This window comes from Metopolophium dirhodum, chromosome 1 (genome assembly GCF_019925205.1).
Source record: "Metopolophium dirhodum isolate CAU chromosome 1, ASM1992520v1, whole genome shotgun sequence".
NCBI lineage: Eukaryota > Metazoa > Arthropoda > Insecta > Hemiptera > Aphididae > Metopolophium > Metopolophium dirhodum.
Genome location: NC_083560.1, coordinates 143,672,394 through 143,741,659, shown reverse-complemented (window position 1 = coordinate 143,741,659; position 69,266 = coordinate 143,672,394). Strand labels below are relative to the sequence as shown.

Below are 69,266 nucleotides of genomic sequence, written 5' to 3'. Positions count from 1 at the left end.
GTAAGAATACCAGCTTATAAAAAAACATTTGATAATAAATATATTAAAAATTGGACAACAGAAATATTTATAGTTAATGAAATTTTATACACACATCCTATTACTTATAAAATTATAGATTTAAACAATGAAGAGATTGAAGGGAGTTTTTATAACGAAGAGTTACAAAAAACAATATTTTAAATGATATTTTTTAATAGAAATTATTTTTATTAAAAAATGAATGTAAAAAAAATAATAATATTTTCTATAATAAAGAATGGAAGGATTAAATAAAATTGAATCTTTAGTTAAAGAAATTGATATCAATAATAAAATGGATGTATTAAATAAAAAAATATATCCTGCTAAAACTTGTGATAAATGTAATTTAACAATTGGTTCCAAAAGTTGGTCTGCTCATTTGAAATCTATTCGACATCAAAAAAATGATATAGATCAAACAATTTTACCTTGTAGAGTTAATACAAAATATAATGGTGTACCAATTAATCAATATAGACTAAAAAATTTTAATTTTTTGAAAGTAATGCGAAATGAAATAAAAAAAAGTATACAAAAAAAAAAATAATAAATGTTATGTGAAATTTTGTGCTTTTGAATACTATGAATATTCTGAGAGTATTAAATATAATCTAAATAAAATTCCAATTGATGGAAATATTTTCATTATTAATCAAGGAGATGATGGTTTTGGAAATGGAAAGCCTTATGTTTTTTAAACTATTACATTCACCAACTTGGTTAGAACTTTGTCATATAGCCAATGATCAAATTATTGCAACAGATGATTATAATCACTATTATTAGATATATTAAGATTGTTCAAGATTTAGGAAATATTAAAATGTGTGAATTTAGTATGGTATCTTAATATTATTTAAATATTATTTTTATTAAAAAATTGAATGTAAAAAAATAATAATATTATCTATAATAAATAATGGATAATAAAAAAATTGAAACAAGTGTTAAAGGAAATGTTAACAATAATAAAATGGATAACAAAACTTGTGAAAAATGTAACTTAACAGTTAGTTACAAAAATTGGTCTAGACATTTGAAATCTATTCGTCATCAAAACAATGATCCAGATCAAACAATTATACCTCGATTTAGAGGAACATACAGAGGTACAACAACAAAAAATGTAAGAACAAAACAAGAGAGAATACCAAAAACAGATAAAACTTGTGATATTTGTAAGCTAACAGTTAAATACAACAGTTGGTCTAAACATTTACAGTCTATTCGTCATCAAAATAATGGTATAAGACCAAGAATATCAAGAGAGATAATACCTAAATCACATAGAGTTTTTAATTTTAATGAAGAAATATTTGAAATAAACAACACGATTCGACCTATTTTAAAAAATGAAGAAACAGCATTTCAAAGTAGATTAAAAACTTATATTATTAAAAATAATATGGGTATTAAAGATATACAAACATTTTTAAATCGTTTAGATAATCCAGTAATAGGACGACTTAAACAAGAATTAAAAATAAAAAAAATAAAACAAACAAATTTAAAAGTAAATATTTGGTTGTATGCTATATATAAGAGAGGTACTAATAAAGAAAATATGGAATATGAGGAAAAAAGTTTTAAAACACCAAATAAAATTTTAACAAAAAATTCTAACTTAAATGATTTTTATACAAATACAAAAATTAAAATTGTAAAAGAAGAAGATTTTATAATGAAAAAATCTCAATGGAGACTTCATCAAATTTTAAGTTTGGGAATAAATATAAATAAATATGTTCCTTTTAAGGGTTCTTCATATATTCCATTACCTAAAAACATTGGAAATAAAAAACCTATTATAAATGTTAAAAATAAAGATGATAAATGTTTTCTTTGGGCAATACTCTCTGCCTTACATCCTGTTGAAGAACATGGAGAAAGAGTAACTAAATATAAAAAATGGGAACATGAATTTGATAAAGAATTTAAAGATATTGAATTTCCAGTAAAAATCACAGACGTTCCGAAATTTGTTAAAAGAACAAAAGATATTTCTATTAATATGTTTTGTTTAGATAACAAAGTAATCGTACCTTTAGAAACGAATGAAATCGAAAAAACTAATCATATAGATTTATTATATTTGACAGTGGATGATAAGGATAATAAAGGACATTATTGTTGGATTAAAGATTTAGGGAAACTAGTAGGAAGACAAAACACTAAAAATACTAAAAAAAGATTTTACTGTAAAATGTGTTTGAATAGTTTTGGTACAGAAAATATGTTAAATGAACATAAACATTATTGTACTAATAATAAAGCAGCTAAAATAATTCTACCAGAACCCTATAATAAAACTTTAGAATTTGAAAATTATAATCATTCATTAAGAGTCCCTTTTGTGATTTATGCTGACTTTGAATGTACACTTCAACCAATATATACTTGTGAACCAAATGATACAGAGTCTTTTTCTAACCGGCGATAAAACTCCTCGGCAGCAAGCAGAGGAGGGCCCTTCTCTCTCTAACAGGGGCATACAGAACAACCTCAACGGATGCGTTGCAGATTGTTGCTGGGCAGCTGCCTCTAGATCTGGAAATTCGATGGCATGTGGTTAGGATCAAAAGGAAAACTGGTCAAATCTCAGAGGAGGAGATGAACGACCAGTGGGATAGGATTATAGACATCTGGCAGGATAGGTGGGATAATAGCACGAAGGGTCGCTGGACCCATGCTATTTTTCCCGACATAAGATGGAGACTGGCTCTCCCTCTCGAGGTGGATCACTACGTGTGCCAGTTCCTCACGGGACACGGAGACTTCAACTCCAAGTTGGAGTCTTTCGCCCTGCGTGGTACGGGCGCGTGCAGGTGTGAAACTGAGGACGAGACGGTGGACCACGTGCTCTTCAGATGCCCTGTGCTCTCTGCTGAGAGAGCAAGGCTCATCAGGCTTGTAGGCGAGGACGCACGGCCGTGTGAGACCAAGGAGTTTCTGGACACTAGGTCAAACTACTGTGCACTGCGTCGCTTTGCTAGGGAGGCCATCGAGGCCAAAAGATCTTCGGATAGAGTAGGTATTCTCCAGGCTAGGTAGGCTCCGTCACAGGCGACGGAGGGGTTGGTGGGGACCCGGGGTTAGCATGTAAGCGCTGGCCCGAATCTCCACCGCAAGGCCCACCACTAGCCGGCTGGGGAGCCAAAATAGTGGTAGGGGCTACGCCCCGGGTTGATCCACTGACATCAACTAAAAACTTAGTCAGTACCACGGGAGAGGGGAGCCCCACTGCGCTCAGATACGGCTAGCCGGAGCTGTGCGTGGTGCCCCTCAAGGTTGAGGAGCCTACCTCGGCTGAAACGTGGTGGCTGTGGGACAGGCGCCAGATAGTAGTACATAAACCACAACACCTAGTGGGAGGTCCGGTACCCAAGGTGGCACTTAATTGAGTCATCCCGGCCCTCAGAAAAGGTACGGGCCCCCCGGGGCCCGGTGCTGGTGGTCCACAGACGACCCTAGGTTGTAGGCGGTTAGCCGTCGACGTCCTAGCTCCACCTCCGCCCGTAAGTAGCGCCCAGCGCTAAGGCACGGACGGACGGCGGTAGGCGAGAGCCACAAAACCCGGAGACTCCTGTCCCTATCATCTAGTCGGGGACTAGGAAGGTCCACCTTGTCGTGGTGTCCCCGCCCGGCCGTCCTTCGGGTCGGCCGCTAAGAGACCTTCAAAATCGGGCCCGTCTAAACCAGTTGTGCCGGGCCCCAGGCGTCGCGTGAGCTGTTACGTGGCGCCAAGTCGTGCGCTTGCGAGCGGCGAGCTTATACCTCGGGTTGGGAGCAACCTGCGAAAGAAACTAGCCGTCCTGCAGTGTCGTTCGGCTAGCAGGCGTCGCGGGCGTAACCCGGCCTCAGGGTCTGAGAGCCGTCGTGAACGAGCGTTCAGGCGCCAACCCTTAACTGGGGCGAGCACCCGATGATCTTAACCGATTGGCGGGTGTTCAACCTGATCGTGGACTTAACCGTCTGTGGTCAGGGTTGTGAACGGACTTCCGGAGGTTGGCAACTCCGGTCGTAGTAGCCAGGACTTGTGCATACGGACAGACCCCGACCAGGCGGATCCACGGATGCAACGTACGCCTAGCCCGACGTACGCCAGAGGGTTCAGGGCTAACCTAGCAGTAGGTAAAATGCAGGGAAGGACACCCGTAAACCTTAAGATGAAAGTGGTTTTAACTTTTTGTACCCCAAGTGATAACCCGTTAAAACCAGAAAATTCACCTCCCGCGGGAGCAATGGCCCATGGATTTTGGGGGGGGCCGAACCACCATTCATCAACGGTCGGAGCTGTGCGGCCCGACTGACGTCCCTTCGGGAGAAATTAATTCTGACGTGCCTACGGGTAATTTGACATATATTATTACAGACAACACACATGACAATAACCTGACCATCATTGATAATGACGGCTATGTCCTTTCGGCTAAAAGCACGTTGCGCCTTAAAGGCGGCGGCGGTGGTGACGAGGGCACCGAAGCTTGTGGCTCGGCGTACACCACGCCCATGTATCTGAACAAAACTGCCACCAGAATGATTAAGCGGAAGAGACTTGGCGAAGACGATACTAGCCCTGGCTCCCCTTGTCCGCATGCAATGGACTTGGAAAAATACTCTGATGAGGTTAGCGAGTACACAAAGGAGACGAAGCTGATCCTCGAAGATATGCTCAAAGAGACCAAAATTGGTAGACGCTGGATTGATGCCATAACCCACCAGCTTGATGAAATCTTGATCAGCAATAGTCGTCTGGGCAGGGCCAGCTTCAAAGTTCTTGGCAAATGCGAGGAGCAACGTGATGCTCTCCGCTCGCTTCAAGGTCATATAAATGACCTCCACTGCGACTTGGTGGCGCAGAGGGAGAAGTACAACCAATGTCTTGTCGATAAAGAAAATGTCATAGCCGAATTAGCAGCCCTTCGCACGATCGGTATTTCTGCCCCAGAGAAACTGCACACTCCTAATAGGCCTATATCTCCCCCCTTACAATTTGTCAACATTGACAATGACGGCGACTGTGTTATGATCGTCAGCCCGTCAGGAGCTTCCTATACCACAGCTGCTGCCAAACCCATGGCGCCTTCTTCTAAAAAGTCGAAGAAAAGGGGAAAACGTGATGACTTCCCTGTGCTTAAGACGCCTATTGCGCCAAGAAGCACCGTTAAGGATAGACTGGGCACAAAGAAACCTGCTAAAAATTTGGAAAAGAGCAAAGCTGCACAAACGATCAAAGCTAGGGACCGATCTGCCATGTTAGGGCCTAGATTCGAAGTCACAACGGGCGACGAGGGCTGGAAGGACCTTCGTAACTCAATCGAACAAAAACTTCCTAACCCTAGGATCAGAACGGTAAAGAAAAAGGACGGTGGCCTGGTCCTTTTCCCTGAGGATGACAATACCATAGCAGCATTACGCCGCACTACCAATCTCGTTGAGAGGGCTCCACGGTTGCCTAGGGTCATCATAAAATTTGTTGATAGACACCTGGAAAAGGACGAGATCCCATGGGCTCTCAGTCAGAACGTTTCTCTCGGGATTAATGAACAAGAGCTAGGTAACATTACGCCTCTTTTCAAGCTGGGTTCTCGTGACGGTCACGCAGTTCATTGGGTTGTTGAAGTTGCACCGGATATTCTGACGAAAATTGAAGGTAAATCGGCCTATCTTGGTGTGACTAAATGTAAAATGAAATTTTATGATTTAGTCACCCAGTGCTATAAATGCCAAGGTTTTGGCCACACAGCCACTAAATGCAGGGAAGATCAGCCCAGGTGCAAAAATTGCTCTGAAAGGCATGACTCCAGGAACTGCACGGTGCAAACCCTTAAGTGCCCCAACTGTCGCAGTGGGTCACACAATGCGGCCTCAGCTAAGTGTCCGGCAAGAGCAGCTGCCATCAGACGACTTACCCGTCAGACCGATTTTGGTAATTCAGGTCCTACCTCAGGGGTCAAAGGTACCGTCCCATTAACAAATGGAAAATAAAATAATTAGAATATTCCAGCACAATCTTAACCGTGACCGTGTTGCCTCCCACCAGTTACGCGAAGCCTGCAAAAAACAGAGAATAGATTTCCTTCTAGTGCAAGAACCATTAGTTTGCAACGGGAAAATATATGCCTTTGAGCGATGCAAATGCCATATAAGCCATAAATCGGGCGCAGCGGTCATTGCCCTGACAGACCGTTTTCAATGCATATCCCTTAGTTCACATACGTCTAATCATACGGCCACGGTTAAAGTCACATTCGGCAAAAGGCCTAGTGATAATGTTGTGCTAACATCAGCGTACTTTAAGTACAATGAGCCGACAATCGCCCACTTAGAACGCCTTAATCAGATCCTGGTCACCGAATCCAGAGTGATAATTGCCGCAGACACAAACGGTCACTCGCCGCGTTGGCATTCGGAATCGAGAAACCGCCGTGGCAGGCTCACTGAACAGTTTATAGATAATCACGACCTCAACATTCATAATATCGCGGGTCAGATGAACACCTTCTGCAGCCGGGACAACCGTACCTCTAACATTGATGTCACTTTGTCCACAAGTAATATCAGCCGTAGCATTGATAACTGGTATGTCAGCGACTTAACGGATAGCGACCACAGGGTAATAGCCTTCACTATGAAAGTGAACAGCACAGGCAAACAGGCGTCTCACGAAAAGCGGTATGACCTTAGAACAGCCGACTGGGATCTGTTTAATTCCACGCTCCTCAGTGAAATTGGTAGCATTGATGATTCCTCGATCGAATCCTCGGCCTTAGGCATCAACCGTGTGCTGACAATCGCCGCTGACCGTGCGATCCAACGTAGGATACCGGGTAGAACCTCTGGAAGGAACATCTGGTGGTCGCCTGTGCTCTCCACGCTCCGACAAAACCTGGTCCGCAAGAGACGCGAAGGTCTCAGGAGTAGTAACAGACAGGCCTACAATAGATTACGGAATGAATTCCTTACTGAAATTAAAAATCACAAGCTAGCCGCTTGGAAGTGCTTTGCGAGCGAACTCAACGCAAACCCATGGAGCAAAGCATTCAAATGGGCTAAGGGTAGTTATAGCATGAACAAAATGCCCAGCTCCATGACAAAGCCTGATGGATCTCTCACTTCTGACTGCAGTGAGACCGCGGAACTCCTGCTGGACACTTTTGTCCCCTCAGATCCCGACCAAGTACAAGGCGACGCGGATTTCCACGGCCCATTACAAACGAGGGATCTTCCCTCCTCAGAAGAGATCAAAGCCGACATATGGCGCATGTTTGGTTTCGGAGTGGCAGTTTGCAGGAGCGAACTATGTGGGAAAAGACCGTACGCTTGGTCAGGGGAAAGCTGCCAAGTGGATGGAGTCAGGCGGACTCGCACGGTGACAACCGGCCGAGGAAGCAGGACTTCTCCTTAGCGCTCATCCAGCTTATCGTTGGAGCTATATGCAGCGAAGGTTGTCCGTGACCAAAAACGGAAAGCAACGTGGATAGATTGCGACCCCACCAAGGTGGCGAAAGGCACCTGTATGCCCTAGCCGGATGGTACGGGCTCGCCGGGGAATTCCTCCGTGCGCGTCCGGTGCTCGTGGTCCTTAGACGACGTGCGGCCTGCGGTCGACGGGTTAAACTGCCGTCCGCCGGTCGTGAACCCTCCGCGGCTCTTGACTAGCACCCAGTGCTAATATAAGGTCCACGGTTGTAGCCGTAAGGCATCAAAACCCGGGAGGTTGTCCCTATTTACGCAGTGTTGGTCTGACAGCCATACAGTGCGGACGTGTTTTGAGGTGCTCCGTGTACCTCAATTTCCGAACGGGTTAGAGTGGTTCAATTTTTGCGTTCTTAGTACCAAAATATTCGTCTCGAGTAGACGCTTATGCCGGTGCATGCGAAAATCGGTTATGTTAGTGAGGCGTGAGGGCGTTTTCAGTCCGTCGCAAGCGTAAACTTAGTGTTTACGCCCGATCGGCAAAACCCTTTCTGCGATTTTTCGGGCTGTATTGCGAATTTCGCGTCGGACGATACACCGCTGAATTCGTGCTGTTCTAGCGCTAATTTTGGTGTAGGCCACGCGAAGGTTCGACTTTCAGCGCCGAAGTTAGGCTAAAAAAGTTCGCGGGCGAACAGAGGGTCACAGAACCGAGGTACGATATCACGGTTTGGACATTGAAAACCACTGTGTGACGGGGAGTATAAGACCATTCCCCCGGGGGTTTTTTACCCTTTAGCCATATTTTCCGAGGGCGGCTACTTCACACCTTTGTGACGCGGACGCATCCCTCCGACAGGTTAAGTTCAGGGCGCCCTGGCGCCAGGCTGACGTTCCCCCGCCGGCTACTCTCGTTCAAGGTAGATGGTTGGGTCTCGCTGTTCCGCGTCGGCGAGCGCTGGATTCGACCCAGTCAAATTCCTCCCCTTCTACTAAGGCGTTACTCCCACAGTCTTCGCGAGGCCATCCACATAAGTCGCGAACGCGCGGCCGATGAGCGCGAGCACGCGAGGTACCCGCGCGCATCGGCCGGACGCACGCCACAAAGCTCACTGGGTACTGATACCGTTCGGGCGTAAGCTAAGTCGGGTTCTCAGTAGGGCTCTCCCAGTGCCCGCGAAATGAGATTTAAGGATCCGTTATCCAGAGTACTCACAACGACTCTTTTCCCACTAGCATCAGCGTCGGGGCAGTTGTTTACGCTGCCGCGATGCGACCTTTTATGAGTGGTACGGTTTTCTTTTGCCGGGTGCCGTGTCCGTACCGAATGCTCGGGTTTAGGTTGTCGGGTGGGTGTCCCCCAGCCGGACTTCGGCCTCGCACGTGTTCATTCACGAGTTGGCCGGGCCCGTGAACTCTCGGCCGGTGATGGGCGGGGAACGTGCCGGCGTGTGGCTGGAGGTCCGCGGGCAGGAAAAATTCGAGGTGCCTGCCCGCGGTTGCTTTGGTCCAGCCCTTCCGTCACGTCTCCTCGCTTAATTGCCTCCGCCGGTGTGTCGCAACATTTTTCCACGCCGTTTTTAGCGCTGATATGTCACTCGGACGGGTGAGCCCCGTGCGGATTAGAGAGGTATCCCTCTTCCCTCTGGCCTCCGGGTACTGTATTTCCAGAGGCCCCGTGTCGGAATCTTACTTTAACGCCGAATCACGTCTAACGGGCACGTCCTTCCTCAGAGCGGCTCAGTGTTGCGTGTGCAAACTGTTTCACCGCCTGGAACAAGACCTCGGATCTGGTCATGAACTCGGGCTCACACGGCCAGTCCGCACCGGCCGCTCGCACCGTGAGCTCGAGTTTGTTTCTTTCCTGGTCAGCTAGTGGGCATTCATACAGCAGATGCCCGGCGGTCTGGTTCGGTGACCCGCAACTGCAAGCTGCATCGCCTCTCAGGTTGAACATGTGGAGTTTCGCGTTAAAGTCCCCGTGTCCCGTCATCAGTTGCGACGTGTAATAGTCCATGACGCACCAAGTGCGCTCCAACCGATGACGGATGTTTGGGAACCAGGCGTAAGTCCACCTTCCCTTGTCTATAGCGACCCATCTCTGCTGCCAGAGGTCGATGGTCTCGCTTGTATAATGTGACAGATTGCGACCAGCCTCTACGGCTGTCATTGTGCCTTTCCTTACAAGGATCTTGTCCTTCTCGGCCCTGGCCATCTCTTTCAGCTTCAAGTCCAAGGGGGGTGTCCCCGCTAGTACTTGCAGCGCCACCGTCGACGTCGTTTTATATGCACCTGTTATCGCCCGCAACGGCAGTCTCTGGGCCGAGTTCGCTCTGCCCCGATGGTGCACCTGGGACATGCAGTCCAAGGCCCACACCGAGGCTGCGTAGCTCATTTGCGGTATGAATACTGATTTGTAGATCTGGAGCGGCGCTCCAGATTTCAGTCCCCAGTTGGTCTTAGCAACTCCGTGCAGGCGACCAAACAGTGCCTTCGTGTTTTTCGCTTTTTCCGTCAGGTGGGCGCTGAATTTTCGGCCGTTGTCGAACGTTACACCAAGGTATTTCGCCGTCTCGGTCGGCTTTATTCTATCGTTGCCGAGACGGAGGACCAGTGGCTTGGAGAGTGAGCCTTTTATCCACAGTGTTTGTGATTTGGCTGCCGAGAAGGTAAGCTTGCGCTGATTCGCCCACAGCGATGCTCTCTCGAGAAGGGTGTTTGCCCTTGCGGTTAGTTCGGCCCTGTTTTTGCCCGAGATTAGCAGTGCAAGATCATCTGCGTACGCGACTAGTTCAGTACCTATGGGCAGCACCTCTGACAGAAGTGGATTCACAGCGTATTCCCACAGGTCAGGGCCGTACTCGCTGCACTGCGGGCACCCCTTAGTGAGGGTTTTCCGTATGACTTGGTCGCCAATTTTCATTTCCGTTTGGCGACCGTCGAGGTAACTCTTAGTGAGCTCTACGAGGCCGTCTCTGCAGCCTGCGGCCTTCATGTCCATTACCAGTTGCGGCCACCAGAGGCAGTCGAACGCGCCCGAGATGTCCAAGAAGATTGCGTGGACGTACTTTTCCGTTCTTGCCTTAGACCAGTCGAGTACGTGTTGGATAGCATCGACAGTCGAGAGGTTCCTAGTGAATCCGAACTGTCTTTTCGACATGTGCGAATCTGTGTCGCGCCGGATTCTCTCCACTATGACGTGCTCTAGCGCCTTAGAGAGTACTAGGAGGAGGCTTATGGGACGGTAAGACTTGGCTTCAGAAGGGTCCTTGCCCGGTGCCTTTCTGATCACGACCAGCTTGGCCATCTTCCATGTGCTCGGGAACCTCTTTGCTCGTAGGCAGTTATTAAATGCGTGTGTAATGTTTCCCGCGAGCACTGGCCAGGCCTGTCGCAGGATTTTAGCCGTTATACCGTCCATTCCTGGAGACTTTCTTGGTGCCATCCGCCATATGGCCCTTTTAACCTCCTCGACTTCGCAGGGTTCGATATGCCCGGGGTCCTCAGACCATTTACTGAAGAAGCCGACCCTCACTCCCGTCTCCGTCCTGACCGCTATTTGCTCAGGACTTTCGTTGTCGTAGCTGTCTTCAGGGACCAGGGTTTCCATAAGTCTTTCCCCTGTTTCCCTTAGAGACGTGGTGAACGTGCCGTCGCTTTTGCGAACGGCTGTTGGAAGGTTCTCCGAGGGTCTCGCGCCGCCAGTTTTCAGCCATTTGAAGACGGGGCCCCAGGGTTCTTTGTTCCCCGTTTCCGTTACGAACTCACGCCAGGCCCTTCGCCTGGCTTGGAAACAATGTTTCTTGTGGGCCGCCTTCAGCTTTCTAAACTTGGCGCGCGTAGCCCGACGCACCAATGCGCTGGTAGCGTTCCTGAGTCTCGCCTTCCAACGGCCGAGGGTGCTCAGTTCTTGGGCCAGTGTATCGTTCCACCACGGAGGGGGTCTATGCCTGCTTTCCTTCAGTTTTCTCATGTGCTTATCGCACGCTTCCCTCAGTACGTCCGAAAGCGCTATCGTAAAACTTTCGACGTCCGGGCATTCGAGGTCCCTTATCCTCGTATCTCTCAGGTCTCCTAAGGTCTTACAGAATCTGGTCCAGTTCGTCTGGCTGTAGTTATAGCCTCGAGTATTCTCTTCTGGACAGACGTGCGCGTTTTTCCGCGTGATGATGTCGAAACGGATTAGGGCGTGGTCGCTCGACGTTAGGTCGTGAGTGGCGGACCAGTTCACGACTCTGACGTTGTTTGACGACAGAGTCACGTCCAGGCTCGCCGACCCGCGGTTCCTGAACGTCGGTACGCCCGGCCGGTTATGGACTCTTAGGTTTCTTTGGCTAATAAAGTCTACCACTATGTCACCTCGCTTGTCCGGCCTGTCGTCGTGCCATACTGTGGACCTCGCGTTCACGTCGGCCCCCACAAGTATGCCGCCGTCCAGTCCGTCCATCACAGAGTTCAGGGCGTCGACACACCTCTGGGTGGGCTCCGAGAACTGGAAGTAGGACGATATCAGCGTGAGCTGGATACCGTCCCTTGCGATTGTGGCCACAGCATTATGCGAGGTACTTAACTGCCTTTGGCCCAAGACACTTATGGCTTGGTTCACTATGACGACCGCGGACTTGGGTCCGCAGCCGCTAGCTATCACCTTGAAGGGGCGCCTGTCCAGCAGGTAGACCCCTTTACCATCGGTCGCGGGCTCTTGTATCAAACAGATATCTATGGTCTTGCTTACCAATAATTGTTCGATTTCATGCATTACGATCTTCGATCTAGCTGCGTTTATCTGAACTACTTTAATTAGCGTCTCGTCTTCCCTTAGAGTCGCAAGCCTGCCAATGTCCACGTTGATCATGCAGTCAACTGACATAGCCGTTCCTTGCGTTACCCCATTCTCAGTTCGAGCTAGCCGATCTTCGGGGCTGTCTGTCATATTATCGCGTTCGAGGACCAAGCGACCTACGCCAGGGTCGACCCTTTCTTTTTGAGGTCTGACTCGCGCTGGCCTTTTCCGCCCTTTCCTCCACTTGCCATTCTTTTTACGTGGCGGTGGGGTCGGCACGGTGGCGTCGACCGGGGTGACGCCAGCGTCCCGGCCCGAGAGGGGGTTATCTGTCGACGGGCTGCTCGGCTCCGCCTCTAAAGAACTAAGTCTTATACACGTTGGTGGTGGGACCCCGCAATCCGAATTCCCACCTACCGGGTCGCAACCCGACGGGGTGTCTTTATTCTGTACCATCGTGTTTCATAAGCTTAGTAGTCTGCATAAAACGGCGCGCGACCAGGGCGCCGAGTTCTCGCCATATCACCGGGCGAGTCGGTTCGGAGATGCGCCCTCCGCAGGCGTCGAGAGATTGGAACCCGAGACCCAGCCCGCACTCCACCGCCCACGGAGTTCCGGGTAGCGTACGATCTGTACATCGTTCAGGGTTCCGCGGGTGCGCCGTCGGTCCCGACAGCCCGCTCCACCGTCCCAACAGTTTCTTTAGCCGGTAAGGTTTTGCTGACGGCCAGGCCCGCCGGCGCCGCACCGCTTCCTCTGCTCGATGCTAAGATGCCTTCTGCCCGCCCGCCGCAAATGTGGATTACGGCGGGCTTCCTTACGGTCTCAGTCTTACGACGGCAAATAGTGGTTTGACAACAAACTAGGTTCGCGGATCCTCGGGGGACCAGTTGCGTTCAACGCTAGCTCAGGCGATCGACGCCAACCACGCGATATTTTCTCCTCGGGGTAACAGTCTTCCCGTGCTCGACCTACAGTCGTTCGGCGAGCTTGCGGATTCTATCGGATGGATGTAGCGGACCGCCTCCGAGTTCGCTTATCGGTCGACCGGTTGTCAGTGCTATTGTAATCGGAGTGCGGCCAGTTCCTCAGCCGCATCTCCGACTTAGCCCGCGTCAGCCGCCTTATTTGCTACCAGTTGCACACTGAGGGCTGGTGTATGCTCGGCTAGCTCGTTGTCCGAAGGCCTCGTACGATTTCCACGTTCGCCGCCACCGAATAATCGGATAGAGAGCGGGCAAAGATGTTGTTAATGTTTAATCACGGCTCCCGAGACAACGCCCGAGGGCGATCGTAACGAGGGGCCCGGAGGTCTCTGGAACTATGCCATCAGCGCGCTGACATTATCGTACCCTTGTCCACTCGTATCGGCGCGACATGTTCCTAAGATCTTTACGAATGTACACGGTCTTAAAGGACTATGTGAGCTAGAGTTTCGAGCAGCCCAGTGCGCTGCGAGCCACTCACGCGCCGGATTTTCACCGGGTCGCCCCAGGCTGCCGCGATCGGAGCGAGTCCTACCGCGAGAGCCCCGGGGTGATCAAGTATTTGCTACAGTAGCCGTACACCTCCTGGGCCCCGCGTGGGGACCCCGGGGTCTGGCGATAGTGGTTTGTCGACGAACCGAGTTCGCGGGTCCACGGGGGACCAGTTGCGTTCAACGCTAGCTCGGGCAATCAACGCCAACCACGCGATATTTTCTCCTCGGGGTAACAGTCTTCCCGTGCTCGAACTAAAGTCGTTCGGCGAGCTTGCGGATTCTATCGGATGGATGTAGCGGACCGCCTCCGAGTTCGCTTATCGGCCAGCCGGTTGCCGGTGTTATTGTAGTCGGAGTACGGCCAGTTTCTCGGCCGCATCTCCAACTTAGCCCGCATCAGCTGCCTTGTTTGCTACCTGCTGCACTCTGAGTCAGCGTGGGGCCGTCTTCATCGGGCGAGGTTCACCACTCCACGCCCGCCGTCGCCGGCCCCGTTAGTGCGTTCGTCGGACGCCGTGCCCGGGGTGCACGTCTCGGGCTTACCCCGCTCGTTGACCCGGACCGGTCGTTCATGAGCGACTCGGCCGCGCCGAATCCCGCTGACTCGCCGCCTAGGTCTTTGAATACCATAGAGGTCGGCTGTCGAGGCTAGGCGCGGTGTCATCCGCTCAGCGTGGGACGCGTCGCTCTCAGCGTGCTTCCCACGCGCCGGATTTTCACCGGGACTCCCCAGACTACCGCGATCGGAGTGAGTCCTACCGCGATAGGTCTGGGGCGTACAAGTATTTGCTACAGTGGCCGTTTATCCCCTGGGTCCCGCGAGGGGGCCCCGGGGGCTTAGCCTATGCTCGCCCGGGTTCGACTAGGTCGGACCCAGGCGAGTCTGGGTCGACGGTACCAGCCGACATCCCCCCGGCGGCGCGCCTCGCCAAGAGAGCGCCTCCGAGGACCAGCCGCCTGGCCCCGTCAGCCCGCTCACGTCGACCCGTCACCCGCAGACCGGCCCGTCGGTCGGGACCGGAGGTTCGCTCCGCCGCCGTGTACGGTCGGAGATGTCCTTCGCGGGCACCACTCCGTAGGACTTGGCTAACGCACCTTCCCTGCTACGCACTAAGTCCGTGCGTAGCAGTAAGGTGGTTGGTTTTTCAAGAATAAGAGCACGCCTCGCCGCCCCAGAGGGCAACGAGACGGGCCGCTCGAACCCCGAGTCCCGCCCGGCAGCCGGCCATGCTGCCGGCGAGGACCGCCGCGAGCGATCTTTTTGACTGAACCCGATCCCTCGGCCCGCGGTCTCGGGTCACGTGTCACCGGCTGGTCCACTTGACCAGCCGTGAGAGTGACGGTGGCGCGGTGTTAGCAAGCTTATAAATAAGCCAGTATCCATCTACCGGCGACGAGGACGCCTCGGCCTTCGGCGAGCACCGCGGTCTATCATCCCCGCGGTGCCCAGCGAAACGCAACAACCCCTTGGTTGAGGTTTCGCTAGATTCGCGGTTTGGACAGTCGAATAGTCTTTTTTAAGATAAATCGACGAGCCCGAGCTGCGTTTTCGTGCAGCGATTTGCGGCCCTAAGAGCGGCGATCAAAGTTCCGGCGGGCGTGAGACGCGCGGCAGATCGTGCGGGTGCGTGCGGACCGACGCCAACGCGTGACGTGTCCGAGTGGCGTACGTGCGGCGCACAGTGTTTAGGATCGTGAGAGCGCCAGAGTGGTCATCTCCCCCGGGAAACTGCGAGTGCGCGAGCAAGTGTGCGGGCGCGCGTGAACGTGCGAGTGCGTACAACCAGTCCCCCCCAGTGCAACGCTCTGGTGGGCGAGTGCGCGGTGCGTGCGTGTACGTGAGTGGCGCGTTAAAATTCCCGCGAACAGACCGGTGTCGATTTTGAGTCGGTCTGTATAAGCCTCAGGGCGAACACGGACGGACGGTGGTAGGCGAGAGCCACAAAACCCGGAGACTCCTGTCCCTATCTACGCGGGGTCGAAGAAAACCCACCTTGTCGTGGTGACCCCACCCGGCCGACAGATGGGTCGGCCACTTAGAGGCCTTCAAACCCGGGCCCGTTAAACCAGTTGTGGCGGGCCCCAGGCGTCGCGTGAGCTGTTACGCGGCGTCAAGTCGTGCGCTCGCGAGCGGCGAGCCTATACCTCTGGCCGGGAGCAACCCGCGAAAGACACCAGTCGTCCTGCAGTGTCGTTCGACTGGCAGGCGTTGCGGGCGTAACCTGGCCTCAGGGTCGGAGGGTCGTCGCGGACGGGCGCACAGGCGTCAACCCTTAACTGGGGCGATCGTCCGATGACCTTAACTGGTTGGCGGGCGATCAAGCTTGGTCGCGGACTTAACCATCTGCGGCGTTGCGTGGAGATGGACTTCCAGAGGTTGGCAACTCCGGTCGTAGACACCAGGAGTAGGACGGCACGGACAGACCTTGACCAGGCTGATCCAACGGATGCAACGTACGCTTAGCCCGACGTACGCCAGAGGGATCAGGGCTAAACCTGGCGGTAGGTTAAAACGCAGGGAAGGATACCCGCAAACCTTATGATGAATGCGATTAAGACATTGAGTACCCCAAGTGATAACCCGGTTCTTCCAGCAAATTCACCTCCCGCGGGAGCATTGGCCCACGGATTTTGGGGGGGTAAAATCGCTATTCATCAACGGCCAGAGCCGAGCAGCCTGGCTGACGTGCCTACGGGCGAATATTCTGACCTTAACCTTGACCACAATCTCACTGACTCACCCACGGGTGTAGAAAATATTAGACAAAGTAACAGGGTAGTCTCCCTCGATTTGGCTGGCTTTTCCGTCAGTGACGACTCGACACTCAGGCTCAGAGGTGCTGCCCCGAGCCTGGACCAAGTATTTGCAACTCCGATATCAACCGGGCAAGGTAAAAAAAGGAAGGCTGTTGCTGACGATAGTCCATGCAAACTAAAGGAAAGACTCGATGCATGCTTCTCAGATATTGACACAAATATTCTTGAGTGTCGTCTCGTCACTGAGGAGATGACCAAGTCAACCAGAGTAGGTAAAACCTGGAAGGACCAGATCTCCCACTTTCTGGACGAGATCATGATCTTATCCAGGAAAGTGGCCATGGAGAGTGCTGATGCCGTGGGTCAGATCACCGCAAGGAAAGAGGAACTTCGTGAAGCCCTAGCGGTAAACGGTGACCTGTATTTGGATATAGGCTCGTTAAGGGAAAGAATCAAAACCTTAGAAAAGTCTCAGGAAGATGCTACGCTGAGATCATCTCGGGTACCTACAGGGTTAACAACACCCGAGTTCATGGAGATTGACTCTCACACGATTCAGGTCATTGAGGTAGGCGAATCCTCCCCAAAGCCTAGCACCTCGTTTGCCGACAAGGTCAAAGCCAAGTCAGAATATTCAGGCACGCCCAAGGGGAAGCAGACAAAGAGCTCAGGTTCCAGGGACCCTTTCCCTCCGTTACTACAAACTGACACCAGAACACAAAAGGCGGTTAAACAAGGCAGAATCCCGCCCGTCAAAACACCTAGGGTCAAACCGACAAGTAAGATAAAAAAGGCCAATGACAAGGCAAGAGCGGTCGCGGTTGGTCCTCGATTCGAGATAGTCGGGGAACAGGAGAACTGGGCCGCCATAAGGAAATCTATCGAACAAAAGATAAGCTGTCCTAAAGTACGCATATCCAAAAATGATGCCGGTATAATCCTCTTCACCGAGGATCCCGACACTCTCGCAGAACTACGAAGGACAAACAACCTCACAGAAAGGAGTCCCCCTCTCCGAGACTCATCGTTTCGGGGGTGGATCGACTTCTCGAGGAAAACGTACTCTCTTGGAGTCTGACCAACCAGAACCGCGATAACCTCGGCTTGTCAGAGTCCGACATCCCGGGTTTGAGACCGTTATTTAAAACTGGACCGCGTGACAGAGTCACGGTAGACTGGGTAGTCGAAGCCCGTCCGGACGTATTTGAAAAATTGAAAAACAAGGTCGCTTACCTGGGTTTTTCAAAATGCCGCATTAGACCATACAATAATATCCCTCAATGCTTCAAGTGCCAGAGGCACGGCCATACCGCCGCCAGGTGCAGGGCAAAGGATCCCACTTGCAGAAACTGCTCTGGAAATCACGACTCCAGAAGCTGCGATTCCGATCTGCTCAAATGCTCCAATTGTAAAAAGAGAGGTCATAAGGCCTCCTCAGCAAAGTGTCCGGCAAAACTAGCGGCCATTAGAACGATTCTCCGTCGCACAGACTTTAGTTTAGACAAACCATGAGTGTGGTGTTAAAAGTGATACAGCACAACCTCAACAGGGACCGGGTGGCCAGCCACCAGCTATATGAGTTCTGTGCTGAAAAGAAAATAGATGTTGTCCTAGTCCAAGAACCGCTCATCTTAAGATGCAATACTGTATATGCGTTCGAAACATGCAGGCGGGCGCACATCAGTCGAGATGCAGGCGCAGCAATTATAGTCCTGAACAACCGTTTCCAGGCTATCCTATTAGGGGCCTATTCGTCGCGCCATACGGTTGCGGTAAAAGTTAGGTTTGGCCCTCGACAGCGCGACGATGTTATACTGGTATCGTCCTACTTTAAGTTTAACATACCGACAGTTCTCCACGTTAAACGCTTGAGCCAAATATTGGTAAAGGAGAAACGCATTCTGATCGGGGCAGACACTAACGGCCACTCAAAACGCTGGTTCTCGGAAACCCGGAATCGCCGTGGGAGAACCGTTGAGGAGCTCATCGACAAGTAGGGTCTCAGGGTTCAGAACACCGCAGGACAACTGAACACCTTTCGTCGACGTGATAACAGGACGTCCAATATAGACGTTACACTCACGACATCGGATATAGGGCACATGGTTCACAACTGGGTAGTCAGTGACGAAACCGATAGCGACCACAGGGTTATCAGCTACAACTTGCACGTTAAAAGACCACCCCCGAGAACTCCGGGACCTGTGCGGTACAATGTAAAGACAGCTGATTGGGCCAAGTTCAACACAATCCTCCTCGGCGAGGTAGGCCGTATCCCGCTTCATTGCATCAATGAGATGGCCAAGGGCATCAGCCTTGCTATTGCAAAGGCAGCGGACGGTTCCATAATTAAAAAGAGACCAGCTGGAGCCCCGGGCAGGAACCCCTGGTGGTCCCCAGAGTTATCCTCGCTAAGGAAGGAACTCAGGCGTAAAAGACGCGAAGGCCTTCACAGTACGGAACTAAATCGTCTCAGGAACAATTTCTTAAAAACGATTAGAAAACATAAGACCGAAGCGTGGAAAAACTTTGCCAGTGACCTCAACATAAACCCTTGGTCTAGAGCCTTTACTTGGGCCAAGAAAGGGAACCGGTCTGATTCGATCCCGTGCACGCTTACAAAGGCTGACGGCTCGCAAACCTCGGAGCACCGGGATACGGCCGAACTTATACTGGACAAATTTGTTCCTAAAGATCCGCTCCAAGGCGATCTGAGCTACCAGGGTCCCCCGGAGGAAACAGAGCTCCCAACTCCAGAGTACATCAAAGTGGCAATATGGCGTATTAAACCCTCCGGCGCACCCGGTATGGATGGCATTTCTGCTCACATCCTAAGGAAGGCCTGTTCAGCGTTAAAAGAGCCTTTAACGCATCTCTTCGGCCAGTGTATAAAGTACGGACAATTCCCCGAGTGTTGGAAAACGGCGGAACTTGTACTCGTCCAGAAACCAGGCGCAACGGACTCTTCCCTTGTCAAGTCGTTCAGACGGATCAGCCTGCTACCGGTATTGGGAAAAGCACTCGAGACGGTAATCATAAAAAGAATTGAAAATGAGACCACGTTAAACATGCAGACAGAACAGCACGGCTTTACGACAGGTAGATCTACCACCAGTGCCTTAGAGGCGGTATATGGTTGGGTCGACGCGTCCAGTTCGAGGCATATCTTCGGAATTTTCCTGGATATAACTGGCGCGTTTGACAACGTCAAATGGTCTCCACTCCTGACTCAGCTGAGTAACCTAGGTGCCTCCCTTGGTACCGTCAGACTGGTGCAATCATACCTGTCTAACAGGTGGGCCACCTTCCGCATTGATGGTGAAGTATTTAGTCGTATGCTGGAACGAGGATGCCCACAGGGTTCCCAGCTGGGTCCTACACTGTGGAAGGTCGCCATATCACCAATTTACGGCACAGTAATCAGCCCGAACGTCACAAAGATAATTACGTATGCAGATGACATACTGCTTATGGTTGGAGCGGCCAGACCGAAAACAGCTTTCAATCGCATTGAAAAACAATTGGACAAACTCAATGTATGGGCGGCAGAATTTGCACTCGAGTTCTCCGCTGGGAAGTCTCAGCTGCTCTCCCTAAAAGGCGGGTTGAAAGCAGGCTATAGCGTCGCTTTCGGTTCAGCCGCCGATGCGCCTAGGATATCATCAGCTCCCACGGCTAAGTACCTCGGAGTCTGGCTCGACCCACGTCGCAGCTATTGGGACCACGTAGTGGCCGTAAGTAAAAAGTCTGATCAAATGTACAGCGTTCTCAGAGCCTTGTACTCGGCGAATTGGGGTATGGGCCAATCGGCGGCCACCATCATTTACAAGGGAGTCTTTCTGCCAAGAGTGGCCTACGCAGCGGAAATCTGGGCTGAAGGAACGAAACTCCGCAAAAGTCGTGCGAAACTCCTCAGCGCGCAGCCGAAACCATTGCTTGCCATCACGGGTGCGTACAAAACGTCATCGACAAACTGTCTGGCAGCAGTGGCGGGGACACTCCCCCTTGACCTGGAGATTAGAAACCAGGCTCTTCGGAGAGACCTGGCCCGAGACAAAATAACTGCCAACGAAATGCAAACTGCGTTCGACGAGTTGGTCAACGAGTGGCAGGAAAGATACTCGAGCACGAATAAAGGTAGTTGGACGCAATATATGATACCGTCCGTCATTCAGAGATTCTACCTGCCCCTTATCCTGGACCACCACACGACGCAGTTCCTCACCGGCCATGGGGACTTCAGGGCAAAGCTTTTTAGTTTTAAACTGGTCGACGACCCGATCTGTGCCTGCGATCGCAAACCAGAGACGGTCAAGCACGTACTTAGGTTCTGCCCAAGAACAGCAGCTCCGAGACGCAAACTCAAGCGAATATTGAATGAAGAGGGCGAACCCTGGCCTCAAGGCAACGGAGCTTTCCTCAGATCCCGTAGGACGTTTGCTGCGTTGAGAACGTTTGCAAGTGAAGCATTAAAGAATAGAACCGACAGATAGTCGTCAAAGGGCTCAGTACCCTAGGGGTCAGGACGCGGCCACCGTCTACGACGGATGGCACAGCACTCGGGGTGTCTCGAATGAGTGCGCAGGGCGTGATTGGCAGAAGCGGTGAGACTCATACGTCAGGGACGAGGTGTTCGGCCCTATTGCGGGGGCCGTTCAGAATACCGCACTAGTATTCCCTGCTTGTCGTACGAGTCGAATTAAAGGGAACGAGGCCAGTTGGGGCCTGCGCCCGGGGCGCGGACGCACCGAAACCTTCGGGGACTAGGGCGTCGAGAGGTTCTGACCGCGACCTCATGAAGAGCTGGTCGGTCTCTGGGCTTAACCACCTGGTGACGCCTATGGGAGGCGTGGAGGAGGTTCTGACCGCGACCTCATGAAGAGTGGGTTGGTCACTGGGCTTAACCGCCTGGTGAGGCCTCTGGGAGGCGTGGCAGGGCCCACCGTGAGCCCGTGGTACACGGCCCAAATCTCGGAAGGACCATAAGCTGAGGCCAGTCGCCGACGAAGCTCCGTCCGGGTATCCCACCAATGATGTGCTTTACCTAACGGGAAGCGATATTGTTACTTCGGGATGTGAGGGGGCCCCTCGGTGTTGAGCAATTGACACCGAGCCCTCACACGTCGATCGCGGCGGACACTGTCCGGGGTCGACGGCGGTTTGGTTTCGAAGTGGCAGTTTGCAGGAGCATACTATGTGGTTATAGACCGTAAGCTTGGTCAGGGGAAAGTTGCCGAGTGATGGTACCGGGCGGACCTGTACGATGACAGTCGGTCGGGAAAGCTCGGCCCCTCCTTAGCGCTCACTCAGCTTATCGTTGGAGCTATATGCAGCGAAGGTTGTCCGTAACCAAAAACGAAAAGCAAAGTGGATAGATTGCGGCCCCACCAAGGTGGTGAAAGGCACCTGTATGCCCTAGCCGGATGGTATGGGCCCGCCGGAGAAGCTCTCCGTGCGGGTCCGGTGCTCGTGGTCCTTAGACGACGTGCGGTCGTTTGTTAGTCAGCCACGGACACGTCAGTCATGATTCGTCATGCTGTGTTACGAGCCGGCCGGCAGCGGTCGTAATTCCTCCGCGGCTCTTGACTAGCGCTCCTCGGGAGTTTCGTTGTCCCTATCTACGCGGGGTCGATGAAAACCCACCTTGTCGTGGTGACCCCGTCCGGCCAACAGATGGGTCGGCCGCTAAGAGGTTTTCAAAAATCGGGTCCGTTTAAACTAGTTGTGACGGACCCCAGGCGTTGCGTGAGCTGTTACGTGGCGCCAATTCGTGCTCTCGCGAGCGGCGCGCCTATACCTCGGGTCGGGAGCAACCCGCGTCAAACCACCAGGCTTCTGCTGTGTCCTTCCCTGGCAGGTGATGCGGGCGTAACCCGGCCTCAGGGTCTGAGGGCCGTCGCGGACGGGAGTACAGGCGCCAACCCTTAACTGGGGGATCTCCCGGGGACCTTAACCAGTTCTCGGGTGGTCAAGCCCGGCCGTGGACTTAGCCGTCTGCGGTCGGGTCCGAACTTCCGGAGGTTGGCAACTCCGGTCGTAGGCGCCAGGATTAGGACGGTATGGACAGACCCCGACCAGGCTGATACAAGGATGCAACGTACGCCTAGCCTGACGTACGCCAGACGGTGCAGGGCCCACCTGGCGGCAGGTATAAAATGCAGGGAAGGACACCAGCAAACCGCAAAGATGAATGCGATAAAAACACAATATACCCCAAGTGATAGTTCGGTTACACCGGCGAATTCACCTCCCGAGGGAGCATTGGCCAACGGATTTTGGGGGGGCCAGATCGCACTTCATCAACGGCCAGAGCCGATTAGCCTGGCTGACGAGCCTTCGGGCGATAACAAACCTGACAAGCCTACGGGCAATATGACTAAGGCATATGACAATAATCTGACAATAATTGATGGGGCTGGCTATGTTCTCTCAGCCAGGAGTACGTTACGCCTCAAAGGTGGTGGCGGCGGTGAGGATGGCACCGAAGCGAGCGGCTCGGCGTATAATACGCCATCATTCCAGGGAAAGCCTGCAACCCTTTTAATAAAGCGTAAAAGAATCGGCGAGGACGCCCACAGCCCCGGTCTGAGTGGCTCTCCGTGCCCGCACTCTGCTGATTTTGAAAAATACTCAGACGACATGATTGTACAAACCAAGGTTGCTAGACGCTGGCAGTGCACGATAGGTCTCCAACTTGATGAGATCCTGGTGAGCAACAACCGTCTCGCCAGAACCGGCTTTAAGGTCCTTGGAATGTGGTTGGAACAACAAAGCGAGCTCCGAGCGCTACAAGAACACATAAATGACCTTCATAGCGACATGGGTGCATTGAAAGAGAAGTATAGCCGGTCACAGATGGATAGGGGTAGCGTCATGGTGGAATTAGCGACCCTCCGCAATTCAGGTGTTTCATCCCCGTATCCGTCGGTCACGCCAATCAGTAAACTTCCGTTAAGGCCACTTCCTCCACCTATAGAATATGTGGATTTAGACGAAGACTGCCTTATGATTGTAAGTCCGTCAGGTGCACCTAATGCTGCCGTCGCAGCAAAGCCGAAGGTGCCTCGTAGAAAACGGGAAGAGTTCCCTAGGCTCGTAACGCCATTACCGCTAAGGAAAAACGCCTCAATTAAGGGAAGGCTGGGCGCGAATGAGCCCGTTGAAAATAATAAAAATATAAATAACACCGGCAAGCGAAAGACGGCTGCTAAGGAAGCAGAAAGGGCAAGAACAGCCAAAGTGGGGCCTAGATTTGAAGTCACGACGGGGGATGATGGATGGAAAGACCTCCGCAAGTCCATCGAGCAGAAGCTCCCCAACCCCAAAATTAGGTCAATCAAAACAAAGAACGGCGGGTTGGTACTTTTCCCTGAGGACGTCGAAACTGCGGCTGCTCTGCGCCGCACTACAAATCTAGTGGAAAGGGCTCCACGACTACCCAGAGTAATAATTAAATCCGTCGATAGGTATCTCGACAGAGATGAGCTCTTGTGGGCCCTGGGCAAAAATGCCCACTTAGAAATCAGTGAACAGGAACAGGCAAGCATAAAGCCTTTATTCATGCTGGGTCCACGGAATGGACATACCGTCCATTGGGTAATAGAGGTCACCCCAGCCGTATTGAAAAAGATCGAGGGCAAATCGGCCTATCTTGGTATGACCAAATGTAAAATGAAAGTTTACGATACTATAACCCAGTGTTACAACTGCCAAGGCTTTGGCCACACGGCACAGAAATGTCGTTCAACTGAGCTGACATGCAGAAATTGCTCAGGTAGACACGACTCGCGCTAGTGTGAATCGCAAATGATGAAATACGCAAATTGTAAGAATAAGACGCACAAGGCGTCATCGGCTAGCTGCCCAGCTCGAGGTGCCGCGGAGAGGCTCATGCTCCAGCGTACTGACTTCGATTGTGCCTCAAAATGAAAAAAGAGATGAGATCAGAGTGATACAGCACAACCTCAACCGTAGTCAAATAGCCAGCCATCAGCTACAACAGCTGTGCCAGGTTGAGAAAATCGACTACGCCTTGGTCCAAGAGCCACTAGTCATAGGCAATAACATATATGCCTTTGAAGGCAACAGAGCCCACATTAGCAAGGACGCGGGTGCGGCCGTGATCGTATTGTCTAATCGATTCCAGACGAATGGTCTGACCATACACCTTGGCTCATATTCCTCTGGACAAATGACTGCCGTAAGAATCACATATGGCCCTAGACCACAGGACTTCGTCATCCTGGTGTCAGCATATTTTAAATAAAATCAACCGACTGTGCTATATACTCAGCTCCTTGACCAGATTCTGGTCAAAGACACAAGAACCCTTATCGGCGCTGACACCAACGGCCACTCCAAGATATGGTTCTCGGCCACCCGGAACCGACGAGGTAGGCTTGTAGAGGAATTCATAAAACGACATGGATTGGCGATCCACAATAGAAAAGGTCAAATGAATACCTTTTGTCGACAGGATGATCGGACTTCAAATATTGACGTCACTTTGTCTACCCGAGACATCAAGTCCATTCTTGGTAAATGGGAAGTCAGGTACCTTACGGATAGTGACCATCGAGTGATTAGTTTTGACTTGTCGGTCAAAAAGCCACCGCCCCGTAATACGGCTGCGTCACGATTTAATGTCAAAACAGCACCCTGGGATTTGTTCTGTACAACACTTTTGGGCGAGGTTGGCAGGATCCCCAATGATAATACCGACTCTATGGCCGTTGGTATAAGCAGTGCCTTGGTTAAGGCCGCCTCAGGTTCTATGACAAAGAAAAAGTCCGAGAGTGCGACAGGGAAGAACCCTTGGTGGTCGCCAGAGTTATCAGGCCATCGCAGAAACCTGGTACGTCTAAGGCGCCAGGGTCTACGCACGACTAACCGAGCAGAGTATAATAAAGCTCGAAACCAGTTTCTCGCGGAGGTGCGTAGACACAAAGTATCTGCTTGGAAAAGCTTTGCAGGACAGCTGAATGAGAACCCATGGCCTAGGGCGTTCAAATGGGCTAAGTCCGGCAATCGAATACCGAAAACAACTAGCACCCTGACGAAGCCGGACGGGTCGCAAACTAGCAACTGCCTGGAGACGGCCGAACTGATTTTAGATAGATTTGTACCTTCTGACCCGGCCCAAGGAAACCTGGCATATCATGGACCTTTAAATCTGAAGGAACCGCCGGAGTCGGAATCCATCAAGGCCGCCATCTGGTGGATAAGACCTTCCAGCGCCCCGGGCGATGATGGTATAACAGCTGGCATGCTGAGAAAGGCATGGCCTGTATTGAAAGATACGATTACAGAGCTCTTCGGTCGATATATCAGTGAAGGAGTATTCCCGAGGAGTTGGAAGACTGCCCGGTCAGTACTGATACCCAAACCCGGTAACCTGGACCCCTGTCAGGTTAAGTCCTTCAGGCCGATTAGCCTCTTGCCAGTATTGGGCAAAGTTTTAGAAACGATCATTATAGAATCTCTAAACTCAGAAACAAATATCGATGAATATAGCGAACAGCATGGATTTACGGCGGGTAAATCTACGATTACTGCACTCGAAAAAGTTTACGAGTGGGTCGATGCGTCCAAATCCAGACATGTCTTTGGTACATTTCTGGACATAACGGGCGCATTCGACAACATGAAATGGGCTCCCATGTTGGAACAACTCGCAAACCTGGGCGCATCCTTGCGGACATTGAGACTGGTGCACTCCTACCTCGAGAACAGGTCGGAAATCCTAGAGATAGTAGGCACCCAATACATTAGAATGCTGGAACGTGGATGCCCACAAGGTTCACAACTGGGACCTACGCTATGGAAAGTGGCAATATCCTCCACTTACAAGCTATTGCTGATGGTTGGTGCGGCCAGACCAGCGACAGCCGACAGCGTTCAAAAGATCCGAGAAGCACCTCGATGATCTGAAGGCCTGGGCAGCCTCCTTTGCGCTGGACTTCTCCGCAGAAAAGACGCAGCTCCTTTCACTAAAAGGTGGTCTTAAGGCTGGGTTCGGCACAGGTAGAAACGCCCCAAGGATCGTGTCATCAAAGACGGCCAAGTATCTTGGAGTTCAGCTGGATCCCCGTCGCAGCTACTGTGACCATGTGTTAGTTGCCAGTAAAAAATCGAGCGAGATGTACAGTAGATTAAGGGCACTCTACTCCGCAAACTGGGACATGGGCCAGTCAGCCGCCAGAACTATTTACAAAGGCGTATTTATCCCCAGGATTACCTACGCTGCCGAAATCTGGTACAACGGAACGAAATGGGAGAAAAGCCGCAAAAAGTTACTCAGCGCGCAGAGGGGCCCGCTTAGAGCAATCACTGGTGCATACAAGACAGCCTCGTCCAACTGTCTCCCAGTTATAGCTGGAACATTTCCATTGGACCTGGAGGTGCAAGTCCAAGCTCTAAAGCGGAAAGTAGCTCGCCGCTCTATCACCCAGGAGGAACTTGAACTCCGCACCGAAGAACTGATGGGTGAATGGCAGACTCGATACGAGACGTCCGAAAAAGGTAGCTGGTCTCAAAAAATGATACCGTCTGTGAGACTTCGATGTCAACTACCCCTGAAGTTGGATTACTACGTAACGCAATTCCTCACTGGCCACGGCGATTTCAGGGCAAAGCTGCATAGCTTCAAGCTGGTCGGTGACCCGATATGCAAAAGTGGCCGCATGCCCGAAACTGTCAGGCATATTCTAAGATTCTGTCCGAGAGTAAAGGTAGCTCGACGGAAGTTAAAAAGGACACTTAGCGAGGAAGACGAAGTCTGGCCTCCCAGGGATGGAGCCTTCCTTAGAAGCAAAAGGACATTCGAAGCACTGAGGACATTTGCGTGGGAAGCCCTAACCAATAGGAGTGATCGATAGAAGCCAAGACATAGAAACAGTAAAGGACGCAAGACCTTATGGGTCAGGACGCGCCACCGTCAAAGACGGATGGCAGTGCACTCGGGGTGTCTCGAATGAGTGCGCATGGCGTTAGGGGCAGAAGTGGTGAGACACGCTCGAGTGCGTCCTGACCCGGGGCGCACTCATACGTCAGGGACGAGGAGCCCGGCCCTGTTGCGGGGGCTGTACAGAATACTGCATCAGTATTCCCTGCTTGTCGTAAGAGGCGACTAAAAGGTTTTGGCCAGACGGGCCGGCGCCCGGGGCGCGGACGCACCGAAACCCTTGGGGACTAGGGCGTTGGAAGTTCTGACCGCGACCTCGTGAAGAGCGGGTCGGTCACTGGGCTTAACCACCTGGTGACGCCTACGTGGCGTGGATCGAGGTTCTGACCGCGACCTCGTGAAGAGCGGGTCAGTCACTGGGCTTAGCCACCTGGTGACGCCTCTGGGAGGCGGAGCAGGGTCCACCGGGAACCCGTGGTACACGGACCGAATCTCGGGAGGACCATAAGCTGAGGCAAGACGCCAACGAAGCTTCGTCCGAGCATCCTACCAATGATGTGCATTACCTGACGGGGGGCGAGAACGGTGCTTCGGGATGTGGGGGAGCCCCTCGGTGTTGAGAGATTAGCATCGAGCCCTCACACGTCAACCGCGGGTAGACACTACCCGAGGTCGACGGCGGTTTGGTATCGAAGTGGCTGTTTGCTGGAGCATACTATGTGGGAAAAGGCCGCACGCTTGGCCAGGAGAAAGCTGCCAAGTGGATGGAGTCAGGTGGACTCGCACGGTACCAGCCGGCCGAGGAAGCAGGACTTCACCTTAGCGCTCATCCAGCTTATCGTTGGAGCTATATGCAGCGAAGGTTGTCCGTGACCAAAAACGGAAAGCAACGTGGATAGATTGCGGCCTCACCAAGGTGGCGAAAGGCACCTGTATGCCCTAGCTGGATGGTACGAGCTCGCCGGAGATGCCCTCCGGCGTGCTCGGTGCTCGTAGTCCTTAGACGACGCACGGCTTGCGGACGGCGGGTAAAACCGTCACACGTCGGTCGTGAACCTCCGCGGCTCTTGACTAGCACTTAGTGCTAACATAAGGTCCGCGGTTGTAGCCGCAAGGCACCAAAACCCGGGAGTTTCGTGTCCCTATCTACTATCTAGCGAAACCACAGCCAAGGGAACGGGCTTGGAAAAATTAGCGGGGAAAGAAGACCCTGTTGAGCTTGATTCTAATCTGGCATTGTTCGGAGACATGCCGAGGTGTAGCATAAGTGGTAGACCCGGACCAAGGCGTGCGGTTTCGGCCGATCGTCTCCGGGCCGACCTTGAAATACCACTACTCGCATCGTTTCCCCACTTACTCGGTAGAGCGGAACGCGCGGTTCCGACCGCGTGTGCGTCCGGCCTTCGGTCGTCGTTCCGTAACCTAACCTATGAAAGGGTTAATAAAGTCTTAAAATGAAAAAGTATTGAATTGTTAATGAGTTGTGACGAAAGGGTTGGAAAGGGCTTAAAAGTGTTACGGAAATGGTTGAAAGGATTAAGGGTCAAACGGAAGGAAAATCGTGAAATAAAAAGAGTTAAACGAAAGGATTGCAATGACGAATGACTAGGGTTGAAAGGGTTAAAGTGCTAAATAAAAAGAGTTAAACGAAAGGGTAAGTTAAAAAAGGTTAATAAAAGACTTAAAATGAAAGAGTATTGAATTATTAATGAGTTGTGACGACAGGGTTGGAAAGGGCTTAAGTGTTAAAAATGTTACGGAAATGGTTGAAAAATAATTTCAAAAGCGATACACTGTAGATAAAGAAGTGCTTAACAATAATAAAACGCTTAAAAAACTGAAAAAAAATTTAAACACCCGAGCTTAAATAATATACGCAAGCCCGGCATCAGTACGCGGTATTAAATGCGGCCCTTCATACACTTCAAAAAATTTCTAAAAAACACTTAATAAATAATTTCAAAAACGGTATACTGTAGATAATGAGGTGCTGAACAATAATACAACAATTAAGAAACCAAATAATCAAGAGGAACGCCCAAGCGTTAACGTTTAACACGCCCCCGGCATCAGTACGCGCTAATACAGGAGGCCATTTATACGCTTCAAAAAACAACTTAAAAAACGCTTAAAAAAGGCTTAAAAAATAAATTTAAAAACGCTGTACTGTAGATAAAGAGGTGCTGAACAATAATAAAACGCTTGAAAACAAAAAAATGGAGCGAAACTCCCGAGCGTAAGCGTTCAACGTGCGCCCGGCATCAGTACTCGCTATTAAAGGCGGCCATTTATACGCTTCAAAAAATTTCCTAAAAACGCTTAAAAAATAAATTCAAAAACGGTATACTGTAGATATTGAGGTGCTGAACGATGATAAAACGCTTAAAAAAATGAATAAAAAGGTAAAACGCCCGAGCGTAAACGTTTAACGCGCGCTCGGTATCAGTACGCGCTATTATAGGCGGCCTTTTATACTCTTCAAAAAAATCCTAAAAACGCTTAAAAAATAATTTAAAAAATGCTATACTGTAGATAAACAGGTGCTGAACAATAATAAAACGCTTAAAAAACTGAATAAAAAATTTAAACAACCGAGCCTGAATAATATACGCGAGCCCGGCATCAGTACGTGCTATTAAAGGCGGCCCTTTATACGCTTCAAAAACAACTTAAAAAACACATAAAAAAGGCTTAAAAAATAAATTCAAAAACGCTATACTGTAGATAATGAGGTGCTGAACAATAATAAAACGCTTAAAGAACTGAATAAAAAAGCAAAACGCCCGAGCGTTAACGTTATACGCGCGCCCGCCATCAGTTCACGCAATTAAAGGCGGCCATTTATACGCTTCAAAAAACACCTAAAAAACGCTGTGTTATGCATTATGTAATGTCCCTACTTACCTCTACAGTCGTGAAATCCGATTACCCGGCAACTCACCCGGAAAATGTAAATGCTGATTTCCACACCACCTTTGAGGTACAGCAATAGGCGCGTTTTTTTTATAGTGGTGTCCCCATGAGGCCTAATCCAAGTTTTCACTGTCGTGATAATAATAACAATAATAAAAATAAACAATAACAATAATAATAATTTATTTTAGCAAAAACAATTAACACAAGTAATGAAAAAAAAAATTTCATGGCAACAATGATTTCACTTTATTTAGTATTTTTCTGCGGTATTTCAAGTTTTTTAAAAAGTAACTGATTTTTCTTTTTTTTGCCATGTCAATCACGGCGTGATCAGTATAATTTAATTTAGTGTATTTTTCAATCGCCATTTCCTCTGCCAGGATCTCTGATCTTCGTACGTACATGGCACCATAGAATTTGTCTCCAAGTTTTTCCACGTAGAACAGATCGATGGTGGCCGACGGGTACTCTTCAAATGCCTGGCAGTCCCGGATCTTGGCCCGCCATTCTTCTGCGTCGAATTTTATGTATGGTTCCAGCGGGAACAGATCTTCAAAACTGAAAATGTAATTAGATTTTTAAACTTCAATTCGTATATCCTGTTACACAAATGTGGTTACTTACTTCTTGTCAACGTATGACTTGACCAACGCCGTGTGGTCAACGGTCTCTATCTGTTTATTCCGCCGAAGCGCTTCGGTGGCGTCGGGCAGACGGTAATACTGGTTTGCCGTTCGATCCGAGTGCTGTAACGCCTGGGCGATTGCCCCAGACGTTACAGCATCGTGATCGCGGCCGGACGTCTCTACCATTTTCCTGAAAATGGAAGCCGTCAGTTTCTGGCCGAATATCTTCGTCACATCGTCGTAAATTTTGACGATCTTCTCGCCGCGGTTCGTGACGAAAAAGTTTGGCCGATCGTATCCCGTTCTTCTCCGCAGGTTGTAGTAACTGTGGATGGTATGCAATTAAATTTTTATAACGGTGATGTTTAAAGTGGCAATGTCATTTAATAATTACCGGTCCAACCACTCCTCCATCTGCTCGTCGAGGACAAGGGTGGCCGGCTCCTTGTCCCCGGTCTTGTGGTCGGCGACCGTTACTACAACCTTGTCCTCTTGGTGGACCCGATTCTCCCACTCTCTTACATTCATTTTGACGGCCACACCGCTTCGTTGCTTAGTCGTCCACAGGATTTGTATGGCCAGAGCCGCCGTCGTCCTCCTCCACAACCCCGATATCTGGAAAATCAAACGGTTAGAAACGGTGTAAATCGAGCGTTGAGTTCAGACACACTTACCTTCTTCTCAGCTGGACCGCTGTTCTTTTCACTGCGAACGGTGATCGTCCCAACCGTCGCAGTGAACGTGCGTTCCAGCTCGCCCAGGTTACTCTCGATGCCCTCCCGGATGACCGAAAGGCATCGAACCACGTCCTCGTAGTCCGGCAACTGCTTCGCCTGGTCGGTCATGCGCTGGAACAATTCTGCCGGTTGCTGTTTGGTTTTTTTCCGGTACACGAGGTTCAACTTTTGGTCCAAGAGCTTGATCTTCGTTATGGTGGCCATGCATGGTGAAAGATCGAAGCCCTTGGCAAAAGTTGAATCCTCGTGGACGTACGAGTGGATGACGTGGTTGAAGAGTAACCTGAGGTTTTTGAGGTAGTTTATTGAGGTCGCCTTTGTCTGCCCCAACGACTCCCGTCTGAAAAACAAAACAAAGTCGTCATTAACTATAATTCATGTTACACTAATTTAGATAACTAATTACTTGTCGAAGTACTCCATGTACGGCTTGACATCTGTGGACACCAAATCCGACCAGTGCCTTGGCGGGAATCTGGTGTCCACCAAATGCTGGTGTACATGCATCAACACCCGGGAGACGTTTGCCACGTAGTTTTCGGCTGCCATGGACCCATCACCGTGGCTCATTTTCAAAGTGTTCGCAAACATCACGATCAGTGGGTGGTTCGGCGGCAGCTGACGGTTGAGGCCCATGTTTTGAGCCAACATTCTCACGGTTCTGTAACAAAAATCAAGCGATATAAACACTGCATGTCGGACCGGAATCCTTGAATTGAATCCTCAATGAACCAATACTCACGGAAGACACTTGGCGGGACTAGGCTCGGGTGGGACGGCGGTGGTCGACGGTTTCTCGGCTCTGGCTGGAACGAGTGGTGTCTGCGAGACCGGTGGTGTGTTTCCGGTGGCCGATACCGGAGGCTGCGGCTGTGGAACCGGCTGTGCGGCCGGTGGTGGTAAACAACGAGAGTAACGGTCCGCCACATAAACATCGTCGACGTCGTCGACGTTTATTATGTAGTCCCGGAAGGGATTGGCGAAGACGGGGACTCCGGGGAGGTCCCAAGAGCCTCCGTATACCTCCCATGACGCTGAGCCTGCAACGGAAACAAAGGTAAATTAAACGAAATTCTAGGGATTATTTTAATTTCACACAACGTACTGGTAGGCGGTGGTCCTGTATGAGCGGTCATCCCAAAAGGCTCCCACCGTGCGTTTCATAGCCGCCATTGGGATGACCGAGTATGACTTCCTCGACTCAGATGTAATAAAGTCACAGATACGTTTTATATTGTTCTTCTTGGGTTTTCTGATCTTGTCCGAATGTTTATTCGACATGTGGCGACCCAGCTTGTTGCTGGTCGTCATAAATTCGCACATTGGACAATATTTCACTATCTATAAACCACGAACACGAAAGATTGATAAACCGTAAGTACGTGAATCGTCGTGAAAAACTTACCAGAGTATCTTTGTTCAGCGCCAAAGTCTCGGCGCACGTCCGACGCCTTGGTTTGATGTCTTCGTCGTCATCGTCGTTCACGTCCTTCCATTCAACGTCGTCGACTCTGAGCGGAGACAACAAGCCAATTTGTTCGGACGGGATGGGCGACTTCTGCAACCCTGAGGGTCCGGCTACGGGCGACTTCTGCAACCCCGAAGGCCCGGCTACAGGTGGTGTCAACACGGGCTTATCTAAGCCGTCGTCGTCCGTAAATTTGTATGGGTCCGGGGAAGGTGAAGGCGTAAAAAAAACACCTTCAACGGTCAAACGATCGGGACCTGGAAATCGATATCAAAAGTTACTTGCAGTCAACAATAAAAAATGATATTTATAATAACTCACGGCTAGGGGAAGAGACACTGACTACGAGAGTGTCGTTGCCGTCGACAACCAGCGGTTCAAATACTGGAGACTTAAATCCTATGAAGCTTTCGGCAAAGCTGCTGTTTCTGCTCTCTTCAGATGCTGGAATTGAAACAGAATTGATTACTATCACAAAAACATCAAATATGACAAACCTCAATTAATAGTAATACTCACGGTTGTACGGGTGCAGGCGATTTGGGTGCCTTTGCACTTCTATTATCCTGTCCATCAACTTCACCTTCCTAGGATTTCGCATCGAGTTGTCTACTGTAAAGGAACGGGATTAATTTTACTAAAATCACAGACAAACAAAAACTAGAAAAATCAATTACACAACATTAACTTACTCTTAGAAGTGATCGCCTCGTCGATCTTGACTTTGACCGGCGGTTCACCTTCGTCACTCGACGACGATGACGGCACGATCAAAGGCTGCTTCGGTGGTTCGTCGTCAATTGACAACGATGACGGCTCGACCAAAGGCAGCTTTGGTTCACAATTGTCAATTGACGACTCGATCACGGCCACCTTCGGTGGTTCGTCGTCCGTAGATGAAAATGAAGTTGACATAATCGCTGTAGGGGCCGAGTAGGCGACTGGACGGGAGTAAACGAACGGCTTTATTTCCACTACCGGAGCATCGGTCTGCGGGCGTGGAAAAAACTTCAGCGGCAAGCTAACCTTAAGGGAAATGTGTTCACCAACGGTTGTTGGATTGTCTGAAATACAAATTATCGAACGTAAGGAATAGGTAAATTTAATGTATTAAGTTATATATTATTATAATTACCATGGGTGGTTGTACAGCTCTGGGCTGAGAAGGCCGGTGATACAGGATAATCCAATGAAATCTTAGCGTCCTCTTTGTGGAGAGCCAGAGCTTTCCGAAACGTCGTCTTGGCGACTTCGGTCTCCCTCACAGCTCTCCCAATGGACATGCCATCCATCACAAGTTGCACGACCCTCGAAAGTTCTACGTTGTCACCTCATTTGGTGTAGGAAAGTTTCGCCCTTTTAGGCACAATCTTCTCGCGAATAAGGTACTGACGGAGCGTGGTTTCAGGAATGCCGTAGCGACGTGCGGCTTCGTCGAGGGTGAAGATACCCTCCTTTACTGCAAATGTCGCTTTGTACATTCTACAAAAAAAAAAAAAAAACACAATGATGGGAATGACATAGAAAATAAAACACTCGAAAAACGCAAAAAAAAATTTTAAAACACAATATGGTTGTAATGGTGCTATTAAACGCTTAAAAAACGCTTAAAAAATAAATTCAAAAGCACTACACTGTAGATAATGAGGTGCTGAACAATAGTATAATACTTAAAAAAATGAATAAAAAAGCGAATTGCGCCTGGCATCAGTACGCGATAATACAGACGGCCCTTACGCTTCACAAAACACCTAATAAAACTCTTTAAAAATACTTATTAAATCACAATAAAAAATCTCAATTCACTTGCTTTATATCTCCTAACATCCTGTATCAATCTAGTTTTCCGTGGAAAATCAATAGGAATGAATTGTTTAATGTTCAGTAATGAATTACTTAATATGTTTATATTACGGCCTTGAATACGTGTTTGTACTGGCCCAGTATGTAACCAAAGTAAAATAAGTTTTTTGACAACCCCCAGGGCCACAAGATGCATGCAATCAAGGGGAAACATGGTAACAATATCTAAACCTGGAACTTCAATGAGCCTTGATAGGGTATTCCCAATGTGGTGTTCTTCTAATGCTTTACTTGCATATGATTCATGAGTTTTCCGTGGAAAATCAATAGGAATGAATTGTTTAATGTTCAGTAATGAATTACTTAATATGTTTATATTACGGCCTTGAATACGTGTTTGTACTGGCCCAGTATGTAACCAAAGTAAAATAAGTTTTTTGACAACCCCCAGGGCCACAAGATGCATGTAATCAAGGGGAAACATGGTAACAATATCTAAACCTGGAACTTCAATGAGCCTTGATAGGGTATTCCCAATATGGTGTTCTTCGAATGCTTTACTTGCATATGATTCATGAGTTCTTTTAGTCGAAAAATTGCAATATGGATAACAGACACGATTTAGATAATGTTCTCCAACTTGAATACAACGAGTGCAAGATAAAAATCCAGAATGACCCTTTAATTTTAGTATAAACGCCTTAGCAGGGCTATCACATATAAAAGCACCAAATGATACTTTCATATTACAGTTATTCAAACTAATACCATTGGTAACAAGTTCTTTAGCTTCTGATATAAAATCAACAAGAAAATCATTGCTGTCCTTAGGTTTAGTATAGTCATGGTAAATACTTACAGGAAAAACTGTTTTAGTTGTATCATTACTTATATATGCCAAAATGGGCCACAACTGACTATTGCTACTTTTAGCTATGGGTAATCCATCGATACCAATTATAATTTTAATTTCCGTCATATTAGAGGATGCATGTTGAATTATTCCTGATGCTAGTCCAAAATGGTAATATTGACCAGGTTCAACAATACGAATACTTGGTATTAACCGTGGAGTAGCTAACAATGTCCGAGTATCCCAAGGCAGCTCATTGGTATTAATTATTTCCCTTTGTTTCATCAAATACAATTATTTACTTGCAGTGCTTTGGGGAACATTGCACTCAATTATCCATTTACATAAATCATCTTTAATACTACTACCACTTATACTATAAGTACTTTCTTTAGTATAACTAGAAGGTATTTTTATTGAATTATTATTATACTGATCTGCATTAGATAAATTACAGTTTTCATTGACATTGATTCTACAATATTTGGAACATTATGAAATGAAGAAATGGAAGTTTCCTGTATAGATTGAGAATTTTTTTCTGTGCTAGTTGAAGGGATATAAAGCGAATTGACAAATAGGCCTGAGAAGGCCGGTGGTACAGGATAATCCAATGAAATCTTAGCGTCCTCTTTGTGGAGAGCCAGAGCTTTCCGAAGCGTCGTCTTGGCGACTTGGGTCTCCCTCACAGCTCTCCCAATGGACATGCCATCCATCACAAGTTGCACGGCCCTCGAAAGTTCTACGTTGTCACCTCTTTTGGTGTAGGAACGTTTCGCCCTTTTAGGCACAATCTTCTCGCGAATAAGGTGCTGACGGAGCGTGGTTTCAGGAATGCCGTAGCGACGTGCGGCTTCGTCGAGGGTGAAGATACCCTCCTTTACTGCAAATGTCGCTTTGTCCATTCTACAAAAAAAAAAAAAAACCCAATGATGGGAATGACATAGAAAATAAAACACTCGAAAAACGCAAAAAAAAATTTTAAAACACAATATGGTTGTAATGGTGCTATTAAACGCTTAAAAAACGCTTAAAAAATAAATTAAAAAGCACTACACTGTAGATAATGAGATGCTGAACAATAGTATAATAATTAAAAAAATGAATAAAAAAGCGAAATGCCCGAACGTGAATGTTAAACGCGAGCCCGGTATCAGTACGCGCTAATTTAGACGGCCCTTCATACGCTTCATAAAACACCTAATAAAACTCTATAAAAATTGTTAAAAAAGAAATTCAAAAACACTATACTGTAGATAAAGAGGTGCTGAACAATAATAAACGCTTAAAAAAATGAATAATAAAGCGAAATGCCCAAGCGTGATTGTTTTACGCACGCCCGGTATCAGTACGCGCTAATTTAGACGGCCCTTTATACGCTTGATAAAACACCTTATAAAAGTTTTGAAAAATGCTTAAAAAATAAATTCAAAAACGCTATACTGTAGATAATGAGGTGCTGAACAATAATAAAACGCTTAAAGAACTGAATAAAAAAGCAAAACGCCCGAGCGTTAACGTTATACGCGCGCCCGCCATCAGTTCACGCAATTAAAGGCGGCCATTTATACGCTTCAAAAAACACCTAAAAAACGCTGTGTTATGCATTATGTAATGTCCCTACTTACCTCTACAGTCGTGAAATCCGATTACCCGGCAACTCACCCGGAAAATGTAAATGCTGATTTCCACACCACCTTTGAGGTACAGCAATAGGCGCGTTTTTTTTATAGTGGTGTCCCCATGAGGCCTAATCCAAGTTTTCACTGTCGTGATAATAATAACAATAATAAAAATAAACAATAACAATAATAATAATTTATTTTAGCAAAAACAATTAACACAAGTAATGAAAAAAAAAATTTCATGGCAACAATGATTTCACTTTATTTAGTATTTTTCTGCGGTATTTCAAGTTTTTTAAAAAGTAACTGATTTTTCTTTTTTTTGCCATGTCAATCACGGCGTGATCAGTATAATTTAATTTAGTGTATTTTTCAATCGCCATTTCCTCTGCCAGGATCTCTGATCTTCGTACGTACATGGCACCATAGAATTTGTCTCCAAGTTTTTCCACGTAGAACAGATCGATGGTGGCCGACGGGTACTCTTCAAATGCCTGGCAGTCCCGGATCTTGGCCCGCCATTCTTCTGCGTCGAATTTTATGTATGGTTCCAGCGGGAACAGATCTTCAAAACTGAAAATGTAATTAGATTTTTAAACTTCAATTCGTATATCCTGTTACACAAATGTGGTTACTTACTTCTTGTCAACGTATGACTTGACCAACGCCGTGTGGTCAACGGTCTCTATCTGTTTATTCCGCCGAAGCGCTTCGGTGGCGTCGGGCAGACGGTAATACTGGTTTGCCGTTCGATCCGAGTGCTGTAACGCCTGGGCGATTGCCCCAGACGTTACAGCATCGTGATCGCGGCCGGACGTCTCTACCATTTTCCTGAAAATGGAAGCCGTCAGTTTCTGGCCGAATATCTTCGTCACATCGTCGTAAATTTTGACGATCTTCTCGCCGCGGTTCGTGACGAAAAAGTTTGGCCGATCGTATCCCGTTCTTCTCCGCAGGTTGTAGTAACTGTGGATGGTATGCAATTAAATTTTTATAACGGTGATGTTTAAAGTGGCAATGTCATTTAATAATTACCGGTCCAACCACTCCTCCATCTGCTCGTCGAGGACAAGGGTGGCCGGCTCCTTGTCCCCGGTCTTGTGGTCGGCGACCGTTACTACAACCTTGTCCTCTTGGTGGACCCGATTCTCCCACTCTCTTACATTCATTTTGACGGCCACACCGCTTCGTTGCTTAGTCGTCCACAGGATTTGTATGGCCAGAGCCGCCGTCGTCCTCCTCCACAACCCCGATATCTGGAAAATCAAACGGTTAGAAACGGTGTAAATCGAGCGTTGAGTTCAGACACACTTACCTTCTTCTCAGCTGGACCGCTGTTCTTTTCACTGCGAACGGTGATCGTCCCAACCGTCGCAGTGAACGTGCGTTCCAGCTCGCCCAGGTTACTCTCGATGCCCTCCCGGATGACCGAAAGGCATCGAACCACGTCCTCGTAGTCCGGCAACTGCTTCGCCTGGTCGGTCATGCGCTGGAACAATTCTGCCGGTTGCTGTTTGGTTTTTTTCCGGTACACGAGGTTCAACTTTTGGTCCAAGAGCTTGATCTTCGTTATGGTGGCCATGCATGGTGAAAGATCGAAGCCCTTGGCAAAAGTTGAATCCTCGTGGACGTACGAGTGGATGACGTGGTTGAAGAGTAACCTGAGGTTTTTGAGGTAGTTTATTGAGGTCGCCTTTGTCTGCCCCAACGACTCCCGTCTGAAAAACAAAACAAAGTCGTCATTAACTATAATTCATGTTACACTAATTTAGATAACTAATTACTTGTCGAAGTACTCCATGTACGGCTTGACATCTGTGGACACCAAATCCGACCAGTGCCTTGGCGGGAATCTGGTGTCCACCAAATGCTGGTGTACATGCATCAACACCCGGGAGACGTTTGCCACGTAGTTTTCGGCTGCCATGGACCCATCACCGTGGCTCATTTTCAAAGTGTTCGCAAACATCACGATCAGTGGGTGGTTCGGCGGCAGCTGACGGTTGAGGCCCATGTTTTGAGCCAACATTCTCACGGTTCTGTAACAAAAATCAAGCGATATAAACACTGCATGTCGGACCGGAATCCTTGAATTGAATCCTCAATGAACCAATACTCACGGAAGACACTTGGCGGGACTAGGCTCGGGTGGGACGGCGGTGGTCGACGGTTTCTCGGCTCTGGCTGGAACGAGTGGTGTCTGCGAGACCGGTGGTGTGTTTCCGGTGGCCGATACCGGAGGCTGCGGCTGTGGAACCGGCTGTGCGGCCGGTGGTGGTAAACAACGAGAGTAACGGTCCGCCACATAAACATCGTCGACGTCGTCGACGTTTATTATGTAGTCCCGGAAGGGATTGGCGAAGACGGGGACTCCGGGGAGGTCCCAAGAGCCTCCGTATACCTCCCATGACGCTGAGCCTGCAACGGAAACAAAGGTAAATTAAACGAAATTCTAGGGATTATTTTAATTTCACACAACGTACTGGTAGGCGGTGGTCCTGTATGAGCGGTCATCCCAAAAGGCTCCCACCGTGCGTTTCATAGCCGCCATTGGGATGACCGAGTATGACTTCCTCGACTCAGATGTAATAAAGTCACAGATACGTTTTATATTGTTCTTCTTGGGTTTTCTGATCTTGTCCGAATGTTTATTCGACATGTGGCGACCCAGCTTGTTGCTGGTCGTCATAAATTCGCACATTGGACAATATTTCACTATCTATAAACCACGAACACGAAAGATTGATAAACCGTAAGTACGTGAATCGTCGTGAAAAACTTACCAGAGTATCTTTGTTCAGCGCCAAAGTCTCGGCGCACGTCCGACGCCTTGGTTTGATGTCTTCGTCGTCATCGTCGTTCACGTCCTTCCATTCAACGTCGTCGACTCTGAGCGGAGACAACAAGCCAATTTGTTCGGACGGGATGGGCGACTTCTGCAACCCTGAGGGTCCGGCTACGGGCGACTTCTGCAACCCCGAAGGCCCGGCTACAGGTGGTGTCAACACGGGCTTATCTAAGCCGTCGTCGTCCGTAAATTTGTATGGGTCCGGGGAAGGTGAAGGCGTAAAAAAAACACCTTCAACGGTCAAACGATCGGGACCTGGAAATCGATATCAAAAGTTACTTGCAGTCAACAATAAAAAATGATATTTATAATAACTCACGGCTAGGGGAAGAGACACTGACTACGAGAGTGTCGTTGCCGTCGACAACCAGCGGTTCAAATACTGGAGACTTAAATCCTATGAAGCTTTCGGCAAAGCTGCTGTTTCTGCTCTCTTCAGATGCTGGAATTGAAACAGAATTGATTACTATCACAAAAACATCAAATATGACAAACCTCAATTAATAGTAATACTCACGGTTGTACGGGTGCAGGCGATTTGGGTGCCTTTGCACTTCTATTATCCTGTCCATCAACTTCACCTTCCTAGGATTTCGCATCGAGTTGTCTACTGTAAAGGAACGGGATTAATTTTACTAAAATCACAGACAAACAAAAACTAGAAAAATCAATTACACAACATTAACTTACTCTTAGAAGTGATCGCCTCGTCGATCTTGACTTTGACCGGCGGTTCACCTTCGTCACTCGACGACGATGACGGCACGATCAAAGGCTGCTTCGGTGGTTCGTCGTCAATTGACAACGATGACGGCTCGACCAAAGGCAGCTTTGGTTCACAATTGTCAATTGACGACTCGATCACGGCCACCTTCGGTGGTTCGTCGTCCGTAGATGAAAATGAAGTTGACATAATCGCTGTAGGGGCCGAGTAGGCGACTGGACGGGAGTAAACGAACGGCTTTATTTCCACTACCGGAGCATCGGTCTGCGGGCGTGGAAAAAACTTCAGCGGCAAGCTAACCTTAAGGGAAATGTGTTCACCAACGGTTGTTGGATTGTCTGAAATACAAATTATCGAACGTAAGGAATAGGTAAATTTAATGTATTAAGTTATATATTATTATAATTACCATGGGTGGTTGTACAGCTCTGGGCTGAGAAGGCCGGTGATACAGGATAATCCAATGAAATCTTAGCGTCCTCTTTGTGGAGAGCCAGAGCTTTCCGAAACGTCGTCTTGGCGACTTCGGTCTCCCTCACAGCTCTCCCAATGGACATGCCATCCATCACAAGTTGCACGACCCTCGAAAGTTCTACGTTGTCACCTCATTTGGTGTAGGAAAGTTTCGCCCTTTTAGGCACAATCTTCTCGCGAATAAGGTACTGACGGAGCGTGGTTTCAGGAATGCCGTAGCGACGTGCGGCTTCGTCGAGGGTGAAGATACCCTCCTTTACTGCAAATGTCGCTTTGTACATTCTACAAAAAAAAAAAAAAAACACAATGATGGGAATGACATAGAAAATAAAACACTCGAAAAACGCAAAAAAAAATTTTAAAACACAATATGGTTGTAATGGTGCTATTAAACGCTTAAAAAACGCTTAAAAAATAAATTCAAAAGCACTACACTGTAGATAATGAGGTGCTGAACAATAGTATAATACTTAAAAAAATGAATAAAAAAGCGAATTGCGCCTGGCATCAGTACGCGATAATACAGACGGCCCTTACGCTTCACAAAACACCTAATAAAACTCTTTAAAAATACTTATTAAATCACAATAAAAAATCTCAATTCACTTGCTTTATATCTCCTAACATCCTGTATCAATCTAGTTTTCCGTGGAAAATCAATAGGAATGAATTGTTTAATGTTCAGTAATGAATTACTTAATATGTTTATATTACGGCCTTGAATACGTGTTTGTACTGGCCCAGTATGTAACCAAAGTAAAATAAGTTTTTTGACAACCCCCAGGGCCACAAGATGCATGTAATCAAGGGGAAACATGGTAACAATATCTAAACCTGGAACTTCAATGAGCCTTGATAGGGTATTCCCAATATGGTGTTCTTCGAATGCTTTACTTGCATATGATTCATGAGTTCTTTTAGTCGAAAAATTGCAATATGGATAACAGACACGATTTAGATAATGTTCTCCAACTTGAATACAACGAGTGCAAGATAAAAATCCAGAATGACCCTTTAATTTTAGTATAAACGCCTTAGCAGGGCTATCACATATAAAAGCACCAAATGATACTTTCATATTACAGTTATTCAAACTAATACCATTGGTAACAAGTTCTTTAGCTTCTGATATAAAATCAACAAGAAAATCATTGCTGTCCTTAGGTTTAGTATAGTCATGGTAAATACTTACAGGAAAAACTGTTTTAGTTGTATCATTACTTATATATGCCAAAATGGGCCACAACTGACTATTGCTACTTTTAGCTATGGGTAATCCATCGATACCAATTATAATTTTAATTTCCGTCATATTAGAGGATGCATGTTGAATTATTCCTGATGCTAGTCCAAAATGGTAATATTGACCAGGTTCAACAATACGAATACTTGGTATTAACCGTGGAGTAGCTAACAATGTCCGAGTATCCCAAGGCAGCTCATTGGTATTAATTATTTCCCTTTGTTTCATCAAATACAATTATTTACTTGCAGTGCTTTGGGGAACATTGCACTCAATTATCCATTTACATAAATCATCTTTAATACTACTACCACTTATACTATAAGTACTTTCTTTAGTATAACTAGAAGGTATTTTTATTGAATTATTATTATACTGATCTGCATTAGATAAATTACAGTTTTCATTGACATTGATTCTACAATATTTGGAACATTATGAAATGAAGAAATGGAAGTTTCCTGTATAGATTGAGAATTTTTTTCTGTGCTAGTTGAAGGGATATAAAGCGAATTGACAAATAGGCCTGAGAAGGCCGGTGGTACAGGATAATCCAATGAAATCTTAGCGTCCTCTTTGTGGAGAGCCAGAGCTTTCCGAAGCGTCGTCTTGGCGACTTGGGTCTCCCTCACAGCTCTCCCAATGGACATGCCATCCATCACAAGTTGCACGGCCCTCGAAAGTTCTACGTTGTCACCTCTTTTGGTGTAGGAACGTTTCGCCCTTTTAGGCACAATCTTCTCGCGAATAAGGTGCTGACGGAGCGTGGTTTCAGGAATGCCGTAGCGACGTGCGGCTTCGTCGAGGGTGAAGATACCCTCCTTTACTGCAAATGTCGCTTTGTCCATTCTACAAAAAAAAAAAAAAAACCCAATGATGGGAATGACATAGAAAATAAAACACTCGAAAAACGCAAAAAAAAATTTTAAAACACAATATGGTTGTAATGGTGCTATTAAACGCTTAAAAAACGCTTAAAAAATAAATTAAAAAGCACTACACTGTAGATAATGAGATGCTGAACAATAGTATAATAATTAAAAAAATGAATAAAAAAGCGAAATGCCCGAACGTGAATGTTAAACGCGAGCCCGGTATCAGTACGCGCTAATTTAGACGGCCCTTCATACGCTTCATAAAACACCTAATAAAACTCTATAAAAATTGTTAAAAAAGAAATTCAAAAACACTATACTGTAGATAAAGAGGTGCTGAACAATAATAAACGCTTAAAAAAATGAATAATAAAGCGAAATGCCCAAGCGTGATTGTTTTACGCACGCCCGGTATCAGTACGCGCTAATTTAGACGGCCCTTTATACGCTTGATAAAACACCTTATAAAAGTTTTGAAAAATGCTTAAAAAATAAATTCAAAAACGCTATACTGTAGATAATGAGGTGCTGAACAATAATAAAACGCTTAAAGAACTGAATAAAAAAGCAAAACGCCCGAGCGTTAACGTTATACGCGCGCCCGCCATCAGTTCACGCAATTAAAGGCGGCCATTTATACGCTTCAAAAAACACCTAAAAAACGCTGTGTTATGCATTATGTAATGTCCCTACTTACCTCTACAGTCGTGAAATCCGATTACCCGGCAACTCACCCGGAAAATGTAAATGCTGATTTCCACACCACCTTTGAGGTACAGCAATAGGCGCGTTTTTTTTATAGTGGTGTCCCCATGAGGCCTAATCCAAGTTTTCACTGTCGTGATAATAATAACAATAATAAAAATAAACAATAACAATAATAATAATTTATTTTAGCAAAAACAATTAACACAAGTAATGAAAAAAAAAATTTCATGGCAACAATGATTTCACTTTATTTAGTATTTTTCTGCGGTATTTCAAGTTTTTTAAAAAGTAACTGATTTTTCTTTTTTTTGCCATGTCAATCACGGCGTGATCAGTATAATTTAATTTAGTGTATTTTTCAATCGCCATTTCCTCTGCCAGGATCTCTGATCTTCGTACGTACATGGCACCATAGAATTTGTCTCCAAGTTTTTCCACGTAGAACAGATCGATGGTGGCCGACGGGTACTCTTCAAATGCCTGGCAGTCCCGGATCTTGGCCCGCCATTCTTCTGCGTCGAATTTTATGTATGGTTCCAGCGGGAACAGATCTTCAAAACTGAAAATGTAATTAGATTTTTAAACTTCAATTCGTATATCCTGTTACACAAATGTGGTTACTTACTTCTTGTCAACGTATGACTTGACCAACGCCGTGTGGTCAACGGTCTCTATCTGTTTATTCCGCCGAAGCGCTTCGGTGGCGTCGGGCAGACGGTAATACTGGTTTGCCGTTCGATCCGAGTGCTGTAACGCCTGGGCGATTGCCCCAGACGTTACAGCATCGTGATCGCGGCCGGACGTCTCTACCATTTTCCTGAAAATGGAAGCCGTCAGTTTCTGGCCGAATATCTTCGTCACATCGTCGTAAATTTTGACGATCTTCTCGCCGCGGTTCGTGACGAAAAAGTTTGGCCGATCGTATCCCGTTCTTCTCCGCAGGTTGTAGTAACTGTGGATGGTATGCAATTAAATTTTTATAACGGTGATGTTTAAAGTGGCAATGTCATTTAATAATTACCGGTCCAACCACTCCTCCATCTGCTCGTCGAGGACAAGGGTGGCCGGCTCCTTGTCCCCGGTCTTGTGGTCGGCGACCGTTACTACAACCTTGTCCTCTTGGTGGACCCGATTCTCCCACTCTCTTACATTCATTTTGACGGCCACACCGCTTCGTTGCTTAGTCGTCCACAGGATTTGTATGGCCAGAGCCGCCGTCGTCCTCCTCCACAACCCCGATATCTGGAAAATCAAACGGTTAGAAACGGTGTAAATCGAGCGTTGAGTTCAGACACACTTACCTTCTTCTCAGCTGGACCGCTGTTCTTTTCACTGCGAACGGTGATCGTCCCAACCGTCGCAGTGAACGTGCGTTCCAGCTCGCCCAGGTTACTCTCGATGCCCTCCCGGATGACCGAAAGGCATCGAACCACGTCCTCGTAGTCCGGCAACTGCTTCGCCTGGTCGGTCATGCGCTGGAACAATTCTGCCGGTTGCTGTTTGGTTTTTTTCCGGTACACGAGGTTCAACTTTTGGTCCAAGAGCTTGATCTTCGTTATGGTGGCCATGCATGGTGAAAGATCGAAGCCCTTGGCAAAAGTTGAATCCTCGTGGACGTACGAGTGGATGACGTGGTTGAAGAGTAACCTGAGGTTTTTGAGGTAGTTTATTGAGGTCGCCTTTGTCTGCCCCAACGACTCCCGTCTGAAAAACAAAACAAAGTCGTCATTAACTATAATTCATGTTACACTAATTTAGATAACTAATTACTTGTCGAAGTACTCCATGTACGGCTTGACATCTGTGGACACCAAATCCGACCAGTGCCTTGGCGGGAATCTGGTGTCCACCAAATGCTGGTGTACATGCATCAACACCCGGGAGACGTTTGCCACGTAGTTTTCGGCTGCCATGGACCCATCACCGTGGCTCATTTTCAAAGTGTTCGCAAACATCACGATCAGTGGGTGGTTCGGCGGCAGCTGACGGTTGAGGCCCATGTTTTGAGCCAACATTCTCACGGTTCTGTAACAAAAATCAAGCGATATAAACACTGCATGTCGGACCGGAATCCTTGAATTGAATCCTCAATGAACCAATACTCACGGAAGACACTTGGCGGGACTAGGCTCGGGTGGGACGGCGGTGGTCGACGGTTTCTCGGCTCTGGCTGGAACGAGTGGTGTCTGCGAGACCGGTGGTGTGTTTCCGGTGGCCGATACCGGAGGCTGCGGCTGTGGAACCGGCTGTGCGGCCGGTGGTGGTAAACAACGAGAGTAACGGTCCGCCACATAAACATCGTCGACGTCGTCGACGTTTATTATGTAGTCCCGGAAGGGATTGGCGAAGACGGGGACTCCGGGGAGGTCCCAAGAGCCTCCGTATACCTCCCATGACGCTGAGCCTGCAACGGAAACAAAGGTAAATTAAACGAAATTCTAGGGATTATTTTAATTTCACACAACGTACTGGTAGGCGGTGGTCCTGTATGAGCGGTCATCCCAAAAGGCTCCCACCGTGCGTTTCATAGCCGCCATTGGGATGACCGAGTATGACTTCCTCGACTCAGATGTAATAAAGTCACAGATACGTTTTATATTGTTCTTCTTGGGTTTTCTGATCTTGTCCGAATGTTTATTCGACATGTGGCGACCCAGCTTGTTGCTGGTCGTCATAAATTCGCACATTGGACAATATTTCACTATCTATAAACCACGAACACGAAAGATTGATAAACCGTAAGTACGTGAATCGTCGTGAAAAACTTACCAGAGTATCTTTGTTCAGCGCCAAAGTCTCGGCGCACGTCCGACGCCTTGGTTTGATGTCTTCGTCGTCATCGTCGTTCACGTCCTTCCATTCAACGCGAAATGCCCAAGCGTGATTGTTTTACGAACGCCCGGTATCAGTACGCACTAATTTAGACGGCCCTTTATACGCTTGATAAAACACCTTATAAAAGTTTTGAAAAATGCTTAAAAAATAATTTCAAAAACGGTATACTGTAGATATTGAGGTGCTGAACGATGATAAAACGCTTAAAAAAATGAATAAAAAGGTAAAACGCCCGAGCGTAAACGTTTAACGCGCGCTCGGTATCAGTACGCGCTATTAAAGGCGGCCTTTAATACTCTTCAAAAAAATCCTAAAAACGCTTAAAAAATAATTTCAAAAACGCTATACTGTAGATAAAGAGGTGCTGAACAATAATAAACGCTTAAAAAAATGAATAATAAAGCGAAATGCCCAAGCGTGATTGTTTTACGCACGCCCGGTATCAGTACGCGCTAATTTAGACGGCCCTTTATACGCTTGATAAAACACCTTATAAAAGTTTTGAAAAATGCTTAAAAAATAAATTCAAAAACGCTATACTGTAGATAATGAGGTGCTGAACAATAATAAAACGCTTAAAGAACTGAATAAAAAAGCAAAACGCCCGAGCGTTAACGTTATACGCGCGCCCGCCATCAGTTCACGCAATTAAAGGCGGCCATTTATACGCTTCAAAAAACACCTAAAAAACGCTGTGTTATGCATTATGTAATGTCCCTACTTACCTCTACAGTCGTGAAATCCGATTACCCGGCAACTCACCCGGAAAATGTAAATGCTGATTTCCACACCACCTTTGAGGTACAGCAATCGGCGCGTTTTTTTTTATAGTGGTGTCCCCATGAGGCCTAATCCAAGTTTTCACTGTCGTGATAATAATAACAATAATAAAAATAAACAATAACAATAATAATAATTTATTTTAGCAAAAACAATTAACACAAGTAATGAAAAAAAAAATTTCATGGCAACAATGATTTCACTTTATTTAGTATTTTTCTGCGGTATTTCAAGTTTTTTAAAAAGTAACTGATTTTTCTTTTTTTTGCCATGTCAATCACGGCGTGATCAGTATAATTTAATTTAGTGTATTTTTCAATCGCCATTTCCTCTGCCAGGATCTCTGATCTTCGTACGTACATGGCACCATAGAATTTGTCTCCAAGTTTTTCCACGTAGAACAGATCGATGGTGGCCGACGGGTACTCTTCAAATGCCTGGCAGTCCCGGATCTTGGCCCGCCATTCTTCTGCGTCGAATTTTATGTATGGTTCCAGCGGGAACAGATCTTCAAAACTGAAAATGTAATTAGATTTTTAAACTTCAATTCGTATATCCTGTTACACAAATGTGGTTACTTACTTCTTGTCAACGTATGACTTGACCAACGCCGTGTGGTCAACGGTCTCTATCTGTTTATTCCGCCGAAGCGCTTCGGTGGCGTCGGGCAGACGGTAATACTGGTTTGCCGTTCGATCCGAGTGCTGTAACGCCTGGGCGATTGCCCCAGACGTTACAGCATCGTGATCGCGGCCGGACGTCTCTACCATTTTCCTGAAAATGGAAGCCGTCAGTTTCTGGCCGAATATCTTCGTCACATCGTCGTAAATTTTGACGATCTTCTCGCCGCGGTTCGTGACGAAAAAGTTTGGCCGATCGTATCCCGTTCTTCTCCGCAGGTTGTAGTAACTGTGGATGGTATGCAATTAAATTTTTATAACGGTGATGTTTAAAGTGGCAATGTCATTTAATAATTACCGGTCCAACCACTCCTCCATCTGCTCGTCGAGGACAAGGGTGGCCGGCTCCTTGTCCCCGGTCTTGTGGTCGGCGACCGTTACTACAACCTTGTCCTCTTGGTGGACCCGATTCTCCCACTCTCTTACATTCATTTTGACGGCCACACCGCTTCGTTGCTTAGTCGTCCACAGGATTTGTATGGCCAGAGCCGCCGTCGTCCTCCTCCACAACCCCGATATCTGGAAAATCAAACGGTTAGAAACGGTGTAAATCGAGCGTTGAGTTCAGACACACTTACCTTCTTCTCAGCTGGACCGCTGTTCTTTTCACTGCGAACGGTGATCGTCCCAACCGTCGCAGTGAACGTGCGTTCCAGCTCGCCCAGGTTACTCTCGATGCCCTCCCGGATGACCGAAAGGCATCGAACCACGTCCTCGTAGTCCGGCAACTGCTTCGCCTGGTCGGTCATGCGCTGGAACAATTCTGCCGGTTGCTGTTTGGTTTTTTTCCGGTACACGAGGTTCAACTTTTGGTCCAAGAGCTTGATCTTCGTTATGGTGGCCATGCATGGTGAAAGATCGAAGCCCTTGGCAAAAGTTGAATCCTCGTGGACGTACGAGTGGATGACGTGGTTGAAGAGTAACCTGAGGTTTTTGAGGTAGTTTATTGAGGTCGCCTTTGTCTGCCCCAACGACTCCCGTCTGAAAAACAAAACAAAGTCGTCATTAACTATAATTCATGTTACACTAATTTAGATAACTAATTACTTGTCGAAGTACTCCATGTACGGCTTGACATCTGTGGACACCAAATCCGACCAGTGCCTTGGCGGGAATCTGGTGTCCACCAAATGCTGGTGTACATGCATCAACACCCGGGAGACGTTTGCCACGTAGTTTTCGGCTGCCATGGACCCATCACCGTGGCTCATTTTCAAAGTGTTCGCAAACATCACGATCAGTGGGTGGTTCGGCGGCAGCTGACGGTTGAGGCCCATGTTTTGAGCCAACATTCTCACGGTTCTGTAACAAAAATCAAGCGATATAAACACTGCATGTCGGACCGGAATCCTTGAATTGAATCCTCAATGAACCAATACTCACGGAAGACACTTGGCGGGACTAGGCTCGGGTGGGACGGCGGTGGTCGACGGTTTCTCGGCTCTGGCTGGAACGAGTGGTGTCTGCGAGACCGGTGGTGTGTTTCCGGTGGCCGATACCGGAGGCTGCGGCTGTGGAACCGGCTGTGCGGCCGGTGGTGGTAAACAACGAGAGTAACGGTCCGCCACATAAACATCGTCGACGTCGTCGACGTTTATTATGTAGTCCCGGAAGGGATTGGCGAAGACGGGGACTCCGGGGAGGTCCCAAGAGCCTCCGTATACCTCCCATGACGCTGAGCCTGCAACGGAAACAAAGGTAAATTAAACGAAATTCTAGGGATTATTTTAATTTCACACAACGTACTGGTAGGCGGTGGTCCTGTATGAGCGGTCATCCCAAAAGGCTCCCACCGTGCGTTTCATAGCCGCCATTGGGATGACCGAGTATGACTTCCTCGACTCAGATGTAATAAAGTCACAGATACGTTTTATATTGTTCTTCTTGGGTTTTCTGATCTTGTCCGAATGTTTATTCGACATGTGGCGACCCAGCTTGTTGCTGGTCGTCATAAATTCGCACATTGGACAATATTTCACTATCTATAAACCACGAACACGAAAGATTGATAAACCGTAAGTACGTGAATCGTCGTGAAAAACTTACCAGAGTATCTTTGTTCAGCGCCAAAGTCTCGGCGCACGTCCGACGCCTTGGTTTGATGTCTTCGTCGTCATCGTCGTTCACGTCCTTCCATTCAACGTCGTCGACTCTGAGCGGAGACAACAAGCCAATTTGTTCGGACGGGGTGGGCGACTTCTGCAACCCTGAGGGTCCGGCTACGGGCGACTTCTGCAACCCCGAAGGCCCGGCTACAGGTTGTGTCAACACGGGCTTATCTAAGCCGTCGTCGTCCGTAAATTTGTATGGGTCCGGGGAAGGTGAAGGCGTAAAAAAAACACCTTCAACGGTCAAACGATCGGGACCTGGAAATCGATATCAAAAGTTACTTGCAGTCAACAATAAAAAATGATATTTATAATAACTCACGGCTAGGGGTTAATGTTAAAAAATAAATTAAAAAGCACTACACTGTAGATAATGAGGTGCTGAACAATAGTATAATACTTAAAAAAATGAATAAAAAAAAGAAATGCCCGAACGTGAATGTTAAACGCGAGCCCGGTATCAGTACGCGCTAATTTAGACGGCCCTTCATACGCTTCATAAAACACCTAATAAAACTCTATAAAAATTGTTAAAAAAGAAATTCAAAAACACTATACTGTTGATAAAGAGGTGCTGAACAATAATAAAACGCTTAAAAAAATTAATAAAAAAGCAAAACGCCTGAGCGTGAATAATATACAAGCGGCCGGCATCAGTACGCGCTATTAAAGGCGGCCATTTATACACTTCAAAAAATTTCCTAAAAACGCTTAAAAAATAATTTCAAAAACGCTATACTGTAGATAAAGAGGTGCTGAACAATAATAAACGCTTAAAAAAATGAATAATAAAGCGAAATGCCCAAGCGTGATTGTTTTACGCACGCCCGGTATCAGTACGCGATAATTTAGACGGCCCTTTATACGCTTGATAAAACACCTTATAAAAGTTTTGAAAAATGCTTAAAAAATAATTTCAAAAACGGTAAACTGTAGATATTGAGGTGCTGAACGATGATAAAACGCTTAAAAAAATGAATAAAAAGGTAAAACGCCCGAGCGTAAACGTTTTAACGCGCGCTCGGTATCAGTACGCGCTAATAAAGGCGGCCTTTTATACTCTTCAAAAAAATCCTAAAAACGCTTAAAAAATAATTTAAAAAATGCTATACTGTAGATAAACAGGTGCTGAACAATAATAAAACGCTTAAAAAACTGAATAAAAAATTTAAACAACCGAGCCTGAATAATATACGCGAGCCCGGCATCAGTACGTGCTATTAAAGGCGGCCCTTTATACGTTTCAAAAACAACTTAAAAAACACATATAAAAGGCTTAAAAAATAAATTCAAAAATGCTATACTGTAGATAATGAGGTGCTGAACAATAATAAAACGCTTAAAGAACTGAATAAAAAAGCAAAAACGCCCGAGCGTTAACGTTATACGCGCGCCCCGCCATCAGTTCACGCAATTAAAGGCGGCCATTTATACGCTTCAAAAAACACCTAAAAAACGCTGTGTTATGCATTATGTAATGTCCCTACTTACCTCTACAGTCGTGAAATCCGATTACCCGGCAACTCACCCGGAAAATGTAAATGCTGATTTCCACACCACCTTTGAGGTACAGCAATAGGCGCGTTTTTTTTATAGTGGTGTCCCCATGAGGCCTAATCCAAGTTTTCACTGTCGTGATAATAATAACAATAATAAAAATAAACAATAACAATAATAATAATTTATTTTAGCAAAAACAATTAACACAAGTAATGAAAAAAAAAAATTTCATGGCAACAATGATTTCACTTTATTTAGTATTTTTCTGCGGTATTTCAAGTTTTTTAAAAAGTAACTGATTTTTCTTTTTTTTGCCATGTCAATCACGGCGTGATCAGTATAATTTAATTTAGTGTATTTTTCAATCGCCATTTCCTCTGCCAGGATCTCTGATCTTCGTACGTACATGGCACCATAGAATTTGTCTCCAAGTTTTTCCACGTAGAACAGATCGATGGTGGCCGACGGGTACTCTTCAAATGCCTGGCAGTCCCGGATCTTGGCCCGCCATTCTTCTGCGTCGAATTTTATGTATGGTTCCAGCGGGAACAGATCTTCAAAACTGAAAATGTAATTAGATTTTTAAACTTCAATTCGTATATCCTGTTACACAAATGTGGTTACTTACTTCTTGTCAACGTATGACTTGACCAACGCCGTGTGGTCAACGGTCTCTATCTGTTTATTCCGCCGAAGCGCTTCGGTGGCGTCGGGCAGACGGTAATACTGGTTTGCCGTTCGATCCGAGTGCTGTAACGCCTGGGCGATTGCCCCAGACGTTACAGCATCGTGATCGCGGCCGGACGTCTCTACCATTTTCCTGAAAATGGAAGCCGTCAGTTTCTGGCCGAATATCTTCGTCACATCGTCGTAAATTTTGACGATCTTCTCGCCGCGGTTCGTGACGAAAAAGTTTGGCCGATCGTATCCCGTTCTTCTCCGCAGGTTGTAGTAACTGTGGATGGTATGCAATTAAATTTTTATAACGGTGATGTTTAAAGTGGCAATGTCATTTAATAATTACCGGTCCAACCACTCCTCCATCTGCTCGTCGAGGACAAGGGTGGCCGGCTCCTTGTCCCCGGTCTTGTGGTCGGCGACCGTTACTACAACCTTGTCCTCTTGGTGGACCCGATTCTCCCACTCTCTTACATTCATTTTGACGGCCACACCGCTTCGTTGCTTAGTCGTCCACAGGATTTGTATGGCCAGAGCCGCCGTCGTCCTCCTCCACAACCCCGATATCTGGAAAATCAAACGGTTAGAAACGGTGTAAATCGAGCGTTGAGTTCAGACACACTTACCTTCTTCTCAGCTGGACCGCTGTTCTTTTCACTGCGAACGGTGATCGTCCCAACCGTCGCAGTGAACGTGCGTTCCAGCTCGCCCAGGTTACTCTCGATGCCCTCCCGGATGACCGAAAGGCATCGAACCACGTCCTCGTAGTCCGGCAACTGCTTCGCCTGGTCGGTCATGCGCTGGAACAATTCTGCCGGTTGCTGTTTGGTTTTTTTCCGGTACACGAGGTTCAACTTTTGGTCCAAGAGCTTGATCTTCGTTATGGTGGCCATGCATGGTGAAAGATCGAAGCCCTTGGCAAAAGTTGAATCCTCGTGGACGTACGAGTGGATGACGTGGTTGAAGAGTAACCTGAGGTTTTTGAGGTAGTTTATTGAGGTCGCCTTTGTCTGCCCCAACGACTCCCGTCTGAAAAACAAAACAAAGTCGTCATTAACTATAATTCATGTTACACTAATTTAGATAACTAATTACTTGTCGAAGTACTCCATGTACGGCTTGACATCTGTGGACACCAAATCCGACCAGTGCCTTGGCGGGAATCTGGTGTCCACCAAATGCTGGTGTACATGCATCAACACCCGGGAGACGTTTGCCACGTAGTTTTCGGCTGCCATGGACCCATCACCGTGGCTCATTTTCAAAGTGTTCGCAAACATCACGATCAGTGGGTGGTTCGGCGGCAGCTGACGGTTGAGGCCCATGTTTTGAGCCAACATTCTCACGGTTCTGTAACAAAAATCAAGCGATATAAACACTGCATGTCGGACCGGAATCCTTGAATTGAATCCTCAATGAACCAATACTCACGGAAGACACTTGGCGGGACTAGGCTCGGGTGGGACGGCGGTGGTCGACGGTTTCTCGGCTCTGGCTGGAACGAGTGGTGTCTGCGAGACCGGTGGTGTGTTTCCGGTGGCCGATACCGGAGGCTGCGGCTGTGGAACCGGCTGTGCGGCCGGTGGTGGTAAACAACGAGAGTAACGGTCCGCCACATAAACATCGTCGACGTCGTCGACGTTTATTATGTAGTCCCGGAAGGGATTGGCGAAGACGGGGACTCCGGGGAGGTCCCAAGAGCCTCCGTATACCTCCCATGACGCTGAGCCTGCAACGGAAACAAAGGTAAATTAAACGAAATTCTAGGGATTATTTTAATTTCACACAACGTACTGGTAGGCGGTGGTCCTGTATGAGCGGTCATCCCAAAAGGCTCCCACCGTGCGTTTCATAGCCGCCATTGGGATGACCGAGTATGACTTCCTCGACTCAGATGTAATAAAGTCACAGATACGTTTTATATTGTTCTTCTTGGGTTTTCTGATCTTGTCCGAATGTTTATTCGACATGTGGCGACCCAGCTTGTTGCTGGTCGTCATAAATTCGCACATTGGACAATATTTCACTATCTATAAACCACGAACACGAAAGATTGATAAACCGTAAGTACGTGAATCGTCGTGAAAAACTTACCAGAGTATCTTTGTTCAGCGCCAAAGTCTCGGCGCACGTCCGACGCCTTGGTTTGATGTCTTCGTCGTCATCGTCGTTCACGTCCTTCCATTCAACGCGAAATGCCCAAGCGTGATTGTTTTACGAACGCCCGGTATCAGTACGCACTAATTTAGACGGCCCTTTATACGCTTGATAAAACACCTTATAAAAGTTTTGAAAAATGCTTAAAAAATAATTTCAAAAACGGTATACTGTAGATATTGAGGTGCTGAACGATGATAAAACGCTTAAAAAAAATGAATAAAAAGGTAAAACGCCCGAGCGTAAACGTTTAACGCGCGCTCGGTATCAGTACGCGCTATTAAAGGCGGCCTTTAATACTCTTCAAAAAAATCCTAAAAACGCTTAAAAAATAATTTCAAAAACGCTATACTGTAGATAAAGAGGTGCTGAACAATAATAAACGCTTAAAAAAATGAATAATAAAGCGAAATGCCCAAGCGTGATTGTTTTACGCACGCCCGGTATCAGTACGCGCTAATTTAGACGGCCCTTTATACGCTTGATAAAACACCTTATAAAAGTTTTGAAAAATGCTTAAAAAATAAATTCAAAAACGCTATACTGTAGATAATGAGGTGCTGAACAATAATAAAACGCTTAAAGAACTGAATAAAAAAGCAAAACGCCCGAGCGTTAACGTTATACGCGCGCCCGCCATCAGTTCACGCAATTAAAGGCGGCCATTTATACGCTTCAAAAAACACCTAAAAAACGCTGTGTTATGCATTATGTAATGTCCCTACTTACCTCTACAGTCGTGAAATCCGATTACCCGGCAACTCACCCGGAAAATGTAAATGCTGATTTCCACACCACCTTTGAGGTACAGCAATCGGCGCGTTTTTTTTATAGTGGTGTCCCCATGAGGCCTAATCCAAGTTTTCACTGTCGTGATAATAATAACAATAATAAAAATAAACAATAACAATAATAATAATTTATTTTAGCAAAAACAATTAACACAAGTAATGAAAAAAAAAATTTCATGGCAACAATGATTTCACTTTATTTAGTATTTTTCTGCGGTATTTCAAGTTTTTTAAAAAGTAACTGATTTTTCTTTTTTTTGCCATGTCAATCACGGCGTGATCAGTATAATTTAATTTAGTGTATTTTTCAATCGCCATTTCCTCTGCCAGGATCTCTGATCTTCGTACGTACATGGCACCATAGAATTTGTCTCCAAGTTTTTCCACGTAGAACAGATCGATGGTGGCCGACGGGTACTCTTCAAATGCCTGGCAGTCCCGGATCTTGGCCCGCCATTCTTCTGCGTCGAATTTTATGTATGGTTCCAGCGGGAACAGATCTTCAAAACTGAAAATGTAATTAGATTTTTAAACTTCAATTCGTATATCCTGTTACACAAATGTGGTTACTTACTTCTTGTCAACGTATGACTTGACCAACGCCGTGTGGTCAACGGTCTCTATCTGTTTATTCCGCCGAAGCGCTTCGGTGGCGTCGGGCAGACGGTAATACTGGTTTGCCGTTCGATCCGAGTGCTGTAACGCCTGGGCGATTGCCCCAGACGTTACAGCATCGTGATCGCGGCCGGACGTCTCTACCATTTTCCTGAAAATGGAAGCCGTCAGTTTCTGGCCGAATATCTTCGTCACATCGTCGTAAATTTTGACGATCTTCTCGCCGCGGTTCGTGACGAAAAAGTTTGGCCGATCGTATCCCGTTCTTCTCCGCAGGTTGTAGTAACTGTGGATGGTATGCAATTAAATTTTTATAACGGTGATGTTTAAAGTGGCAATGTCATTTAATAATTACCGGTCCAACCACTCCTCCATCTGCTCGTCGAGGACAAGGGTGGCCGGCTCCTTGTCCCCGGTCTTGTGGTCGGCGACCGTTACTACAACCTTGTCCTCTTGGTGGACCCGATTCTCCCACTCTCTTACATTCATTTTGACGGCCACACCGCTTCGTTGCTTAGTCGTCCACAGGATTTGTATGGCCAGAGCCGCCGTCGTCCTCCTCCACAACCCCGATATCTGGAAAATCAAACGGTTAGAAACGGTGTAAATCGAGCGTTGAGTTCAGACACACTTACCTTCTTCTCAGCTGGACCGCTGTTCTTTTCACTGCGAACGGTGATCGTCCCAACCGTCGCAGTGAACGTGCGTTCCAGCTCGCCCAGGTTACTCTCGATGCCCTCCCGGATGACCGAAAGGCATCGAACCACGTCCTCGTAGTCCGGCAACTGCTTCGCCTGGTCGGTCATGCGCTGGAACAATTCTGCCGGTTGCTGTTTGGTTTTTTTCCGGTACACGAGGTTCAACTTTTGGTCCAAGAGCTTGATCTTCGTTATGGTGGCCATGCATGGTGAAAGATCGAAGCCCTTGGCAAAAGTTGAATCCTCGTGGACGTACGAGTGGATGACGTGGTTGAAGAGTAACCTGAGGTTTTTGAGGTAGTTTATTGAGGTCGCCTTTGTCTGCCCCAACGACTCCCGTCTGAAAAACAAAACAAAGTCGTCATTAACTATAATTCATGTTACACTAATTTAGATAACTAATTACTTGTCGAAGTACTCCATGTACGGCTTGACATCTGTGGACACCAAATCCGACCAGTGCCTTGGCGGGAATCTGGTGTCCACCAAATGCTGGTGTACATGCATCAACACCCGGGAGACGTTTGCCACGTAGTTTTCGGCTGCCATGGACCCATCACCGTGGCTCATTTTCAAAGTGTTCGCAAACATCACGATCAGTGGGTGGTTCGGCGGCAGCTGACGGTTGAGGCCCATGTTTTGAGCCAACATTCTCACGGTTCTGTAACAAAAATCAAGCGATATAAACACTGCATGTCGGACCGGAATCCTTGAATTGAATCCTCAATGAACCAATACTCACGGAAGACACTTGGCGGGACTAGGCTCGGGTGGGACGGCGGTGGTCGACGGTTTCTCGGCTCTGGCTGGAACGAGTGGTGTCTGCGAGACCGGTGGTGTGTTTCCGGTGGCCGATACCGGAGGCTGCGGCTGTGGAACCGGCTGTGCGGCCGGTGGTGGTAAACAACGAGAGTAACGGTCCGCCACATAAACATCGTCGACGTCGTCGACGTTTATTATGTAGTCCCGGAAGGGATTGGCGAAGACGGGGACTCCGGGGAGGTCCCAAGAGCCTCCGTATACCTCCCATGACGCTGAGCCTGCAACGGAAACAAAGGTAAATTAAACGAAATTCTAGGGATTATTTTAATTTCACACAACGTACTGGTAGGCGGTGGTCCTGTATGAGCGGTCATCCCAAAAGGCTCCCACCGTGCGTTTCATAGCCGCCATTGGGATGACCGAGTATGACTTCCTCGACTCAGATGTAATAAAGTCACAGATACGTTTTATATTGTTCTTCTTGGGTTTTCTGATCTTGTCCGAATGTTTATTCGACATGTGGCGACCCAGCTTGTTGCTGGTCGTCATAAATTCGCACATTGGACAATATTTCACTATCTATAAACCACGAACACGAAAGATTGATAAACCGTAAGTACGTGAATCGTCGTGAAAAACTTACCAGAGTATCTTTGTTCAGCGCCAAAGTCTCGGCGCACGTCCGACGCCTTGGTTTGATGTCTTCGTCGTCATCGTCGTTCACGTCCTTCCATTCAACGTCGTCGACTCTGAGCGGAGACAACAAGCCAATTTGTTCGGACGGGATGGGCGACTTCTGCAACCCTGAGGGTCCGGCTACGGGCGACTTCTGCAACCCCGAAGGCCCGGCTACAGGTGGTGTCAACACGGGCTTATCTAAACCGTCGTCGTCCGTAAATTTGTATGGGTCCGGGGAAGGTGAAGGCGTAAAAAAAACACCTTCAACGGTCAAACGATCGGGACCTGGAAATCGATATCAAAAGTTACTTGCAGTCAACAATAAAAATGATATTTATAATAACTCACGGCTAGGGGAAGAGACACTGACTACGAGAGTGTCGTTGCCGTCGACAACCAGCGGTTCAAATACTGGAGACTTAAATCCTATGAAGCTTTCGGCAAAGCTGCTGTTTCTGCTCTCTTCAGATGCTGGAATTGAAACAGAATTGATTACTATCACAAAAACATCAAATATGACAAACCTCAATTAATAGTAATACTCACGGTTGTACGGGTGCAGGCGATTTGGGTGCCTTTGCACTTCTATTATCCTGTCCATCAACTTCACCTTCCTAGGATTTCGCATCGAGTTGTCTACTGTAAAGGAACGGGATTAATTTTACTAAAATCACAGACAAACAAAAACTAGAAAAATCAATTACACAACATTAACTTACTCTTAGAAGTGATCGCCTCGTCGATCTTGACTTTGACCGGCGGTTCACCTTCGTCACTCGACGACGATGACGGCACGATCAAAGGCTGCTTCGGTGGTTCGTCGTCAATTGACAACGATGACGGCTCGACCAAAGGCAGCTTTGGTTCACAATTGTCAATTGACGACTCGATCACGGCCACCTTCGGTGGTTCGTCGTCCGTAGATGAAAATGAAGTTGACATAATCGCTGTAGGGGCCGAGTAGGCGACTGGACGGGAGTAAACGAACGGCTTTATTTCCACTACCGGAGCATCGGTCTGCGGGCGTGGAAAAAACTTCAGCGGCAAGCTAACCTTAAGGGAAATGTGTTCACCAACGGTTGTTGGATTGTCTGAAATACAAATTATCGAACGTAAGGAATAGGTAAATTTAATGTATTAAGTTATATATTATTATAATTACCATGGGTGGTTGTACAGCTCTGGGCTGAGAAGGCCGGTGGTACAGGATAATCCAATGAAATCTTAGCGTCCTCTTTGTGGAGAGCCAGAGCTTTCCGAAACGTCGTCTTGGCGACTTCGGTCTCCCTCACAGCTCTCCCAATGGACATGCCATCCATCACAAGTTGCACGACCCTCGAAAGTTCTACGTTGTCACCTCATTTGGTGTAGGAAAGTTTCGCCATTTTAGGCACAATCTTCTCGCGAATAAGGTGCTGACGGAGCGTGGTTTCAGGAATGCCGTAGCGACGTGCGGCTTCGTCGAGGGTGAAGATACCCTCCTTTACTGCAAATGTCGCTTTGTACATTCTACAAAAAAAAAAAAAAACACAATGATGGGAATGACATAGAAAATAAAACACTCGAAAAACGCAAAAAAAAATTTTAAAACACAATATGGTTGTAATGGTGCTATTAAACGCTTAAAAAACGCTTAAAAATAAATTCAAAAGCACTACACTGTAGATAATGAGGTGCTGAACAATAGTATAATACTTAAAAAAATGAATAAAAAAGCGAATTGCGCCTGGCATCAGTACGCGATAATACAGACGGCCTTTACGCTTCACAAAACACCTAATAAAACTCTTTAAAAATACTTATTAAATCACAATAAAAAATCTCAATTCACTTGCTTTATATCTCCTAACATCCTGTATCAATCTAGTTTTCCGTGGAAAATCAATAGGAATGAATTGTTTAATGTTCAGTAATGAATTACTTAATATGTTTATATTACGGCCTTGAATACGTGTTTGTACTGGCCCAGTATGTAACCAAAGTAAAATAAGTTTTTTGACAACCCCCAGGGCCACAAGATGCATGTAATCAAGGGGAAACATGGTAACAATATCTAAACCTGGAACTTCAATGAGCCTTGATAGGGTATTCCCAATATGGTGTTCTTCGAATGCTTTACTTGCATATGATTCATGAGTTCTTTTAGTAGAAAAATTGCAATATGGATAACAGACACGATTTAGATAATGTTCTCCAACTTGAATACAACGAGTGCAAGATAAAAATCCAGAATGACCCTTTAATTTTAGTATAAACGCCTTAGCAGGGCTATCACATATAAAAGCACCAAATGATACTTTCATATTACAGTTATTCAAACTAATACCATTGGTAACAAGTTCTTTAGCTTCTGATATAAAATCAACAAGAAAATCATTGCTGTCCTTAGGTTTAGTATAGTCATGGTAAATACTTACAGGAAAAACTGTTTTAGTTGTATCATTACTTATATATGCCAAAATGGGCCACAACTGACTATTGCTACTTTTAGCTATGGGTAATCCATCGATACCAATTATAATTTTAATTTCCGTCATATTAGAGGATGCATGTTGAATTATTCCTGATGCTAGTCCAAAATGGTAATATTGACCAGGTTCAACAATACGAATACTTGGTATTAACCGTGGAGTAGCTAACAATGTCCGAGTATCCCAAGGCAGCTCATTGGTATTAATTATTTCCCTTTGTTTCATCAAATACAATTATTTACTTGCAGTGCTTTGGGGAACATTGCACTCAATTATCCATTTACCTAAATCATCTTTAATACTACTACCACTTATACTATAAGTACTTTCTTTAGTATAACTAGAAGGTATTTTTATTGAATTATTATTATACTGATCTGCATTAGATAAATTACAGTTTTCATTGACATTGATTCTACAATATTTGGAACATTATGAAATGAAGAAATGGAAGTTTCCTGTATAGATTGAGAATTTTTTTCTGTGCTAGTTGAAGGGATATAAAGCGAATTGACAAATAGGCCTGAGAAGGCCGGTAGTACAGGATAATCCAATGAAATCTTAGCGTCCTCTTTGTGGAGAGCCAGAGCTTTCCGAAGCGTCGTCTTGGCGACTTGGGTCTCCCTCACAGCTCTCCCAATGGACATGCCATCCATCACAAGTTGCACGGCCCTCGAAAGTTCTACGTTGTCACCTCTTTTGGTGTAGGAACGTTTCGCCCTTTTAGGCACAATCTTCTCGCGAATAAGGTGCTGACGGAGCGTGGTTTCAGGAATGCCGTAGCGACGTGCGGCTTCGTCGAGGGTGAAGATACCCTCCTTTACTGCAAATGTCGCTTTGTCCATTCTACAAAAAAAAAAAAAAACCCAATGATGGGAATGACATAGAAAATAAAACACTCGAAAAACGCAAAAAAAAATTTTAAAACACAATATGGTTGTAATGGTGCTATTAAACGCTTAAAAAACGCTTAAAAAATAAATTAAAAAGCACTACACTGTAGATAATGAGGTGCTGAACAATAGTATAATACTTAAAAAAATGAATAAAAAAGCGAAATGCCCGAACGTGAATGTTAAACGCGAGCCCGGTATCAGTACGCGCTAATTTAGACGGCCCTTCAAACGCTTCATAAAACACCTAATAAAACTCTATAAAAATTGTTAAAAAAGAAATTCAAAAACACTATACTGTAGATAAAGAGGTTCTGAACAATAATAAAACACTTCAAAAAATGAATAAAAAATTTAAACGACCGAGCGTGAATAATATACAAGCGCCCGGCATCAGTACGCGCAAATAAAGGCGGCCCTTTATACACTTCAAAAAATTTCTAAAAAAAAGCTTAAAAAATAAATTCAAAAACGCTATACTGTTGATAAAGAGGTGCTGAACAATAATAAAACGCTTAAAAAAATTAATAAAAAAGCAAAACGCCTGAGCGTGAATAATATACAAGCGGCCGGCATCAGTACGCGCTATTAAAGGCGGCCAATTATACGCTTCAAAAAATTTCCTAAAAACGCTTAAAAAATAATTTCAAAAACGCTATACTGTAGATAAAGAGGTGCTGAACAATAATAAACGCTTAAAAAAATGAATAATAAAGCGAAATGCCCAAGCGTGATTGTTTTACGCACGCCCGGTATCAGTACGCGCTAATTTAGACGGCCCTTTATACGCTTGATAAAACACCTTATAAAAGTTTTGAAAAATGCTTAAAAAATAATTTCAAAAACGGTATACTGTAGATATTGAGGTGCCGAACGATGATAAAACGCTTAAAAAAATGAATAAAAAGGTAAAACGCCCGAGCGTAAACGTTTAACGCGCGCTCGGTATCAGTACGCGCTTTTATAGGCGGCCTTTTATACTCTTCAAAAAAATCCTAAAAACGCCTAAAAAATAATTTAAAAAATGCTATACTGTAGATAAACAGGTGCTGAACAATAATTAAACGCTTAAAAAACTGAATAAAAAATTTAAACAACCGAGCCTGAATAATATACGCGGGCCCGGCATCAGTACGTGCTATTAAAGGCGGCCCTTTATACGCTTCAAAAACAACTTAAAAAACACATAAAAAAGGCTTAAAAAATAAATTCAAAAACGCTATACTGTAGATAATGAGGTGCTGAACAATAATAAAACGCTTAAAGAACTGAATAAAAAAGCAAAACGCCCGAGCGTTAACGTTATACGCGCGCCCGCCATCAGTTCACGCAATTAAAGGCGGCCATTTATACGCTTCAAAAAACACCTAAAAAACGCTGTGTTATGCATTATGTAATGTCCCTACTTACCTCTACAGTCGTGAAATCCGATTACCCGGCAACTCACCCGGAAAATGTAAATGCTGATTTCCACACCACCTTTGAGGTACAGCAATAGGCGCGTTTTTTTTATAGTGGTGTCCCCATGAGGCCTAATCCAAGTTTTCACTGTCGTGATAATAATAACAATAATAAAAATAAACAATAACAATAATAATAATTTATTTTAGCAAAAACAATTAACACAAGTAATGAAAAAAAAAATTTCATGGCAACAATGATTTCACTTTATTTAGTATTTTTCTGCGGTATTTCAAGTTTTTTAAAAAGTAACTGATTTTTCTTTTTTTTGCCATGTCAATCACGGCGTGATCAGTATAATTTAATTTAGTGTATTTTTCAATCGCCATTTCCTCTGCCAGGATCTCTGATCTTCGTACGTACATGGCACCATAGAATTTGTCTCCAAGTTTTTCCACGTAGAACAGATCGATGGTGGCCGACGGGTACTCTTCAAATGCCTGGCAGTCCCGGATCTTGGCCCGCCATTCTTCTGCGTCGAATTTTATGTATGGTTCCAGCGGGAACAGATCTTCAAAACTGAAAATGTAATTAGATTTTTAAACTTCAATTCGTATATCCTGTTACACAAATGTGGTTACTTACTTCTTGTCAACGTATGACTTGACCAACGCCGTGTGGTCAACGGTCTCTATCTGTTTATTCCGCCGAAGCGCTTCGGTGGCGTCGGGCAGACGGTAATACTGGTTTGCCGTTCGATCCGAGTGCTGTAACGCCTGGGCGATTGCCCCAGACGTTACAGCATCGTGATCGCGGCCGGACGTCTCTACCATTTTCCTGAAAATGGAAGCCGTCAGTTTCTGGCCGAATATCTTCGTCACATCGTCGTAAATTTTGACGATCTTCTCGCCGCGGTTCGTGACGAAAAAGTTTGGCCGATCGTATCCCGTTCTTCTCCGCAGGTTGTAGTAACTGTGGATGGTATGCAATTAAATTTTTATAACGGTGATGTTTAAAGTGGCAATGTCATTTAATAATTACCGGTCCAACCACTCCTCCATCTGCTCGTCGAGGACAAGGGTGGCCGGCTCCTTGTCCCCGGTCTTGTGGTCGGCGACCGTTACTACAACCTTGTCCTCTTGGTGGACCCGATTCTCCCACTCTCTTACATTCATTTTGACGGCCACACCGCTTCGTTGCTTAGTCGTCCACAGGATTTGTATGGCCAGAGCCGCCGTCGTCCTCCTCCACAACCCCGATATCTGGAAAATCAAACGGTTAGAAACGGTGTAAATCGAGCGTTGAGTTCAGACACACTTACCTTCTTCTCAGCTGGACCGCTGTTCTTTTCACTGCGAACGGTGATCGTCCCAACCGTCGCAGTGAACGTGCGTTCCAGCTCGCCCAGGTTACTCTCGATGCCCTCCCGGATGACCGAAAGGCATCGAACCACGTCCTCGTAGTCCGGCAACTGCTTCGCCTGGTCGGTCATGCGCTGGAACAATTCTGCCGGTTGCTGTTTGGTTTTTTTCCGGTACACGAGGTTCAACTTTTGGTCCAAGAGCTTGATCTTCGTTATGGTGGCCATGCATGGTGAAAGATCGAAGCCCTTGGCAAAAGTTGAATCCTCGTGGACGTACGAGTGGATGACGTGGTTGAAGAGTAACCTGAGGTTTTTGAGGTAGTTTATTGAGGTCGCCTTTGTCTGCCCCAACGACTCCCGTCTGAAAAACAAAACAAAGTCGTCATTAACTATAATTCATGTTACACTAATTTAGATAACTAATTACTTGTCGAAGTACTCCATGTACGGCTTGACATCTGTGGACACCAAATCCGACCAGTGCCTTGGCGGGAATCTGGTGTCCACCAAATGCTGGTGTACATGCATCAACACCCGGGAGACGTTTGCCACGTAGTTTTCGGCTGCCATGGACCCATCACCGTGGCTCATTTTCAAAGTGTTCGCAAACATCACGATCAGTGGGTGGTTCGGCGGCAGCTGACGGTTGAGGCCCATGTTTTGAGCCAACATTCTCACGGTTCTGTAACAAAAATCAAGCGATATAAACACTGCATGTCGGACCGGAATCCTTGAATTGAATCCTCAATGAACCAATACTCACGGAAGACACTTGGCGGGACTAGGCTCGGGTGGGACGGCGGTGGTCGACGGTTTCTCGGCTCTGGCTGGAACGAGTGGTGTCTGCGAGACCGGTGGTGTGTTTCCGGTGGCCGATACCGGAGGCTGCGGCTGTGGAACCGGCTGTGCGGCCGGTGGTGGTAAACAACGAGAGTAACGGTCCGCCACATAAACATCGTCGACGTCGTCGACGTTTATTATGTAGTCCCGGAAGGGATTGGCGAAGACGGGGACTCCGGGGAGGTCCCAAGAGCCTCCGTATACCTCCCATGACGCTGAGCCTGCAACGGAAACAAAGGTAAATTAAACGAAATTCTAGGGATTATTTTAATTTCACACAACGTACTGGTAGGCGGTGGTCCTGTATGAGCGGTCATCCCAAAAGGCTCCCACCGTGCGTTTCATAGCCGCCATTGGGATGACCGAGTATGACTTCCTCGACTCAGATGTAATAAAGTCACAGATACGTTTTATATTGTTCTTCTTGGGTTTTCTGATCTTGTCCGAATGTTTATTCGACATGTGGCGACCCAGCTTGTTGCTGGTCGTCATAAATTCGCACATTGGACAATATTTCACTATCTATAAACCACGAACACGAAAGATTGATAAACCGTAAGTACGTGAATCGTCGTGAAAAACTTACCAGAGTATCTTTGTTCAGCGCCAAAGTCTCGGCGCACGTCCGACGCCTTGGTTTGATGTCTTCGTCGTCATCGTCGTTCACGTCCTTCCATTCAACGTCGTCGACTCTGAGCGGAGACAACAAGCCAATTTGTTCGGACGGGATGGGCGACTTCTGCAACCCTGAGGGTCCGGCTACGGGCGACTTCTGCAACCCCGAAGGCCCGGCTACAGGTGGTGTCAACACGGGCTTATCTAAACCGTCGTCGTCCGTAAATTTGTATGGGTCCGGGGAAGGTGAAGGCGTAAAAAAAACACCTTCAACGGTCAAACGATCGGGACCTGGAAATCGATATCAAAAGTTACTTGCAGTCAACAATAAAAATGATATTTATAATAACTCACGGCTAGGGGAAGAGACACTGACTACGAGAGTGTCGTTGCCGTCGACAACCAGCGGTTCAAATACTGGAGACTTAAATCCTATGAAGCTTTCGGCAAAGCTGCTGTTTCTGCTCTCTTCAGATGCTGGAATTGAAACAGAATTGATTACTATCACAAAAACATCAAATATGACAAACCTCAATTAATAGTAATACTCACGGTTGTACGGGTGCAGGCGATTTGGGTGCCTTTGCACTTCTATTATCCTGTCCATCAACTTCACCTTCCTAGGATTTCGCATCGAGTTGTCTACTGTAAAGGAACGGGATTAATTTTACTAAAATCACAGACAAACAAAAACTAGAAAAATCAATTACACAACATTAACTTACTCTTAGAAGTGATCGCCTCGTCGATCTTGACTTTGACCGGCGGTTCACCTTCGTCACTCGACGACGATGACGGCACGATCAAAGGCTGCTTCGGTGGTTCGTCGTCAATTGACAACGATGACGGCTCGACCAAAGGCAGCTTTGGTTCACAATTGTCAATTGACGACTCGATCACGGCCACCTTCGGTGGTTCGTCGTCCGTAGATGAAAATGAAGTTGACATAATCGCTGTAGGGGCCGAGTAGGCGACTGGACGGGAGTAAACGAACGGCTTTATTTCCACTACCGGAGCATCGGTCTGCGGGCGTGGAAAAAACTTCAGCGGCAAGCTAACCTTAAGGGAAATGTGTTCACCAACGGTTGTTGGATTGTCTGAAATACAAATTATCGAACGTAAGGAATAGGTAAATTTAATGTATTAAGTTATATATTATTATAATTACCATGGGTGGTTGTACAGCTCTGGGCTGAGAAGGCCGGTGGTACAGGATAATCCAATGAAATCTTAGCGTCCTCTTTGTGGAGAGCCAGAGCTTTCCGAAACGTCGTCTTGGCGACTTCGGTCTCCCTCACAGCTCTCCCAATGGACATGCCATCCATCACAAGTTGCACGACCCTCGAAAGTTCTACGTTGTCACCTCATTTGGTGTAGGAAAGTTTCGCCCTTTTAGGCACAATCTTCTCGCGAATAAGGTGCTGACGGAGCGTGGTTTCAGGAATGCCGTAGCGACGTGCGGCTTCGTCGAGGGTGAAGATACCCTCCTTTACTGCAAATGTCGCTTTGTACATTCTACAAAAAAAAAAAAAAAACACAATGATGGGAATGACATAGAAAATAAAACACTCGAAAAACGCAAAAAAAAATTTTAAAACACAATATGGTTGTAATGGTGCTATTAAACGCTTAAAAAACGCTTAAAAAATAAATTCAAAAGCACTACACTGTAGATAATGAGGTGCTGAACAATAGTATAATACTTAAAAAAATGAATAAAAAAGCGAATTGCGCCTGGCATCAGTACGCGATAATACAGACGGCCCATTATACGCTTCACAAAACAACTTAAAAATCGCTTAAAAATAAATTCAAAAACGCTGTACTGTAGATAAAGTGGTGCTGAACAATAATAAAATACTTAAAAAAATGAATAAAAAAGCGAAACGCCCGAGCGTAAACGTTCAACGCGCGCCCGGCAACAGTACGCGCTAATACAGACGGCCCTTACGCTTCACAAAACACCTAATAAAACTCTTTAAAAATACTTATTAAAACACAATAAAAAATCTCAATTCACTTGCTTTATATCTCCTAACATCCTGTATCAATCTAGTTTTCCGTGGAAAATCAATAGGAATGAATTGTTTAATGTTCAGTAATGTATTAAGTTATATATTATTATAATTACCATGGGTGGTTGTACAGCCACCCATGACGTCAACTTTTTTAGCGGTTCCGAGTTCAGGATATTCAAAAGTTTCAAAAGATCTAAAAGGAATAAACAAACTTTTTCTTTTTCTATAAGTTTCAATCATTTTAACCTTTCTTCATCGTCAACAGTTATATGTGGAACCATCCAGGCTATTTTATTTAAAACGACTTTACCTTCAGAAGCAGTTACACCAGTTTTTAAACTTAAAGCATTTAAATCGCTATGACTTCGAGTTAATATTAATTCCAATCTAGAATTCACTAATATTCTTTTATAATCTTCAAACAAACCTAACCAATATTTCAATGGAATGCAAGCACTAAATTCACCTTTATCATTTTCCGATTGCGTTGCATTTTTAAAATTCCATCCAGAATTTTCATAACAATTGTAGTTGTCTGGTGTACCAGATAAGTAACCTTTCAACGAGCTAGTGATTCCAAGAACACGTGTACTATATACTTCTATCCCATTGATTTCCAGTCGTATTTGCTCGAAGAGGTAAGAGTAACCGTTATTAGATAGTTTCACTTTGGTGGCATCAGTAATTTTTCCTTCCAAAAAAATAAAGCTTTCATGTAGATATGGATAAACATCTGTTTGATGGATTGATATACGTATTTCGTCATTATTGTTAAATGATGCTGTATACGGTGTGTATGTATGATATTCAATTTTTGTAATCTTAGAATCCGTTTCGTACTGTGAAGTTATATCCAAAATATCACTTTCAGGCATTTTGCTTTAATTGATAGCCCAGAGCTTGCAAAATTTTTTTATTCTTCACTGTCAATTTTTTTATTTTATTTGATGTTACTGGTAGCACTTTAGTCTTATGACTAGTTGTACTGATCCGATGTAGTGGGCTTATATTGAATTTTAATCCCATCTCAAGACCCGCAACGTTTAATGTGTAACACAATTGTCAATGTCTCACCAAAATTATCAATCAGATTATGATCTTGATCAACTAACTGAAC

The 69,266-nt window shown here is 46.5% G+C and overlaps 9 protein-coding genes across 9 annotated transcripts; all 9 read right to left on the bottom strand.

The window, feature by feature from the left end:
• Nucleotides 1-27,591: 27,591 nt before the first annotated feature.
• On the bottom strand, nt 27,592-31,322 carry LOC132933039 (uncharacterized). The gene is made up of 4 exons (XM_060999375.1): nt 31,303-31,322; nt 30,907-31,233; nt 30,594-30,840; nt 27,592-27,912 (listed from the first exon to the last, which is right to left on the bottom strand). The coding sequence occupies exons 1-4, from the start codon at nt 31,320-31,322 to the stop codon at nt 27,592-27,594; spliced, it is 915 nt and encodes a 304-aa protein (XP_060855358.1).
• Nucleotides 31,323-36,182: 4,860 nt separating this feature from the next.
• On the bottom strand, nt 36,183-38,449 carry LOC132933038 (uncharacterized). Its single transcript, XM_060999374.1, has 4 exons — nt 38,430-38,449; nt 38,034-38,360; nt 37,812-37,967; nt 36,183-36,675 (listed from the first exon to the last, which is right to left on the bottom strand). The coding sequence occupies exons 1-4, from the start codon at nt 38,447-38,449 to the stop codon at nt 36,183-36,185; spliced, it is 996 nt and encodes a 331-aa protein (XP_060855357.1).
• Nucleotides 38,450-42,017: 3,568 nt separating this feature from the next.
• LOC132933036 (uncharacterized) lies at nt 42,018-42,911 on the bottom strand. The gene has a single exon (XM_060999372.1). It carries the CDS (start codon nt 42,909-42,911, stop codon nt 42,018-42,020), a length of 894 nt encoding a protein of 297 aa, XP_060855355.1.
• A 128-nt stretch (nt 42,912-43,039) lies between these two features.
• Nucleotides 43,040-45,307, bottom strand: LOC132933035 (uncharacterized). The gene is made up of 4 exons (XM_060999371.1): nt 45,288-45,307; nt 44,892-45,218; nt 44,670-44,825; nt 43,040-43,532 (listed from the first exon to the last, which is right to left on the bottom strand). Exons 1-4 carry the CDS (start codon nt 45,305-45,307, stop codon nt 43,040-43,042), a joined length of 996 nt encoding a protein of 331 aa, XP_060855354.1.
• A 139-nt stretch (nt 45,308-45,446) lies between these two features.
• Nucleotides 45,447-48,879, bottom strand: LOC132933034 (uncharacterized). The gene is made up of 9 exons (XM_060999370.1): nt 48,860-48,879; nt 48,464-48,790; nt 48,151-48,397; nt 47,036-47,119; nt 46,857-46,971; nt 46,373-46,670; nt 46,037-46,291; nt 45,564-45,970; nt 45,447-45,508 (listed from the first exon to the last, which is right to left on the bottom strand). The coding sequence occupies exons 1-9, from the start codon at nt 48,877-48,879 to the stop codon at nt 45,447-45,449; spliced, it is 1,815 nt and encodes a 604-aa protein (XP_060855353.1).
• A 139-nt stretch (nt 48,880-49,018) lies between these two features.
• Nucleotides 49,019-53,213, bottom strand: LOC132933032 (uncharacterized). Its single transcript, XM_060999369.1, has 9 exons — nt 53,194-53,213; nt 52,798-53,124; nt 52,466-52,731; nt 50,608-50,927; nt 50,429-50,543; nt 49,945-50,242; nt 49,609-49,863; nt 49,136-49,542; nt 49,019-49,080 (listed from the first exon to the last, which is right to left on the bottom strand). The coding sequence occupies exons 1-9, from the start codon at nt 53,211-53,213 to the stop codon at nt 49,019-49,021; spliced, it is 2,070 nt and encodes a 689-aa protein (XP_060855352.1).
• Nucleotides 53,214-53,352: 139 nt separating this feature from the next.
• Nucleotides 53,353-56,785, bottom strand: LOC132933031 (uncharacterized). Its single transcript, XM_060999368.1, has 9 exons — nt 56,766-56,785; nt 56,370-56,696; nt 56,057-56,303; nt 54,942-55,025; nt 54,763-54,877; nt 54,279-54,576; nt 53,943-54,197; nt 53,470-53,876; nt 53,353-53,414 (listed from the first exon to the last, which is right to left on the bottom strand). Exons 1-9 carry the CDS (start codon nt 56,783-56,785, stop codon nt 53,353-53,355), a joined length of 1,815 nt encoding a protein of 604 aa, XP_060855351.1.
• A 3,565-nt stretch (nt 56,786-60,350) lies between these two features.
• LOC132933030 (uncharacterized) lies at nt 60,351-61,244 on the bottom strand. The gene has a single exon (XM_060999367.1). The coding sequence runs from the start codon at nt 61,242-61,244 to the stop codon at nt 60,351-60,353; it is 894 nt and encodes a 297-aa protein (XP_060855350.1).
• A 128-nt stretch (nt 61,245-61,372) lies between these two features.
• Nucleotides 61,373-64,374, bottom strand: LOC132933029 (uncharacterized). Its single transcript, XM_060999366.1, has 4 exons — nt 64,355-64,374; nt 63,959-64,285; nt 63,737-63,892; nt 61,373-61,865 (listed from the first exon to the last, which is right to left on the bottom strand). The coding sequence occupies exons 1-4, from the start codon at nt 64,372-64,374 to the stop codon at nt 61,373-61,375; spliced, it is 996 nt and encodes a 331-aa protein (XP_060855349.1).
• Nucleotides 64,375-69,266: the final 4,892 nt, after the last annotated feature.

Bases quoted from the DNA above. Each gene is read 5' to 3' on its own strand.
- LOC132933039 (XM_060999375.1), bottom strand. From the start codon at position 31,322: ATGGAGGAGTGGTTGGACCG. The intron at 31,234-31,302 runs GTAATTATTAAA...TACCATCCACAG, and splicing joins ATGGAGGAGTGGTTGGACCG to TTACTACAACCTGCGGAGAA. The intron at 27,913-30,593 runs GCAAAAAAAAGA...CATCATTGGTAG, and splicing joins ATCACGCCGTGATTGACATG to GATGCTCGGACGAAGCTTCG.
- LOC132933038 (XM_060999374.1), bottom strand. From the start codon at position 38,449: ATGGAGGAGTGGTTGGACCG. The intron at 37,968-38,033 runs GTAAGTAACCAC...TTACATTTTCAG, and splicing joins AAGTCATACGTTGACAAGAA to TTTTGAAGATCTGTTCCCGC. The intron at 36,676-37,811 runs GTACGTACGAAG...TTTTTTTTGTAG, and splicing joins GACAAATTCTATGGTGCCAT to AATGGACAAAGCGACATTTG.
- LOC132933036 (XM_060999372.1), bottom strand. From the start codon at position 42,911: ATGAAACAAAGGGAAATAATTAATACCAATGAGCTGCCTTGGGATACT.
- LOC132933035 (XM_060999371.1), bottom strand. From the start codon at position 45,307: ATGGAGGAGTGGTTGGACCG. The intron at 45,219-45,287 runs GTAATTATTAAA...TACCATCCACAG, and splicing joins ATGGAGGAGTGGTTGGACCG to TTACTACAACCTGCGGAGAA. The intron at 44,826-44,891 runs GTAAGTAACCAC...TTACATTTTCAG, and splicing joins AAGTCATACGTTGACAAGAA to TTTTGAAGATCTGTTCCCGC.
- LOC132933034 (XM_060999370.1), bottom strand. From the start codon at position 48,879: ATGGAGGAGTGGTTGGACCG. The intron at 46,671-46,856 runs GTATCTGTGACT...TTTCCGTTGCAG, and splicing joins CAAGAAGAACAATATAAAAC to GCTCAGCGTCATGGGAGGTA. The intron at 45,971-46,036 runs GTAATTAGTTAT...TTTGTTTTTCAG, and splicing joins TACATGGAGTACTTCGACAA to ACGGGAGTCGTTGGGGCAGA.
- LOC132933032 (XM_060999369.1), bottom strand. From the start codon at position 53,213: ATGGAGGAGTGGTTGGACCG. The intron at 53,125-53,193 runs GTAATTATTAAA...TACCATCCACAG, and splicing joins ATGGAGGAGTGGTTGGACCG to TTACTACAACCTGCGGAGAA. The intron at 50,928-52,465 runs GTTACTTTTTAA...ATCGATTTCCAG, and splicing joins GGCAAAAAAAAGAAAAATCA to GTCCCGATCGTTTGACCGTT.
- LOC132933031 (XM_060999368.1), bottom strand. From the start codon at position 56,785: ATGGAGGAGTGGTTGGACCG. The intron at 55,026-56,056 runs GCAAAAAAAAGA...GTTGAATGGAAG, and splicing joins ATCACGCCGTGATTGACATG to GACGTGAACGACGATGACGA. The intron at 54,198-54,278 runs GTGAGTATTGGT...TTTTTGTTACAG, and splicing joins AGTCCCGCCAAGTGTCTTCC to AACCGTGAGAATGTTGGCTC.
- LOC132933030 (XM_060999367.1), bottom strand. From the start codon at position 61,244: ATGAAACAAAGGGAAATAATTAATACCAATGAGCTGCCTTGGGATACT.
- LOC132933029 (XM_060999366.1), bottom strand. From the start codon at position 64,374: ATGGAGGAGTGGTTGGACCG. The intron at 64,286-64,354 runs GTAATTATTAAA...TACCATCCACAG, and splicing joins ATGGAGGAGTGGTTGGACCG to TTACTACAACCTGCGGAGAA. The intron at 61,866-63,736 runs GTACGTACGAAG...TTTTTTTTGTAG, and splicing joins GACAAATTCTATGGTGCCAT to AATGGACAAAGCGACATTTG.